General features: G+C 36.4%; 1 long non-coding RNA gene across 1 annotated transcript; it reads right to left on the reverse strand.

The window, feature by feature from the left end:
- Positions 1–35,727: 35,727 nt before the first annotated feature.
- On the reverse strand, positions 35,728–44,378 carry LOC149226370 (uncharacterized). The gene is made up of 4 exons (XR_016247722.1): positions 41,545–44,378; positions 36,442–41,327; positions 36,210–36,342; positions 35,728–36,028 (listed from the first exon to the last, which is right to left on the reverse strand). It is a non-coding gene; the product is annotated as an uncharacterized LOC149226370 (long non-coding RNA).
- Between the last annotated feature and the right edge of the window lie 27,711 nt (positions 44,379–72,089).

The following is a 72,089-nucleotide window of genomic DNA, read 5'->3' on the forward strand; positions in this document are numbered from 1 at the left end:
ATCCCAATTAAAACAATATTGCTAGAAATTAAAGAGGAAGGAAAAAGCATATTGGAACCTGGAGCAGTCACAAAAAAAAGAACCTGAAAGCTATGAAATCGATCAATTTCAGAGTATCTCATCAAGTGGAAGAAATTAACCGCTGAAGATTCCACATGGGAGGACAAGAATTTTATACGGAACCATCAAGAACTACTCAAGCATTGAGGACAACGCTTTTTGAAGGAGAGGGGCATGTTAGGCCCCTATACTACTAGTGTAACCCATTATTTTTATTAGTACACCCCACTTATTATATTGATGTACCCATGTAGTGCCCATATTGTTACTATTGTGCCCCATAGAAGCCCACTATTGTTATTATTGTGCCCTTACATTATTATTGTTATGTCGGCTCTGATTATGTTATGACCCCTTAGACTCCTATATATAGAAAGGAGGTCTTTTCATTTGTATCATCGAAGAATTGTTCATTTGTGTAATGTAAAGGAGGTTTCCCCCTCGAAGAGGTTGAATTCTAAGGCGTTGATCTCTCTTTTCTATCTTCTTGTGAGCTGGTTTCATAACACATTCATTACTTAGGAAAATGAAAAATGATTGAGAATGATCAGTTTAAATCTACGGTAGAGGATAGTTGTTCCATTGGACATATTGTGTCTTCATTACATTACAATAGTATCAAAAAGGAAAACCCATAATTAAAATATTGGCCTCTCTGTCTTAACAGAAGAAGCTCGAAGCTACGACTTCAATTATACAAAGGAAATAGGAGACCTGTATGTATACATGGTTTTAATAAAAGGTTGAAGAACCTTAAATGGAATAGAGCGCCCCCTATGTTGTAAAATTGAGCAAGAAAACTCTTTGTAAGAGAGTAACAATTGAAACCTTTAATAGTTTAGATCGAAATTGAAAACCTGGAACGAGAGAGGAAAACTCGTGAGTCCATTACTTGCGGCCATAACTAAACCCCCTGGAAAAATAGATGAAAAACATATAAAGGCTGAAACTATATCATATGAGGAGTGCGGTTAAATAAAGGGTTCCCAATAGATGTCAATTAAATTCACCATTGCAGGGGCAATTTCTTACTTGTAGTAGTTTCTATTAAGTCACACCATGCTTCTAAACATGTTAAACAAAATAATTGTCGAGAGAATATTTAATAGACTCATCCTCGCTAAATCAAAATAATCTAAGTGAGATCTCTGTAGGATAAATCTACTAGAGGCTATTACCTGGAGAGATACATTAGGGCTCTCACTTTTCCTCATGTCAAACAAGCATTAGAGACACTAGGATGATACCTATAAGATAAGACATGTCGAAAACAAGATTAAAGACTGTAGAAAAGTTTAAGAATTAGTTTAACTCAGTGGTAAAAAAATAGAAACCCTTGATTAAACCCACCTTTTCCATGAAATCTATTGTAGATAGCTTGAAACCATAGCAAGGAATGTGAATGAACATTTGGCTTAGAGCTAGGGAGGGAATTAGTTACCACAACTAAACATTGGTAAACCTTGACCGTTAGATTATCCTCGAAAAGGGCAATGATGGATATGGCTCCAAGTGTCCGGTTCAGCTGGAATCTTCTAGAACATGGTACATAAAACCTAAATTTTTCATATGCACTAAGCACTGAATGCTATAGGGATTAATGCACAAGTGGTTGTGGATGAAACACCGTCTCAGATATTCCTGGGATCCAAAGCATACTGTTTAAGATTAGTTCCAAATGTCACAAAGAAACACACATATATTTATATTAATGCATGATTGATAATGCAAAAGGAGAATGATTACCTCAGTCCTTGGTGTAGCCCTACTAAAGAACTCAATGTGGCAAAGTGGAATACCTCTCTACCAGCTCCTAGATCAGAACCTACACATAGACAAGACAAAGCGTAATCCTACAACATATAAACCTTGATAATCAAAACATCAATATATGAGAATATAAGCTAGCATGCATCTAAGCTACTTATTAATCATGGAATCAAATCAAGATGTAAAGGAATAAAATATCAACAAAATCAAGTAGATAACACATAAACATATCTATATTATTAGATAGAAGAAGAATGATTAAACCATCTTGGATGGATCAAGCCTCTTGTAGTCCTTCAACTCCTATCTCTCTCTATCTCTCAACTTCTTCGCAGCATAGCAATACTAAATTTCTTGCAAAGTTTTGACAACCATTCGGCCTATTTCACAACAACCAAGAATCCAGTATATATATGTTGAGAGGCTCATCCTTGCCAATTCAGTCATGAGTTCCATTGAGGTAAAAGCTTTGATGTTGCCTCACTTTATTTCTCTATCCCTTCCCATGAGATTCCGTTAGGAATAGCAATGTCCTTAGTTAGGTCAGAGGTGGATATTCCCTACTTTTCAAGCTGACATTTGAGTGAAAAGTTGAGTGTCAGTCAATCAACTTGCACTTTCACCTCCAGAATCTCACAAATATCTAATAACACTACCCTTTACGAAAAACAAAGTGTTAACCTAGGGACTCACATCTTTGGATGAGACATGGAAGGCATTATAACTCTCCTTGTCTATTTCTGGGGTTCATTACCCTGGAAAACAAGTATGTGATTTAGGTCTTGTCTTCAACCAATGTATTTCTCCTCTGAGCTAATGAGCAGGTTATTTTCCTATATAACAAATTTTGCCTAAAGTGTGAGGTTAGAGATGAGGATGATGGCCAAAATACTTTATAGATATTGTAATAAAAGAGAGAGAGGATTGAAGCTTCAAGAATGCGGGAGACCTGAAACAAACCACATATGTCAAAAAATATAAGCGCATGTCCTAAGTCGGGCATGTTCATGCTTAGTAGCTATATTAGAGTTATTTCCCAAAAATAGATATGACAATCATGTCCATCGATAAGCACAATGTGGAACTATGTCATAATATGATCAACTTGACGAGCTATCTCTGAAAACAATATTTGCAACTTGGGAGAGGAAACAAGGCTGAGTGATGTAAGCCTCTACCCAAGGTCTTGGTCACCGCTTATTTGAACAACATATTTATGCACATGCAAGAAACCCTTTGATTACTAGCCAATGATGAAAATTGTTAACAGACAGAAGGATGGCCAGTGATAAGGATGATGGTATCCAAGATGCACAGTACAATCTAGCAAGTGTGAGAAGGATGTTGTCATGGAACACTCATCGAATCATTCAAATGGGAGTCAATAATGAAAACTCCCAATGAAATAAAAGGTAAACTACCACTGAGGACTGCAAGTTCTAGGGTAATGATATGTTTCTGGATTAACTTCCAAGATAGACTATTGAAGTCCGTAGGAATAGATATGTCAAAAGTCAAGGAATGAGGTGTATCCATTGACATGAAATGGGACATGAATGATTGTTTGGAGATAAATTTTGAGCAATGGTTGAAACAGATGGAGGGAATTTTTGAAGTATATGAGGGACGGTCGATACAAGAAGTAGAGGATAGATGGGTCCATTGAACAATAGAAGGCACGACACAAAGTTTTACTAGTCATCTTAGACTCATGAACACCAAAGAGTGTTAGGACACATGGATGTAGGAACATCAGAGTATGAAGGCTAAACTCATAGGATGGTAAGGTTCAATGAGAGGCTAAAAAAAGAGGTTTGCTGAGGGAGTGCCATAATCAAGGGGTAGACCACTACCAAAACATCCTTCCCAATAGAGATATTGAGTCACTGTGTTGTCCAATTTTTCCCCATCTGTTTAAGTTTAACGAGTCCAGACGAGTAAAATAGGTGATCTGTTCATGTTTAGAGAGTCTGAAAATATCTTAAAGAGCAACTCCACGGGGTCACTTTTTCATGACTAATAACTGGGTGGGACAAAGATTTAATAGTATACCTGCCACAATTTATTTTATGTAAGTTAGTCAACTGAGTCCGGATAAAGTGATAAATCTATGCTCAATAGATGTTTGCCTCATTTTGTTACGAGTATGAGGGAGCAATAAAAAATAGTTAAAAGAATTGCTCAGGTATTCTTCGTACGAGTTTTATTATCCCAAAGAAGATAACTCGGGGATTTTTTCAGTTCAAGAGAAAGATAAGGTCCCAAAAAAAAAGTGCACTTATCTTCTTCATAGGAGTTTTACAAGACAGAAAAAGGTAACTCGGGTTTTTTTTCAATTTTACAAGTGAGAAACAGTCCCTAAAAAGAAGGCTCAGATCTTCTTCGTGTAATTTTAATGAGATTGAAGAAGTAAGCTCCAGGTGTTTTGGATTAATAAGCAAGAAAAATACCATAAAAAGAATGCTCAATCTTCTTCGTAATAGTTTAATGACCCCAAAGAAGGAGACTCAAGGGTTTTTATATTAACGAGCAAGAAAAATACCATAAAAAGAATTCTCATAGCTTCTTGATCTCATGCTCAATAGTATAAGGATCTATGCCAAGAATTTCCTCATAAGACCAAGGGAAAACATCATAGATTTCCTTGTAAGGGTAGGTGAAGCTCGCAATTTCCTTAGGATTGTAGTTAACACCAATCTAAATGTTTTCCACGATACTTGTTTTGACTGAGATGTCGATGAGTATAGTATTTGAAATATTTCCCAAGTTCCCTTCCGAATACATAGTTTGGATAATCATATAAATTGAGGGAACAATCTTAGGTGGTTCAAAAGGTAGGATTTTTAGAGATTTCATGTCTGAATTAGCTATCAAAGCACAATGGTGAGAGGTTTCCCCATGTCGCTCTTCTAAAGAGATGATCTCTCAAATAGCTTCATGCGAAGGTAGGAATTTATTGAGGAGATCATTATAAGGAGCCATGATGGGAGAGGAGGTGGTACCATTGGTAGAAACCAAAGCAACAGAAGAATTAGATGCAGATTGAATCTCTTGATAAGATAATTTGGCTGGTGAAAGTGACATCTGTTCTCAATAAGAGTCAATTTCTGAAGGGGCTGGGAGGATCCAAGGATCGGTTAGGTCACAAGGAATGCTAGAGACCGTAGAAATTGTTTGTGGAATCTCAGGAAGAGGGAGAGGAAAGCAACCAAACAAGGAGGAACCCTTCAAAAGGCATGTACCAACACTAACATAAGAGTCAAGTATGCCGCCCACTAAGGGCACGGTGTCTCTAGGCAACGTGGAGTAATGTGGGGTACAGAAGGATAGCTAGTCCACTGTGACTATTTTCCCATACAATGGAAAGAGGATGATTCGGAAGACCAAAGAAACAATGGCAGTCATGGCATAAGTCCAATTGTGGCCCAAAAGCAGATTATAGTCGAGATGATGATCTATGACTTCAATGTCCACCATTACCGTTTTCCCACTTAGAGTGATGGGGTTGTTGGAAAGGTATCCTTTTGGGATGAACATGTGGCCATTGAGTTATTTAAGGGAATTTGATGGTTGTGCGAGGGTTTGAGAACCCAAGGCGAGCCAACATGAATTAGACATGATGCAGGTCAATGAGCCTTCGTTAATGACCATTCTATGGATAGCTCTACGTTTAAAAATAACCTGCACCTAGAATGCAATTTGGTTTGAAAGGCGAGGCTTACATTTCTCCATGTAGAAAATTGTTATCATGGAATCGTGAGGGCCAACTCCACCAATGGTCAAAAACAAAGATTTTTGTTGTATTGGATAGGTTTTCAATACTTTGAGTGGAGACATGGCTGATGGTGCTTGTGCCAAATATTCTACAATACTATAGTTCTAGGTAGCAAGTGCAGAGGTATTGTGTGTCATGCACCAAAGTGCCCCATTAGAGGGGAGGTTCACAATATCAGCAACAGGTATTTCCATATGAAGATCATTAGGCGGCGATGGATTTCAACTCGAGGCAGCATCTGTAGTGTGAGCGACTAGAGTCCTATAAGTTTTGGCTCCCATTTAAAGATCAATCATTTCAAAGGTGTAAATGGTTGGTGATCCTTAACCAGAGGAATGATGGTTTGAACCGTCGCTGCCTCTTTGCGGGGGCTGCGGTGGGTTCGAAATAAGATGTTACAGATGATGAATAGGGAAAGGGTTGTGTAGGACCATTGGGGTCTTTCCAGTGTCCTTTCAAGAAGGAATATTTGTGCATTCTTGAAGACAAGGAAATTTGTGATTCATGTGGTCCTTCACACAAATTTTGCAAGGGAACTTGATAGATTTTTATTTTCTGTTGCCAGATTGGTAGTAGACTTCTGTTTGGGGTTGGGCTATGTAGTGGGTTGCACTTCAAAAGGAGAGGTCTTTTTCTTGTTCTTCTTGTTCTTTCCGCTGGGTTTTTGTCTAGACTGCACAAAGTTGATCACAGTGGTTGGAAGAGTAGAAAATTCGGTAGAAGTAGTAGTATCGAAAGACAATTGAGCAATGTTCCCACTAAGTTGATTTACAACAGCCCCAAGGTAGTGCTAACGAGACCATTAGCATGCGCACTAGGTTGCTGACTAGCGAGAGAATTGGAAGTTTGAGGGGCATGTGGAATTACATCATATAGTGTGCCACACCGAGAATAAATAATATCTAAATGTTGGGGACGATGAATGGATTGGTCTTCTGTGACCGCATCACCTAAGGAAATGTCCTTGACAATTTGGGGAAGAAGTGATTTGTAGAACAAATCTGCTAACATGTAATCTGGAATGGGGGGATTAACAAGCCTCTACCTACTTCTCCATTCATTAATGTTAGCAGAGGTGTGGGTGGAGGTGTCTTGGTGCAGGATAGTAAAAAGTTCCGTTCCAATTTCGTAGCAGATAGGAAGCTAAAAGTGCTTTAAAAATTCCATTAGCAGGGCACCAAAGGTATTGAATGACTTGCGCGGTAACTCAATGTACCACTTGGCAGCATTTCCGGTAAGGGTGCGGGGGAAGATCCAGAGCTGGATATTGTCATTCACCATGGAGTTTTATACGCACCATAGATGATAGGTGGTGACATGGTAGCCGGGCTATCCGCTTATTTATCTTCAAACTTTGGGATGTCAAAAGGTATCTTATGTAGGATTGGGGTCAAATGAAGGCTATGATAGATGGGGTCATTAGTCAATTTATACAGATTAGGGATATCAAGCGTTGCCAAAAAAGGTGAACTATTTGGTGGCCTTAAGTCTGACCACGGTGATGAAGAATGACTTGAAGGACCCTGGGGTCCTCCCATCATGTTGTTTCCAACATGATACATAGGATTCATTGGATAATAGCCTCCTTGTTGTGGTGGAATAGTCATATATGGTGGCAGTCCATAAGGGATATTAGGCTTGGGGGGGGAAATACTGGTTTGCCCTAGGATAAAAACTGCCCCCTTGACTCAATTGAGGTCGAGGAGGGGGTGCCCAAATAGATGGAGCAGGACCAAGTTGAGGGATTTGACTATCCATATAGTTTTTTGTAGGTAAATGACTAACACTAGAATAGTGTCCCACTTGGAGGAGGAAATTCGATCAATGATGATCTAGGTTGTCCTATAGGTGGAGGGTGAATAGTGATGCCCCCGACCGGTATGTCCATATTGGGAAAATTTCCCCCAAGCATCTAAGCCTGAGGGTTTGAACTTAGTAAAGGGTTCCAACCAAAAGGATTACTAAAGGTAGTCGTGCTAACTATGCTATTAGGAGTGATAGCCAAAGGTCTAGGAGCAAACACAAAAGGGGCAGAAATCGACATGTACTGGGTTCCAGTCATAGTAGGTGCAACTAGGTTGCTCGGACTAGGCATAGTTTGGATAGTAGGGTAACCAATCAACTGTGTGTTGCCAACTATTGTTAAGGGAAGTGATGATGGACCAAAGTTATCAATAAAATATCACGATCCATTAGTCACCGAGGGGATGTTGGATGTGGGTATTGTAGAATATATGAAAGGTACAGGTGCTACCTGAATCAACACTGGTCCTAGAGGATCGATGAGGGGAGGATTATAAGGAGGTACAACTCATTCAATGAAAAAGTCGTCAAGCAGTATAGTGTCCTAGGAGCTGTTATGTCATTCAGTGTTAGATACTAGAGACTGATTTCCCAAAGAGGGTGCATCCAGGTCACTAAGGCTTAGCTGATCCTCCAGAGTCAGCGAAGGAAGACCTTGTTGTCACCTAGATTGACGATGAGGGCCGTATGTAGCCACAATGACCGATATATTTTATCAAAGAAATTTAAAATCATATTTATTATAGTCTCAGTGATAACAAACCAACACCTAAAAATAAAAATACTCTAAAAGTCAATTAGCAACCAGTTAGGGGATATGACTCTCTTTGACAACCATAATTTGCTAGAGATGAAACCTAGTATCACAATGGCTAAAATAGAGAGTTGGCCAAACGTACAGTTACAATTACTCTTGAGCTTCACCTGAACCTTAGACTAAGGGACCAATTACTCTCATGAAGATGAGAAACCTCCCAAACACTGAAGACATAGTAGGTTCATCTGTTTAGGTAGCAGGGAAGCTCGTCCCTGTCACTATATGTATGTCCCTAAAAACATTTGGCCAGTAAGGTTACCTCAAATCACAGACACCACCGAGGGGGACAAGGTCATAGATAATACATTGTGTAGGCAGGATACTTGAGTCCCCGACCTAAATTTGATATCTGCGAGGCAATCCCCAATACATAGAATACCTAATGGAGATGCAACCAAAGGTGGCCTACCTTCTCTCACATTCCAATGTTGTCTCACATTTAAATGATTTCTAAGGGCAACGGTCTCAGATGATATGAGTGCAATGGGATTTTACTCTCTTTAATGACATTAGTCTCAGTTTTGTGATCTTTGGCAGTTTACTCACGACTACCTAGCCCAAGATCCTAGCTTAAACAAATTTGTGTGTATGCTCAAAAAGAGTTATTGATTCCTTTTTACTACGTGATTGATTTTAAAGGTACCTCATTAAGTTCTTCGGAAGGGAAGTTGACCTATGGAGTTTTATGAGACTCTCATTCAAACCATGCAAAAAATATTCTTTTTAATTTCAACTTGATGATGAAGTTATTCTACAAGGAGAGAGTTATCTATATATCAATTCAATATCATGCATCAGATGTAGTAAACACACACACAAGTTGGAGACATGCAATGATTTCTAACAACTAACCCAATATACATTTGCAGAATCAAACCAACTATAATAGAAATTTTATAAAAATAAATCATTTTATTTTCCTAAAAAACAAATGCACTTAAGCTATTTTCCTAAAAAGGAAAATTATCATAGAAGTAAGCAACAAAACACAGTGCACAATTGAAGATCCCTAAAATAGACTACAAGCAACCTCCCAATGTAGGATTACATAGAGCAGGGTGAAAATAAAGATAATGGTGAACTAACCCTTCTCAAAAGAGGATACAAAGTGTTAACAGAAGAAATAACACTTTATCTAAAAGCCTGGGGAGAGTTATAATTCACTGGATTGCATAGCTAGGGTGCGTTATAGAGGCAAAGGATTTAAAAAGAGTCATTTAGGGTTTGATAAAAGGCTAATAGAGGAGGTTGTGAAGCATCCTGAGTGGTCAGAATGGGAACCAAGAAGAACAGGAAGGCCTGGAAAGGAAGAGAGATCTGGGAACTTAGAAGATAAAAAATAGGAAGTCCCAGAAGATAAAAAATAGGAAGTAAGTATTATTCACCAGTGGAGTCACCATTTCTGCTATAGGGATTAATGCATGGGTGGTTGTGGATGAAATATGATCTCGGATATTCCTACGATCCAAGGCAGTCTATTTAAGATTAGATGCAATTGTCACAAAGAAACACACATATATTCATATTAATGCATGATTAACAAAGCTAAAGGAGAAAGATTACCTCAGTCCTTGGTGTAGCCCTGCTAGAGAACTCAATGTGGCAAAGTGGAAGACCTTTCCGTCAGCTCCTAGATTAGAACCCGCATAGAGACAAGAAAAAGCATAATCCTACAACATATAAACCTTGGTAACAATATATGAGAATATAAGCTAGCATGCATCTAAGCTACTTATTAATCATAGAATTGAATCAACATGTAATGAAATACGATATCAACACCATCAAGTAGACAACACATAAACATATCTATATTATTAGATGGAAGAAGAATGATTACAACCATATTGGTTGGATTGAGCCTCCTCTAGTTGTTCAACTTCTCTCTCTCTCTCTCTCTCTCTCTCTCTCTCTCTCAACTTCTTGGCAGCGTAACAATACTAAATCTCTTGCAAAGTTTCAACAACCATTTGACCTCTTTCACAATGACCAAGACTCCAATATATAGATGTTGAGAGGCTCATTCCTTCCAATTCTTTCATGAGTTCCATTGAGGAAAAATCTTGGATGTTGCCTCGCTTTATTTCTCTTTCCCTTCCCATGAGACTCCGTTAGGAATAACAATGCCCTTAGTTAGGATGGAGGTGGATGTTTCCTACTTTTCGAGAGGACATTTGAGTGAAAAGCAGAGTGTTAGTCAGTAAAATCATGCTTTGACCTCTGGAATCTCACAAATATCTAGTAACGTTTCACTTTAGGAAAAACAAAGCATTAAACTAGGGACTAATACCTTTGGCTGAGAGATGGAAAGCGTTATAACTCTGTGTTACCCTAGAAGATAGGCCTGTGATTTAGGTCTTGTCTTTAACCAATGTGTCTTTCTCCACTAAGCTAATGAGGAGGTCATTTTCCTATATAAAACTCAACCTTTGAAGAGGTGGACTATTACATTTCAGGTCATGAATCTAAGCTTGATGCCATCCGAGCAGGGTTGGGTCTACTGTTGCCACAATTAATTTCCCATTATTGTAATTAAGTCATAATCATATGTTGGAATATTGAGCGGTAATAAAATTAAGCATCCCATTGATGCTAGTAAAGTTATCACTTTACTAAGGTAGACGTTAAAAACAAAAATTGGTAATTTGGGGAGATGTTACAAGTGGTATCAGAGCTATAGGTTCAACTCTGAGGCCTTGGGCCAACCTAGAATTGAAAGAGCTTAATAAAATAATTTTCGATGTTACATGGAATTAAGAAATGACGACAATAGCTAGGGAAAAAGCATCTTCTTCAAGAGATTAGATATGGGCACACTTAGGGGATGAACCATCATCTCTTACAGCACTATTGTTGGAAGAAAAAAACAATAATGGGGTAGCCTCTTAAAGAAGCTAAAAATAATAAAACCATATAGAAAAGAAAAGGATTTAATTGACTATTGTACTCAAAAAGGCAAGGTAAAGGATAGACAAGTAAAGGATGATGGTATAAGTTATTTCCTTTTATAGACCCATGTAAATATCAGTAGAAAGATCTTGTGGACATTGGGAATGTTGTAGAAATCGTAGCATGAACATAGCAATTCAAAATTCTCTCCTCTAGGTAAATGTGAATCCAAAACAATGAGGCTTATTAACCAAAGACCAGGCACTAATTTAAGTGAAGCACACAAGGTTTTGTTAAGATTATGAAGGGAGCGATATTATTATCGTTGATTGTATATATCACTCCGTTTACCCACCTAATCTAAGGAAGGAAATAGTCGACTATAGCAGTACAAATAACACCTACGAAGAGCCTATTCCATGAAAGGAATATGGATAATGGGTGGAACCCTTATTAAAAAAATACAAAGGTAATTCAGGAATAATATATGTATATATATCTAATAGAAAATCTTGAAGTGATTTATGTAGATCAATAACACATGGATCTAATAAATAACAAGTAATGCTTTTAAGAGGGCTAACCAGTTGTGAGAAAATGATAGTGTATGGTTGAAATTAAAGGATAAAGTCTTATGTCAAAATAATCATATTATGAGTATAAAATTTAACCAACTAGGAAGGCGATTAAGCTTACCTCAGAATTTCACGTATACACAATAATCAGTGGTTCCACTCTCATAATTCCGGAAGAACCAATAGATGTTATCATGCTGGTTATAAGAGCATTAGAATCCTTAAGATAAACAATGATAGATTCATGGTATGTGGTATGTGAATAATTATGCATCATATGGATTTTTGATTTAATGTTCCAAATAAGAGAGAGAACCGGATGTAATTTCTGGGCATTTTAACCAACCATTTTCTCAAATAGAAGAGAATTTAGGGAAACTGATGTATGGGGTGCATTGAGAAGCTACTATAACAGTGGATGGGAATTCATACGAAGAAATCTATCCCATAATGTGTTCGGAATCGCTACATGGAACATGATTAACAAAGTTAATATATATATATATATACATCTATATCTATATATATATATATATATATATATATATATATATATATATATATATATATATTCTTGTTTAAAACTAGCAAAATGATATAAGTCTGTAATCACTTTATTATTGAACTATGATATGATTAAGTTAACACCTGAAAGTATAAACCATATTTTTAGTATGCACAGATTGGCTCCAAAAATATAGAAGGAGAAGAAACATATTGAGACCTCTAATTGAAAATGACATGATAACAATAATATGGGTGCTCTAAGAAACCAAATAAACGTGGCAGCGCTTTGAAATGATGTTGTTGAGACCCAGAAGGATAATAGCTTGCACCAAGTTTAGCAAGTGTAAAGGAAGCAAGAATGGATACAATGTGAACATTTATTCGAAGAATGCAATGGACCTAAAAGATAAAGGAGTCCAAATAACTTGAAATTTATCATACTTAATAGGCACAAAGAGCTCAAGATTGTTGTGATTTATAGGTTGGAACGTTAAATCATGGAATGGTTTCCAAATGGTCCAATGTATGATAGCTTTGCAACTACGAAAAATCAAGACCAACTTAAACATCCAAATAAGGGAGTTTGACTAAAATAGTTGCTAACTCTGGTATTTCAAGATTTGATTTGATTGGTGAAATAGGATACCTGATAGATTCTATCTACGAGTAGTCTAGTGGAGTACAGAGAATTATATTTACATATAAAATCTAAAAACTATAATCTTAACTATGTGAGGGAAAACTCTTATTTGGTCCTTGCAAGTCTAATGATTTCTAGACATATCACAATCTACACATGGGTGCACTCAACGATGAGTATTTTGAGAGATTTTCTATTTGAATGTGGCTTGAAAAGATTGTTAGTAGGTTGTTATCATATTATCTAATGCTTCTAACCTTAATAGGTTTACCGATAAATATCCATAGAAGGTACAATGAAACAAACAAAACCAATTGAATTATTAAACCCTAATTTTTGTATGATACCACCAGCAAATAAGTATCAAAAACAAAATTAGGTCCACTTAAACCAAGGACAACATAAGTGGTAATTTGTAAGCTGAAGTAAATGTCTTCATACCCGGTAATGTTTGTTGAAAGGTATGATGATTCTCATAAAAATAAAAATCATTGGACCCAAAACATCATGAGAGCAAGGTAAGGAAAGCTTGCTTGTGATAATAACAAGTAAGATTGTTGTATGAGGGTATAATAAGCTAACCAATTAATCTCAGGTTGGAATAGGAGTATTGTTATCAATATTCCAATGAACCTTACATGTCAAATACATTAAATCCCCTTTGATTGAATGAAGTGGATGAGAAACTTTGCCCTGATATATGAAGAAAGAATTATGTTATATGGCAGGTGTGAAATAGTCAATACGCATAACAAAATTGCGTATAAGTTATCTCAACAACCTGTAATATAGCCTATAGGATAATAAGAGGAACTAAACAACAATTTGACCATTTTGAATATGGTAACAATTAGAGAACAAATTTAAAAAAAAACTACTCATGCATGAATAATCCATTTGTGACCATGGGATTAAAATAAAATATAGTAGTGTTATTTAGTACGAAAATGCATTAACTACATACTGGAACAAAAGATGGTTCCTAATATAATATTACTGATAAGTAAAAAATGTAGAAGGAACTAAAACTTCCGTCATATGAAATTATAGAAGAACCACATGGTGGAGTATTTGGCCATCTACATAGTCATTGGTTCAGAAAAATAAATTACAATGATAAATTTATGATAATATCGATAACCTTATTAAGTGCAGGATACCAATGCTTGTTGAATGATGATGCATGTTGACAATCCTTAAGGGGTATATAAATCATACTTAACATGTTTGTAATGAATATTGAAATGTTACATATATGTGTATATACTTTCTTAAATAATGATGGATGGAAACTAATGATCATGTTGATTGTGGTTGTAGGTCAAACCGAACAGATAATCCTAGTCCTTTTCACATTCGTGATCAGAGAGAGAAATTATGAAACAAAAGAAAATGGTTAGTTAGGAGAGGTTACCTAGGAAAAATGAAGATTATAAGCATAAGGCATATTCAAGCCTATTTCAAGGGCTTAAAAAAAAAAACCGACGACAGTTTTTTACTCAAAGTGGGAAGATGTAACAGCCCTTGGTAAAGTAGTAAATATTTTTTTTTTTACCACAAATAACTTGTTAAAACTTTGGGTCAGGTAAAAGCCGAGGATAGATGAAAAAACATAAGTGTTGTTTTATGTATCTGAATTTGTAATTTGTAATTTATAAAGAATGCTAATTATGGATAGTGACGAGAGAAAGTGCTAAAAGTGAGTTTCACTTGCCAAACAGTTAGAAAACAGTTATTCCTCTCCCTAGAGACAAATAATCTCAGTTAGGACAAGGAAGTGAAGAGGGTGAGAGGGAAGAAAAGCCTGAGCCAACCTTGAAAACTCGGTACCTGGCTAGAGGAGGTCCAAGTGAGTTGAACAAAGTCATAATCTCATGAACATGCAGACAGGACGCTACCAAGGAAGGATTCTTGAGCTGGTTTCCTAGTGGAATCCAAACTAAGACCTGTGTGCTCAATTTAGGCCTGAGACTGGACCTAGTGAGGGTTAGATAATGTCTAAAGTCAGAATTGTTTTGGTCATAGATCAATTAAATTTCTAGATATGAAACTGGCTCGAGGGGAGAATTGGACACAATTTCCATTCTCATTGGTTGGGTGGAGCACTCCTATTCCTATGATTTTGTGATTGGACCAAACAATGCATAAAGATAAGTATTCTACTTAATATTTATGATGAGTTATTTTCTGTCTCATTCATGTTGGTAAACTTTATTGTGATGAAACCTTTTCACTCTGTGTATGTAATATTTATTGTATTTATTGCATAAGAGAAATGGGTGAAGTGCATGTAATATTTATTGTATTTCTTGCATAAAAGAAATGGGTGAAGTAGGTTAGTTCCATGTCGAACTGTTTAACAATAACCTAGAACAGACCTGACTTTAGAAGGAAAGACTAGAATACTTGAGTGCTTAATAAGAGTAGAAGTTAAACGCTTAAATAAATTAAAGTAAATTCATCCAATACTGACATAGTTTATGTTATAACTGCATGTAGAAAAAGATAAATGTACACATATTAATCTAATCCTATGGTGTTTCAAGTGAACTGAATTAGAGACAAGGACATTTCTTGCAAAAAATATATAAAATAGAGATCAATTTTGAGACATGAAACAACTAAGTAACATGGTGACATAATTATGCATTTATTGCCTATTGTTGACTAACAGCATAGCTGTTTTGTAAGAAAAATCGAATCGCATGATTGAATTAGTTGGAAAATTATTCTAGTGGTTCTTTTAAAAAATAAAAGAAAAAGGATAGGCATTATTTCTTTGCACAAGTTCAGATGGAAATAAACTGTGATAATAAATATGATAGGGAAAGTATTGTTGCAACATATGCAGAAAACAACACTTGTGTAACTAACCACTGCACATGGAAGTCAACAAAGAAAAACATCTAAAAAAATTATTTCATAATACGATTAAAGAAACCGGTGGGTCAGAGGAGGATTCTACAAGGACACTAGTTTAGACCCTATACCAAGTTGTGATAACTAGCAACCGAAGGTTGGGTCTGGAATACTTGCCAAAACATCTCCAAGGAACAACAAACCAAAGAATGAAACCCTTAGTAGAAGTAAAAATTTACATTTAACCCTCATAGCTCCATGAACACACCATGTGCAGATAATAACTTGCTTGAGGCAATGATATTGTGATGTGAGATTTAAAGAACATTTTCCTGCAACATAAGTTAACAATACAATATAGATGATAAATGTAACTATGGTGGGACATAACACTTACAAAACAATGATATAAGAATAAGTAATTTAATAATTACAGTGATGTGTCGAATAGACAATTATAGATGATTGAAAAGTGGAAAAAATCAATTTATATTAATACAAAAATAGTTTGGAACATATTTGTAAATAGTTTAATAGAAATAAACCATCTTCAGTCAAATCAAGACTTGCAACAATATAGAACTAAAACTCTATTCCTAACTTCAAAGATAAAACACTCCTAATTCGTTGAACAAACGCTATAAAAAATCCACTTGGGAACGATTTGGGGTTGTTGTCTTTCATTGCGTTTTTGAGAAAAGAATCAAGGCGGAAGAAATTTTGACAAGAAGTAAAGACATTAAAATCTTTATATGCTTGAAAACAATACAAACTTGTACATATTCTTAAGCTACAATATGAAAAAGTGTAAACCAATAATAACCGAAAAGAAGCGATTCATTACTAAGGAAAATGAAAAATTCTTAAGAATAATCAGTTTAAATCTACGACATGGGATAGGTGTTCCATTGGACACATTTTTTCTTCATTACATTACAATAGTATCTAAAAGAAAAACCCATAATTAAAATATCAGCCTCTCTGTCTTAACAGAAGAAGCTCAAAGCTATGACTTAAATTATAAAAAGGAAAGAAGAGACTTGTATGTATATAGGGTTCTAATAAAAGGTTGAATAAACTTAAATGTAACAGAGGGCCCCCTATGTTGGAAAACTGAGCAAGAAAACTCTTTGTAAGAGAGTAACAATTGAAACCTTTAATAGTTTGGAGAGAAATTGAAAACCTAGAACAAGAGAGGAAAACCTGTGAGTCCATTGCTTGTGGCCATAGCCAAATCCTTTGGAAAAATAGATGAATATCATATAAAGGTTGTAGTTTTCACATATGATAAATTCTATTAAATCAAGGATTCTCAATAAATGTCAATTAAAGTCAACATTTGATTAGGAGCTCAAAATTTGCAAAAAATTCAAAGTTTTTAGAATGATTTGGAACCTAAATGACTGTGTATATCTCATCATCTTGATTATGATGTAACTCATTTCGCATGAAACAGACATCGTATGATCCTAGAAATGTGATATGTTCACTTTGTCAAACAGGGAAAAAATTTGTAGGTGGCAGACAGGGGTGCTGACTGGGCATCCATACTGCCTAGGTGGCACGGAGAATATTCTTAGAATATTCTCAAAATAATTTGTCTTGGCAACATCATTTTATTGGTCATGAGTTTTTTTTCTAGCCAATGAGGAGGTGAAACGTGGCTAAGCTTGAGGCTGCCACATATCCTCCTAATGTGATATTAAAATTTGGTTATGGTGGGCATGAAAGAGGCCGAGCTCGACCATGCGACCTTCCGTAGCACACCACCAAGACTTACCAACTTGCCCACACGATTTTTCTTAACACATAAGATTGGCAGGTTTTATTTAACTTTGAGCACCACAATGGTTGGGGGATCGACGGACTTAATCGCCCCCCACCATGTGAACACCATCCACCAGCGCAAACATTTAACATGACCACAACAGTCACCGCCTAGATAAATGTTAATAGTTATAGCCAACGGGCATCCATGTCAATGCTTGCAAACATGTTACTGTGACTGCTAGAGGGAGGGGGACAGAACTGAGGGCCAGCCCCTTCGCCCATGGCCCCCATATGACCAATCTTTTGGTTTTTAGACGTTGGGGGTAAAATTAACTTTCCTACAAATCCACCTGATTTTTGGTGAAAATATTGCTCAGCTAGAGCAATTGGCGGGTGAAATTGTAGGGTGATGTTGGATTTTGTGCAAATTGTAGAGCGAATAGTGGAGAAACTAAGAGAGGTAATAACTTCTCCAGTTTTTTACCAAATGGGGTGCACAAAGAGGCTAGGTAGCCATTTTTGGACATTCTGGACTCACTGGAGTATGTTTTAGAACCAAAGGAGCACTTCTAAATAGGGTTTTTGCAAATTGAAGGCTATGGGTGCCATGGTAAGTCAGAGTGTTGATTTAGTTTATGGAGGAGTTTGAAAATGGAGATAACCTTGCAAGGGTTTTCCATCCTCCATGTGCTTTCTGCAACATTATTACATTAGTGTTGTAGATTTTATTCCTCTTTTCTCTATATGTGTTTTGGAGAGGAGACTTGTTTATGTACTTCAAGTGGATTTTGGTACTGTTGATTCTCTTTGATGTTGGAGTATGGGGTCTTGGTGTAAGATTTCTATGTTTGCTAAAGGTTCACATGTTTGACTATATATTAACATGTGTATGGAGTCATAACTCTTATAGAATTTGTTTCTCTGAAGGAAAAACTAACCATTCCATTTCAACGCTTTATGTACTCCTCTTTTTCTAAACATTAAGCATAACGAGAAGGGGTCATGCCATTAGAGATGATCAAATGAGATGCATTCCAGGAGGGTGAACTCCTTTAAAAATGGCTAGTGTATTACTGATTGATGCATGCTTCCATTTAGTGTTTTTCTTTCATGTTTAAATTGTTTTCATGAAATTAACTTAAGAAAAAACACGTATAAACTCATGTTTTTACTTGCTATTTTGGAGTACAAACCTCAAGCACATTTTGGTATTCTGATGAGGATCTTAGCATAGAAAAATAATATACCAAATTCATATAAAGTTGTTATCACAGCACTGGTTTGATTTTTTCAAGGAGGAATTGACTATTGTTTGCAAGTGAATGTGTTTCGAAGCTCAAGTGAGGAGAAGGTTTTAGAAAGGAGAGCAAGATTGTTACAATCTCTACCGCTAGTTCTACCTCAAGTTGTAGTAGAAGCTTCAAGAAAAGCATGTCCCAAGGAGGAGAGCCTACAAGAATGTCAGAAGATGTGAAGGCTTTTAGAAAGGATTTCTTAGACATGGTAGAAATGGTGAAAGTCCTCTATGAACAAAGGAATACCAAATTGCAAGGTGAAAGTTCCAGACGTCCAAGAGGAGAATTTTCTCCAAGGGAAGAAGGTAACAAGAATGGACCTGATAAGCCACCATATTCTCCATAATATTCATGTTTTTCTACAACTCTTATGGAATATGCTAGTGTAGAAAGTCCTGCAAAGAAGGTAGATGGAAAATTTTGTAGCTTTTGTCCACATGATGTGGAGGATGAGGTTCTATTAGCACCCAAATTCAAGGAGCTGAAAGAAGAGAGCCAAAGAGTCCAAGAAGACACATCCAGAATCAAATGAGAGTTTGAAAACATCTTTGTATGTCAATCAAAACTTGAGGCAAATGGTAAGAATTTACACTTCTTTACATGAAAGTGTTGATGTAAATTCATTTGCAGCCTTTGAAAAACATAGTAAAGGCATTGGATCCAAGCTCTTGAACAAGATGGGTTACAAGGGAGGAGACCTTGGAGTAAACCATCACAGCACTAAAAGTCTAATTGAGGCAAAGGAGAGGCCTTAATATGAAGGCTTAGGCTATGTTACAAAAGAATAATGGTCTTCTAGCCTCAGATCTTGGATGCCATGTTCCTTTTGCCATAAAAGAGAACATGAGGAGGCAAGATATTGGGATTTTCATCCAGGATTAGTACCCTCTTGGTTCCTCAAGAATAAGGAGAAATTGAAGTGAGAAACTTCTCCAAAGAGATATGAAAAGGTTTAAGAAGAAACAAAGCTAATTTCTTCTTGCCATGCAAGTTCGTCATGCAAGAAGAATAAGCCAAAGGACAACAAAAAGAGGTATAATCGTCTCGTTAATTCAAATGCTTTTCATAATGTAAAAAAATGTGTTCATTTAAATAACATGTGTTAGGAATGTGTTTCCATGCACCTTTTTCTTTTCATCTAATCCTTGTGTAGATAAGTGTTATAAAAGGAAAGAAATCGTCAAGAATATGTTTATGTCTAATGGAATTGAGACCAAAAAGAGAAAATCTCATCCAAGGTTAAAGACATGTGAGCCAAGAGAAGCTCAAAAGAAATTTTGTGCTCACTAAAATATCAGTGGGCATTGGGTCAAGAAGTGTTGGAAATTATTTCCCCAACTTCATCCTAGCAAGGGCAAACAAATTATGCAAGAACCAGAAGAGGAAGCTACAACAAAAAAAGTGGCACAAGATGTGACCATCCTTGAAGCAACTTCAGAAGAAGAAAAAGTTCAAATAGAGGGTACATTTACCTGGTTGAGTAAGAAATAAGCAGACTATTCGTTCAACTGAAGTTTGTAAATCTTTGTTTTGCACTAGTTTCATATCCCCATAGTTGGGAAATTTGTACAAGTGATGTTCATAAATAAATCACTTCTATGCAACAATGTTTTCTTGGGCATTATTATGCTAGTATGGCTTGTTGATAGTCAATTTGAATGGAAAATTTGGGAGTCAGGTTTATTCCATCTTATAAAATGCATTTCTATTTGTTGTATAAGAAATAATTTTAAAACTGTTGTATGAGTAGTTACAACACATTTTGTATGTTACAAATGTGTTAAGCACTCAAGTTATACAAGTAATCACAATGTAAAACTTGTTTTTGTTCATTTGTCAATGTCTTTTGGGATCTTATCCTTGATAAGGATTTTGTAGAAAAGCACCATGAAATTCTTCTTGGGAAGGATGTTGTTGTGGATGGCCATAACGACATGGACAAGCCAAGAAGAATAATGAACTTGAATTATTTGGTCAGGTTATATTTCAAGTTCAGCTTGAGAAAGAGCCAAGACAAGTACAAGTCAAGGCACTACAATCATTGATTTTATCGAGTTTGGAAAAGTGAAGGAACTGTACCTTCAAATGCTAAACAATTGAAAGTGAACTTTTGGGGACCAAAAATTTTCAGTATGGGAAGAGTGATCAAGAGTTCAAAATTTGCCAAAAATTCAAATTTGTCAGAATGTTTTGGAACCTGAATGACCAAATGGATGTCGTTGTCCTAATTCTAAAGCAACTCGTTTCATGTGAAACATGCATTGTATGCTCCCGGAAACATTATCTATTCACTTTTCCAAATAGGTAAAAGATTTGCAGGTCACTGACAGGGATGTTCACTGGGCATTTGTACCACCTAGGTGGCGAGGATAATATTCTTGGAATATTTTTAGAATATTCAGTTTCAATGGCATCATTTTATTGGTCATGAATTTTTGTTTTGGTCGATGAGGAGATGACATGTGGCTAAGCCTGAGGCCACCACATGTCCTCCTAATGGCATATTAAAATTTGGTTATGGTGGACATGGTGAAGGTCGGTCTCGACCACGCAACCTCCCATAGCACAATGCCAAGACTTACCAACACGCCCACATGGTGTTTCTTAACATATGAGGGTGGCAGGTTTTATGTAATGTTTAGTGCCACAATGGTTAGGGGACCAGTGGACTTAACCGCCCCCCGTATGTGAACACCATCCACCAATGCAAACATTTAACATGACCAAAACAGTCACCGCTCAGCTGACTGTCAACTGTCACTGCCAACGGGACTCCATGTGAATGCTTTCAAACATCTTAACCAACCCCCGTATGTGAACAACATCCACCAATCCAAACATTTAACGTGACCAAAACAGTCACTACCTAGCTGACTGTTAACTGTCACTGCCAATGGGACTCCGTGTGAATGCTTTCAAACATGTTAGTGTGACCGCCGAAAGGAGGGGGCTAGCCCATGGGTGCATGACCCCCATATGACCAATATTTTCATTTTTAGGCCTTAGAAAAATAATTAACAGTCCTACAAATCCACCCAATTTTCGAGGAAAATGTCAGTCAGTTAGAGTGCTTGGCGGGCGAAATTGTAGGATGATGCTGTATTTTGTGCAAATTGTAGAGCGAATATTGGAGAAACTAGGAGAGGTCATAAGTTCTCCATTTTTCGACCAAATGGGGTGCAAAAAGAGGCTAGGTAGCCATTTCTGACATTCTAGACTCATTGGAGTAGGTTTCAGAATTAAGGGAGCACTTCTAGATAAACCTTTTGTAGATTGAAGCCTATGGGTGCGATGGTCAACCAAAGTATTGATTTAGTTTATGGAGGATTTTGAAGATGGATATAACCTTGCAGGGGTTTTCTAGACTCCATGGGATCTATCCAATAGCTATTACATCAGTGTTGTAGCTTTTATTCCTCTTTTCTCTATATGTGATTTGGAGAAGAGACTTGTTTATGTACTTCAAGTGGATTGTGGAACTGTTGACGCTCTTTGAAGTTGGAGTATGGGGTCTTGGTGTAAGATGCCTATGTTTTCTAAAATTTTACATGTTTGATTGTATATTAACATGTGTATGCAGTGATAATTCTTACAGAAGTTTTTTCTTTGAAGGAGAAACTAACCATTCCATTTCAACACCTTATGTGCTCTTCTTTTTCTACACATTGATCATAATGAGAAGGGGTCATGCCATTAGAGCAGATCTAAGGAGATGTAGCCCAAGAGGGGTGAACTCCTTTAACAATGGCTAGTGTATTATTGATTGATGCATGCTTCTATTCAGTGTTTTGATTTCATGTTTAAAGTTTTTTCATGAAATTAACTGAAGAAAAAACACATAAAAACTCATGTTTTTACTTGCTATTTTGGAGTACAAACCTCAAGCAAATTTTTGTATTTTGATGAGGATATTAACATAGAAAACTAATATTCCAAATTCACAACAGTGCAGGGGAAACTTATTATTTATAGTAGTTTCTGTTGAGCCGCACCATGCTTCTAAATTCTAGAGAATAGTTACTAGAATCATCTTTGCTAAATCAAAATAATCTCGGTGAGATCTTTGCAGGATAAATCTACGAGAGGTTATTACCTGGCAAGATATCATAGGGCTCTCGCTCTTCCTCATTCTATACAAGTACTGGAGACACCAAAACAATACCTTTAATGGAAAACATGTCCTAAACAAGATTAAAGACTATAGAAAAGCCAAGGAATTAATTTAACTCATTGTTCAGAAAATTGGAACCATCGGTAAATTACCTAAAGGTGAATAGAAACCCTCGATTAAACCCTCCTTTGCCATGAAATTTGTTATAGAGAGCTTGAAACCCTAGCTTAGGGAGTGTGAACAAACATTGTTCTCAAATTTGGGGAGAGAATTAGTTAGCACAACTAAATCCTGGTAAACCTTGACCGTCAAATTGACCTCGAAAAGAGGAACCGTGGATATGGCTCCAAGTAGCACTCAACCTTGGAAGAGGTGGACTATTACATTTTGGGTCATGACTAAGCTTAATGAAGGGTTCACATCCAAGCAGGGTTAGGTCTAGTGTTGCCATGGTTAATTTCCCAGCATTATAATTAAGTCATAACAATACGCTGGAATACTGAGTGTAATAAAATTAAGCGTCCCATTGATGCTAACAAACCTATCACTTTACTGAAATAAAATTAAAAAAATGATAAATAAAACTTAAAAAAATATTTTAAAATTAAATTATTATAATATTTATGTTTTTAATATTAATAATAATAACCATACTAAAATATTTATTTTTAATAATTTGTAATTGTTTGTAAAAATTATAAAGATATATGCATATGGTAAAAATATCATTTTCATAGATTGGATGATGACTATTTCTATATCATATTTACAAAGCAATTCTTTTTCAAATAACCGAACCTACCTTTTTTAAATAACCCTTTAAAATGTTTGTTTATAATTTTTTAATACTCAGATAACAACTTAATATTATAGTTCATGTTGGACCAATATTAAAAATAAAAAATACAATATTATAGAAGAGAAGATAAATAGTTTTATTATTATTATTATTTTATATATATATATATATATATATATATATATATACTCCAAATAAGAAATAAAGTGTATGTAAATTTAATTTATGATTTTTTCGAAGTTAAAAAATAGATATTAAATTTAAATAACAAAAATTAAATGTTATATATATATATATGGATAAAAAAAAGAATATTGTGTGTATAACAAATAAATATTAAAATTTAAATAATAGAAATTATTAATCATACAAAATATAAAATATTGTAAACTTAATTAATGTAATTTCCAAGTTAAAGAGAAATGAGGGGTGGTCAAAAGATATTAAGTGTAATATAGGAGTTAAACAAGGTTGTCCCCTCTCCTCTACCCTATTTGGCATTTACATCGACAAGCTAGAAGGTTGTTTAGAGGAAGCAAGTTGTGTTGGCACAATCATAGCTAGGATAGTCATCATCCTTCTTCTCTATCCTGACGATATTGTTCTTCTCGCAAGGTGCCCATCTGATCTTGATAAGCAACTTAGACTTCTTAAGGATTTCTACTCTATCATGGGTATGACTGTTAACACTGACAAAACAAAAGTTATGATTATCAAATCCAAGAAGGACACTTACGCTAATTTTATGTATGACAATAGTAACTAAGTGTCGTCTTACAAGTACCTACGAATTGATATCCATCACAAGCTCAACTGGAACTATAGCATTGAGAAAATGATTGGGGGGTTGGAAAGCTTATTTTGGTCTTGAAAATAATTGTAAAACAGCAAACCTCGTAATGTGGGATAGAAAGAAGTTCCTCTTTGAAACTTTAGTCACTCTTATTTTATATGGATGTGAGGTTTGACGTTGTAGCATCTCTAGAGAATCTTGGAGAAAGATTGAGCAAATCTAGAAGTGTTTTATAACATATAACCTCAAAATTAAAAGCAATACACCCTATCTTATTCTCTTTATAGAAGTGGGTCTTTTCCCTATCGAGAGCCTAGCTATGACTAGGCTTCTGTTGTACAAGGACAAACTCAATAACATAGGAGACCAAAGACTTCCTAAGCTAGCTTAAATTCCAGCCAAAACCACCTAAGCCTCAAATGAGGTTGGTATAAAGACACCATGGCCTGGTTAAACCATTGGGAGATCAACAAGAATGTTGCATTACAAAACATTAATAACATTAAAATTATTGTTACTTCTAAGTTCAAAGAAAAATATGTTGTGAGATAGCTAAAAGAAAATTAAGATATTATAAAGAGTTCATCAACCACCCTAGAAGATGAAAAGTATTTCTCTATTTTAACAAGCTCAAAGAAGAAAATTAATATAGCAAGATTAGAAAGAACTCTCATGAGCTCCATAGTGAAACGGGTCATTGGGCAATTCCTAAAACACCATGGATGGAAAGGATCTATCATCTCTGTGACAATATGAACATCGAGGATGAAAATCACTTCATCTTAGAGTGCCCTGTGTATAACCACATTCGATTCATAATCTTTGTTGCAATATTGAACTTCCTAGCCTTTTGCGATGTCAAAATTACAATGAGCTCAGGAGGCTTCTCTCCAAGCCTTTTGAGCATAAGAATAAAATTTTAAATCAAACTAAGTAATTCATTTTTTTAGGTCCGATAGACCAAAGTTTGGTCTCAGTTGATGTTCACCACCACCACCACCACCACCTTTTTTTATTAGTTTTCCCATTTTTAAATTAAAATAAAATATTAAAAATTATTTCATAAATAAAAAGATAAAAAAAGAATATAATTGTAAAATTTAATACTAAAATATTAAAATTTAAATATAACCACATAATTAGTAAACTATAAAATGAAATATTAATTATGTTTCTTTGAATAGAAAAAAATGTTTGGAAAACAGAGATTTTAAAACTAATCATATAACTCTTTTATATAAAGAATCAATCCATGCATAGTTTTGATTTAATTATTTGTGTCATATTCTTTATAAAACAATTTAAAATATTATCATTAAATATGATTAAGTTAAAATATTATGATAATGATTAATATACCACATTAGAAAAAATAAAAATCTTTATTAATAATTTATTCTATATTCTGTAATATATAATTCAAAATATTTTTTTTATAATTTATGTATTTTATAATTCAAAGTGATTTTCTTTTTAATTTTATACTTATCAAAGGTATTTTTTAAATAAATTTTTATTTTTAAAATTTAAACTTGTATATTATAATATTTTTGTTTCTGCTTCAGATTATCATTAAAGAAATTAGATCAGAAATAAAATTTCAATTTCAGTAGTACTTGAATAAAAAAATTAGTTATATTTATCCAAAGTAATATACCAGGTCTTTAAACACATTTTCAAATTGAAAAATGAAAACATGCTTAACAAGAAAATAAAAAGAATAACTACATAGAGAAAAATGTTTGAGCTTATAAGATTTAGAGGCCTCTATTAAGATGAGCTCTTTGCTACTTCCCTAAAAGCATCCAAGGTTGGTGAGGATGCTCAATTGTGTCTCTGCTGGCCAAGACTACTATCTAGAAAACTCATAATATTACACATCATCCAACATTAATAAAATTCCCTCTTTAACCCAATTCATATCTAACTCCATTCATATCTAACAAGAATCTTACTAAAAACTAGGTTGTAGTGCCCTGGGGTGTAGCCTATATAGAATACATAATCAGCAAACTCAACCAACACTTTAGTGCTGGTCAAATACAACACTGTAGTGCTGATCAAATAGTAATGGTTTTCAACTATTTATCCCTCCACATATTCGATGTCCTCGTGAATCTGCTGAAGAGTGTGCTGATGATACCAACGTGAAGATCTGTCTACACACTACTGGGTAGCCACCCTACTCTAAAAGGTATGATGGTCCTCTATGAAAATGAGCTCATTGAATGAGCATGCTAACCCTAACATGGGTTGACGTTGTCTAGATTGAATGATAAAGTAGTACGGCGTTGAGAAGAAACATGGATAGGCGGGGCACAAATGGGAGGAACAGAACTGGTCGGGATAGAATATATGTAACTATGTTGGGAATCCAACGTATCTCAGGCCACAAGAAAAGCACACGAACGTGGGCACCACGAGATCGTGAGAGAGGAAAGAGAAGAATTCTCTAGATACAACCATCAAAGCCTGCAAGACAAAGAATAAGAAAAAGCGGAAGGAGCCAACGAACTCATCAGACAGCCAGTTACCTAGAATAGAAAACACTTAGAAATAAAGTATAAAGGAAACCTAGCTTGCTATTTGATGTTATACCAGTTAAGAAACGAGTGATCCTTACGATGAAGAACAGAAAATGTAGTGGTATCTCTCTTCATAGGTTCAAAAGAGTATTTCTTCATGAAGAGGTTTTCCATTACACCAAAACCTGCAGGTGTTGGTAAACCTTCTAAATCAGTAACTAGGATCGCGAGAGTGGAAATTACGAATTTTATAGAGGTGCGGTGATTCTTCGAACACCCTCCTCAAACGGGGAATCGAACCTGGGTCCAGGCTTTGATACCATGAAAAGGTTTCGAGTTACACCAAAACCCCTAGGGGTTGATAAATGTTTCAAACCAGTGACTAGGATCCCCAGTGTAAGGCCCCGTGGTCCATGCGACAGGCAGGGCAACTCCACCGTGCGAAGGAGGCATGAACGAATGCGTGTGAAGTGTCTTGGAGACGAGTTTATATGATGTTGGGTGAGTTAAGAGGGCGGTCCCACGAGTTGGGCGAGCCGACCCTCCACTCGGGTGAAGGCAACATGTTGAACGAGTCGGCTTGGGTGTAGGGCGGTTGGGTGACATAACCCACCACCTGCACGTATATATTGGAGGGCGTTTGGAGGCAGACGACCATCATTCGATCCATCATTCAGCCAACACGAGTTCAAACAAGGAGTTCTGCGGTGTATGGATGAGCCCGTACGACGGGCGGAACTCAGGTGAAAAAACTCGTTCAGGAAAGTCGGGAGAGAAACTTGAGCGAAAAACTCATGCAGGAAACTTGTGCAGAAAACTTGGGCGAGGGCGAACTCGGGCGAGGGTGAACTCGAGCGAGGTCAGACTTGGGCGAGGTCGTTCAGGCAGAACTCGGGCGAGGTCGTTCGGGCAGAAAACTCGGGCGAGGTCGTTCGGGTGAACCTGGTGAGGTCATCGGGCAAGCTGAGGGAGGTCGTCAGATGACCCAAGTGAAGTCATTCGGGCGAATCGGGTGAGGTCGTCGGGTGACCCAGGTGAAGTTGTTTGGGTGAATCGGGTGAGGTCGTCGGGTGACCCAGGTGAAGTCGTGTGGTGACTCGGGTGAACGAGTTTGGGTGAATGGGTGGACGTGCGGACGGGCGGCCAGGCGAGGGCACGTCGTACACGCCGAAGCAAAGAATCGTGCGGAGGGGCAACCCGAGTAGGGCACACAGTGCACGACGAAACGATGGAAACGGCGAAGTGTTGGAGTTGTGAACGGAGGTGTGACTCATGCAGAGGCACCCGTGTGTGGCGACTTGGTTACGACGAGGTGCGCCCAAGTTGGGAAAACAACACAATCATGCGACGAGGTGAATGAAGAGTTGGTGAGTTGTGCGGCGATTGTGTGGAGGCGTCAACAAGCTGGCCAACCGAGTTTGCAGGGGGAACCTCGTGAATGGTGAAGAGTCAAGAAGGAAGTCTACTTGAAGAATCAAGTAAGGTTGAACAAAGATTCGCAGAATGGGGCAAATGCTTGTTCAAAGCAAAGGATGTTCTTCGTGCTTTGGTCAAGGAAGGGATTTCTGACGGGAATAGGGACGAAGCCTATATACTTGCAAAGGAAGTGGACTTGTTTGATGCAGAACTCAAGGAATTGAAGATAAGGCAGGACTTGATTCGAGAGAAGTGGAAATGGCTAACTCTTGAAAAGAAGCATTTCATAGCTTTGACTCATAAGGAGAAAGCTGCAGAATGTGAGGATAAGAAGGAAGAAGTCGTGATAGTTGAGGATGTTGCAGATGTGACAACGATGGAGGATGAACTTGAGATTGACCAAGTTGGACCAGGATCGTGCAGTTTGTAGACATGGATGGATGGGGATACTCACATGGAGGAGCCTCATGAGGATGATGTAAGTATTATTGATACTTGTGTTTCATTTGAGCTTTTGGGAGATGAACCTTATACAGGGAAGAGCAAACCTAGTTTGCTGATGCAAGGGAGCATCTTACCATCGATGTCTATGGTGAGACCTTGTATGGAGAAGCAAGGATTGTTGATTGTTGCAGGACTTGTAGAGGTTTTTTGTGGCCTTATGGTAGAAGGTGAAAAGGCCCGTGACAAGGGAGGAACATGATGATCATTGCGGAGGATTGGGTCATGCTTTAGCCACATGGAGAATTGGCTAAGTGCTTAGCATGACTCATGGACAGATTGGAGGGCACATCGTGATACTTGGGTGGACTTCTCATGGCTGAGACCAAGAGATAGTCTTGGTGGAACCTTTAGTGGGGGAACTATGATGGAGAGACTCATGTGATGATGATATGGTTGGGTGACCGAGTTCACTAAACCGGCATTGCAGGCTTGGATGAAAATGACCAATTTTTGTGATGGGTCTACTTGGTTGGACTACATGGGCAACTTAGTCATGGACATCAGGTTGGGGACATGGAGCATGGCAGTCTTATGCAGAGACATTATGCAGAAGCACTTGTAGAGGTGTCACTTATGGGCATCCAATGAGGAGTGCCAAGGCAGGGATGTCGTGCAGGTGGATTTGCTGATGTGACATGGAGATGTTTTGTTTATGAGGAGATGGAGAGGTTGTGCACTCTTGTACAACAAGGCCATGAACTTGGATGGAGTTGTGAGCAGACTATGGAGCATTCCTACTACATGGAGAGCTGAGGCATCTTGCAAAGACCTTTGGGCCGAAACTTGTATGCTTGCTAGAGTGTTCGTTGGAGATGACTCATGGAGCTCATGGTGACATGAGGTTGTGACTTTTGGGGACTTCATATATGGTGGACTTGGAGGATCTGATGCATTGAGGAGCTGAGGTCAGAGACTTTGATGCAGAATGGGATGCATACTTTCGAGTACATGTATGGGCGTGGCTTGAAAGAGTGACTTGATGTGGAGGATCAATATGAGACACTTGGAGTGATAGAGTTACAAGGATGATGATGCCTTGGTGGCAACACTTGGGCATGGGTTGAGCCGAGACTTAACCTCTTTTGACACATGGGAGCTGATTGATCTATGATCATGGGTAGCAAATGGATAGATGAGACAGGTGTATACTTGTTTCTATGGCAGACTTGAGGGATGGCACATTGCAGATATGATGGAGGTTGCTTCATAGACCTAGATGTGGCACATCGAGAGTCGGGGTTTGATGAGATGATCTCTTCATATTGAGGAGATACACATATGGATAATGATGTTGGGATAGATGCGATTGATTTCATGTAGCACATTGACACCAAACATCATGGACAACATGTTGCAAATGAGATGGAGATTACTTCATGGCCCTGAGCATGGCTTACACTTATATGCAGAGGGATTCTTAATCGAATTGATGATGTCACAGGATTTTCAGAGAAATGACTGATGGTGGCATGAGGATTGTCATTCTCATGGTTTGGGCATGACGGTTGGATTAGCTACCCAACTAGTTCAAACATGGGGGCCGACATGTACAGAGATGTGTTAGCATTATGTTGGAGTATCATGGCAGCAGTTCACACGATGATGACACATGATGAAGTGGACACAATATGTTGCAGGAAGCATGTAGCTTGGGATGGAGGGGCCAGCCCTCCACAATGGAAGCAACATGTGGAGATTGTGACAGGGTGGTCGATGGTCATGGATTGAGATGACTTTTCGATGTATGGCATACCGATGGAGTGTATACCTTGGTATGGATATCTTGTTGGCAAATGGTTGCTGAGATCAGATATTGTCGAGGATGATAATGACTTCAAATGGGGGAGGATGTAAGGACCTACGGTCCGTGCGACGGGCAGGGAAATTCCACCGTGCGAAGGAGGCATGAACGAATGTGTGCGAAGTGTCTTGGAGATGAATTTATACGATGTTGCGCGAGTTGATAGGGCAATCCCACGAGTTGGGCGGGCTGACCCTCCACTCGGGCGAAGGAAACATGTTGAACAAGTTGGCTTGGGTGTTGGGTGTAGGTCGGCCGGGTGACATAACCCGCCACCCGCTCGTATATATTGGAGGGCATTTGGAGGCAAATGACCATTATTTGATCAATCATTCAGCGAACACGAGTTCGAACAAGGAGTTCTGCGGTGCGTGGATGAGCCTGTGCGATGGGCGGAACTCGGGTGAAAAACTTGTTCAGGAAAGTCGGGTGAGAAACTCGGGCGAAAAACTCGTGTAGGAAACTTGTGCAGAAAATTCAGGTGAGGGAAAACTTGGGTGAGGTCGAACTTGGGCGAGGTCATCGGGCAGAAAACTTGGGCGAGGTCGTCAGGCAGAAAACTCGGGTGTAGTCATTCGGGTGAACCAGGCGATGTCGTCGGGCGACCCAGGTGAAGTCGTACGAGCGAGCCAGGTGAGGTCGTCAGATGACCCTGGTGAAGTCGTTCGGGCGAACCGGGTGAGGTCGTCAAACGACCCGGGTGAAGTCGTGTGGCGACTCGGGTGAACAAGTTCAGATGAACGAGTTTGGGTGAACAGGTGGAAGTGCAGACGGGCAGTCGGGCGAGGGCGTGTTGTGCACGCCGAAACGAAGAATCGTGCGAACGGGCGACCTAAATAGGGCGCACCATGCACGACGAAACGATGGAAACAGTGAAGAGTTGGAGTTGTGAACGGAGGTGTGACTCGTGCGGAGGCACCCGTGTGTGGCGACTTGGTTACGACAAGGCACGCCAAAGTTGGGTAAACAACACGATTGTGCGATGAGGTGAACGAAGGGTTAGTGAGCCGTGCGGCGACTGTGCGGAGGCGCCGATGAGCTGGGCAACCGAGTTAGCTGAAGTTGGAAAATTGGTTAAGTGTAAATTTGGGGTTTTCCAAGATTTAACTTGTACTTATAAAAGAAGATTATATATATTGATTCGGGAAGAGTCATATTGCAGGGAGTTGCCCCTCCCTTTATATTGTTGTGCATTTTTATTGTATAATGCTGTTGATGATGAATATATATGGGTTTTCATCTGTATAAAGGATAAAGATAATACTTGGTAACGAAAAATAAACCAAGTATGAATGGTTAGGCATAGTCCATGAACATAGGTATTGGTGAAAAGAAAGTGTTCGGTGGTGCCGCACCTCGCTATAAGTGGTTGAAAGACTATCGCAGGTGTAGGGGCGTGACACCCAGGATGGAAATTACGGATTCCATAGAGGTGCGGTGATTCTTCCAACACTCCACCTCCTAAAAAGACTAATATGAATAGGAAGGTTAGGCCACATAGACAGTAATGTGAAGGGATGTGAACAATTTAAAATTTCTAACCAAGATCTGATAAATCTCCATAAAATGCTATGCCAGGTATTAAACCAGTCTGAAAGTGAACTCTCTCTGCTATCGTAGAATATTTACGAAGTATTACACGCCATATCAGGGGAATAAAAGCAATTTAACATTTCTAACTAGATCTAGTAGGTCACGACATCACGTTCAACTGCTTGCCACGTCATTATTTGCTTTACATCTTCTTGCAAGACTTCTCATGTATACCAGGCAGGCCAGATGACTGGTTTTTGAGCGCAGGCCGTCCCTTTAATATCACACCGAGGAATGAGCCAACCCAACAGCAGAATTACATTCCCACCTCCTATACACATCAGATTCGAATCGACAGTCGGAATAAATCAGAAGCCGTGTTCTGAGTAGAAATTATTCGTTCTTATATTTAGGCATCGTGGGTGTTGACCCGGGATGGAATTTTATGGTGTGTGATTTGCTCTTTAAATATAGTTTAAAAATTTATAAAACTGTCAATATATTTCTTTCAAACTGTGAAAATAGGAAGTGTGAAAACTTACAATTTTGACTAATAAGTCTATTTGAATTCCAACTTGATGATGGGTATAAAGCATAGAAACTGTCATGGAGAAAGTAGCAAAAAAGAAGATGGCAATTGGAGAAAGCAGCAAAAAAGAAGATGACAATTCTCGTGCAGAACATAACTCCATTATAGTTTTCAAGAATAGTCCGTAATCCAACCGACATATTGTATGACATAATCTTTTTCATACACCCCTAAAGCTATCCCAAATTACAAAATACAAAAGTGAAAGGAATCGCTGGAAATTGGAATTTCAGAAGCTAAATTTGTAATTGTGATTTATTGATCCATGGAACTTTATGAAATGGCTATAAATTTTTATAAAATTTATGTTTATACCTTTGAGATTTGCTATATTAGACTGTGTTTTAAGACATCTTTAAAATCATTCCTCATTTATTTTCCTGGTAAATTGTTATTGCCATAAACACTCATTCCGGAAAAAATTTAGAAATATGGATGGTTATAGAAATATCATAGTAAATTAAAGATTATGCTAGACCGTGTGTATACTAATATTTGTTATAAAATATTAGAAATTTTACAGTTTTTATAAATAAGTATAAAATTCAGTCTTTTTAAAATAATAGTTTAAGTGGTGGCTAGTGGTTGTGGCCCATATCAATTACCTAATTGCTAGTCAATTAAGGAAGCTCTTCAGCTATTTATCTCCACATGGTCAATTTCTTCATGGATCTTCTAAAATTAAGGAAGCTCTTCGGCTATTCCTCTCTCCACATGTTCAATTTCTTCAAGGATCTTCTAAAAAGTGTGCTCGTTATACCAGAGTGTCCATCTCTCAAACCATGACAATCACTCTACCCACTATTGGGTGTGAGAGCCACCCTACTCCCAAAGGTATGATGCTCCTATGTGGAAATGAGCTCGCTGATGGGGCATGCTAACACGGAAATTGTTTTTTAGGTTACCTAGCTTGAGTCATGAAGTAGAGCAGCGTTGGGAAGAAATGCAGATAGGCTGGGCAAAAAACGGGTGGGTGTAACTCCCCTCAATAAAAGTAAATATTTAATTTACTACAATAATTTACTAAACAGTGGGCTTTGTCCAAGCCTCGTGGCTACAATAATTTACTAAACAGTGGCGTGTGGCATGGTGGAAATTAATTTTAATGTTTAAAGTTTATTGTTAATTTATTTAAAAGCTGGTTATGGGGAGCAGGGGAATTTACGAGGAAAAGCAACTGAGCCAAAGTTTCGTTTAATAGACAGTTAGAGGACACTTACTCTGGGCTTTGTCCAAGCCTCGTGGCTACAATAATTTACTAAACAGTGGCGTGTGGCATGGTGGAAATTAATTTTAATGTTTAAAGTTTATTGTTAATTTATTTAAAAGCTGGTTATGGGGAGCAGGGGAATTTACGAGGAAAAGCAACTGAGCCAAAGTTTCGTTTAATAGACAGTTAGAGGACACTTACTCCCATCCATAGAGATAAGTAATCTAAGTTGGGGAAAAGACCAAGAGGGTATGGGAGGAAAATACTTAAGGCATCTGAGAGAGGAGATTGGAAAATATTTGATTCCTCGAAAGGAACCTTGTTGAGGAAAGATAGGAAAGATAGGATAATGTAAGGAATAGGGTTTTCTTGAGTTGATTGGCCAATGGAATCCATAAATAAGACTTGAATCAGACTTGGAGTTTGTCTTATCCTAAGCTGGACTCATTTGGTTCTAGAGGATTTAGAAAAGACCTGGCGAGGTCTCTGTCAACTACTTGTTCTGGAAATACAAGTGACATAGGGGAGAACATGTAAAGACTACCATTCTCGTTGGTCGGGAGGAGTGAACTTTATTCCCTCGGAATTTCTTGGTGATCTAAGGTGGTCTAAGGTTGAACAAGATAAGTATCTTTATCTGACTGGTTTCCAAAATTAAGTGTTTTTCTTTTAACGTATTACAAAATACTTTTGTATTGATGACTATATAATATTAATGATAAACGTTGCATTAGAATTTTTGTAGAAGAAATATAAATGTTTCTAGTCAATGTTGCATTGGAACTCCTGTAGATAAAGTATTGCATTAGCATTTCTGTTAAGATAAATATAGAAAATTTCTCACAAACGCTGTATTGGAAGTCCTAGTTGGATGAAACATAGGAAATCTTGTTAAACCTTGTAGGGAAATTATGCGAAAAGAGATAAAAGATACTTGATGAATGTTGCATGTGGGTTTTGACAAATGGAATGTGGGAACTTGAGTATTCGGAAAGATTGTTAGTCGAGAAGTATTCCAAATAATAATATGGGCTTCATACCAATAAGAAACACACTCACCTTAAGATTAATTAACTACAAACGCAACTGTGTACATGGTATGAAGATACATATAGGATGGGTCTACGACCTAGGAGTAACTGAAGGCATCTGTCAAAAAAAATAAATCACATAGGAAGAGGATAACTGTGTCAGCCGAGTGGTCTAAAACAAAAGAAATTATTATATAGACCGTAAGGATTAGGGTTAGCTCCCTGTGGCCAGCCACTACAGCAGCCCAAGAGTAGTCCTATTAGTCACCTGAGATCGTGCGTTTGAGTCAAAAGGTCGACACGAAACCCCTAGAAACCCAACTTTTGTATGCCAATAAGGAAACAACGAAAACAAAGCACAAAATTTTTGCATTCCAATAAGGAAACAAGGAAAACGAAGTACAAAAACCCTTATCCGAGTAGAACGATAAAAAAAAAATCGTAGAGTTAGTGTAAGTGATTACAATGATGCCAGCTATGGCACATTTCTTGACAATAGGTGTCAAGCGCAATCTAAATCACCAATTTCATTCACCAAGACAAGAATGTAGGTGCTAAGAAACTATATTCAGAAAACACTGAAATAAATTAACGTTCAACAAACACAGAATAACATGCATTCAACACAAATCTTTAAGTACAGAACATCTTTCTTCTGAGTAAGAAAAATTAAAGGATTTCTTCTTGAAATGCATAAATCAAGCTATTGCGGTGTAGGTGTCAAACCCAAAAGGATAGATTAGAAATTACATTGTAAGCATAATACAAACCCTAAGGGTTTGAAGAAATATGAGGAAACTTCCTTAAACCAGAATCCTAACAAAATCTCCTTAAGGCTTATTCCGCTAGAAGTTGTGTTATTATAACAGAAAGTACAATCCAAGCATACCCTGACACCAAGCCATTGAACTTTTGCATAACCAGCAGGGAATTAAGTCAAGAAATTGTGTACACACCTGGAAGGAAAAACATGTAAGAGTCACCTTTAGTAAATCTTTTAAACATTCGAGAGGGGTGAACCAGTAAAAATGACCAGTTAGTACGTGCAGTGGTAAACAGTTCAACTATCAAGATTAAGAATGGAATTATAGAGCGAAACACCATTAAATACAATGGTAAGGAAACTGAAAGGCTAACTTGAACTGGTGCGAATCCCTTGGTTGTCTCTTAGTTTCAACCTAGTAAAAAGGTAAGAAATTCTTGGAAGGTTCACTTGCTTCGGCCAAGTGTAGTACGGAATACAAAGACCTTCTCCTTCATGAGTTGGTTCCTGCGGCATAAGAAGCAAAAAAAAAAGATCATCAACTCTCAGTGAAATCTATGGATCCATAACCTGGAAAAAAAACTTGCAAGGAAGAAACAAACCTACCACTGTGTAGGCTATAGGAATTAAGGAGCCGTCGGATATTGCAGAGCATTGGACAGAAACCATTTCATTGGAGAACCTTCTACCAAATTCAATCAGAAAGTTTGAAACCCTCGTGGCATGCAGAGCGAAATTTTCCGAATGAAAACCCTAGAGTGTGTGAATGTGGTTGTTAGTTACCGCCAACCCCTGCTTTCGATCATTATCGTCGATCGTTGACAGAAGCAAGATCGTCGTCAATCTAAGTCAGTTCTCGAGATTTGTAATGGCAGATGTATGGCGGTGAACCATCTTCAAAAGGTAACTAACTTGACCATTAAACCCTTCCTCCATCCGAGAGTTAAAACATACATACGTGGAGGCCAATTTGAAGGTTTAGATTAAAAGAATGTGATGTATTAACTATGAAAACTCGTGGATATGAGGGGGAAATAAATGAAGCATGCTTATAAAAATAGGATAGCCTTGATTCCCATGATTCGTTTGATACACTTTGTAATAAAAATTAAATCTGATGGTAGGAATAATTTGCAAGATAGAATCCGTAATTCCCCAGAGTAATATTTTTTTATGATCATTATTCATTTGTGTAATTATGATATTAGTTTTACAATGAGGTAGGTGAGAAGTGGTATGAAACTTGAAGGTTTCAGCACTGCGGCCCGTTTAAGGACAAATAGTAACAAACCAAGTTGTATTTCATAATGAAGAAGGATTGGAAATATGGCCACTTCACTTACAGGACGAAACTTTGCACCCTTACCTAACTCGAATCTTGAGATATGAGTATGGTCAAGTGAGAAAATTCTGTCCAAATTTACTATATTATTTTGAAAAAAAATTAGAACTAACAATAAAAAAAAATGAATTAAAATAAAATAACTATGGATAACTTCGGTTATAAAATACTTTTTGGAATTATTACCTACAAAACTGACTTATTGAGTGATTTATTTGACAATAAGTGATAACTAAGTAAATCATATTCCATTATTGTTGGTTCATGATATGGAATGATGAGGAAGCCTATGCACCAACAAATCAGAAGATGAATACAGATAAACTAAGTAAAGTAACATTCCTACACTATGGAAATGTTTGAGAAAGGAGGTGGGTGTTTCCTATGAGATCATTTTGAGGAACCTCGGACTACCTACAGGACGACTACTTGTTAATGGTCGAGAGATTCCTTTGTCAATTTTCATTTCTATACATAATTTATAAACCTGGTTGAAAAGACGAGCGAAGAAAATCAGTGGTAATAACCTAAAATTTTGGATCCTATTGGAAAGGATGGAAAATATAGTAACACTCAACATGTTAAATTCTCTGTATGTTTTCAAAAAAGGAATGAAAAAAATCAAAGAATCTTGTAATATATACAATAAAATGTACGATATACTAATGTACCCAAGGAAGTCATTCGAGCACATTTAAGGATAATTGTTATCCAAGGAAATATGGGATGCCTATGATTACCAAATATGAACAATATGAGTCAATGATGGGTGATTGGTGGAGTGGTTGGAATTCTTTCAATTGATATGGTAGATATTGATAGAGATGACATTAAAAGATAAAAATTTATATGTTAATAGTACACCTTCGATACTAATAAATCCAATGCATTCATAATGGCTAATACAAAATACATGAGTGGTGGAAATAAATCCCAAACTGAAAAAGGAATCAATGAACTATTGCACTAAAAAGTCTCTCAAAAAAAACCACATAAAGAATGGCTAGCATAAACAGTATGGAGGATCATAAAAATCAAGTGGTTGCGAGTTGTAATAAAACTATTGGATAAGATACCTGATCAAAGACCAGTGAAATGGAGATAGGTTGTGAAAAATATGACTAAATAAAAATAATTGTCATAGGAATAATAATTAAAAAAAAACTATTAAGTGGAAGGGGTGTGGCAATTGTATATAGGATACTCCCCGACATGAAATAGATGCATAGGCACATCAGAACATGGTTATTGACATCCCAAAAAGATATCCGCGATACATCAAAATTTAGCAAGTGTAAGGCGAGTAAGAACAAAGTAAAAAGTACGAAAATTTACTAAGGCATGCCATGCCCCTAAACCGGGGAAAAGAATCCAGATAGTTTTTGAAAGTTTTTGTACCTTGTGTATGCAGAAGGCTCAAGAATTCTATGAATTGCAGACTCACAATACTAAAATCTAAAATAATTTTCTAAATGGTTTATTTTATAAGTGCCTTGTCATTGGTAAATCTAAGTATGATTGGAGGCAAGCTGAAAATAGAAATTTCATTAGGGGAAATGACTGATAATTGTAATTCTGATATCTAGTGATGTGAGGTAACTTGATAGATGATGAGTTAATGCACGCTAAATTTTGTGGGAAATTTAGTAGAACTGTAGGAAAATTAAATGTATATATATCGAATAATAGTATCCTAAATTATGATGGGCACTCATAACTAGGATTGATGCTTTTCTTTTAAAATTTGGGCCCATATCATAAGTTAAAAGGACAACATAAGAATATATGTGTATGTTTATGTGTGAGATACACACGAAAATGAATGGTTATATTAAATACATATGAGATTCCATTGATTTAAAATTCCTTCACAAGTAGGTGACGAGTTCTGGTAAATGATGATTAGAAATAAATAGATAGTCAAGTAAGATAACTAAGGATTATGACATCTAATTATAACAAAATAATTTAAAGTTGACGAGAGGAAAATTTTGATAGCATTTTAAAAGAGCTATTACTTATTGGCATGGAAGGGGTAGCATGTTACCAGTTAATGTTACCTCAAAAAATACCTCAAATATGACTCCAATAGACATAAACAAGATTTTGGAGATTTTGTAAGATAATTGATTAGGATAAATTGTTTCTCACAAATCACCATATAAAATATAAATAAAAGAAATAATAATAAGCTAAAGTATTATGAAGCTTAACCTGCATGAAAGGTGGAAAAGGGAAAAAGGATATCCCTAGCCACTTTAATCAATAATTACAAAGTAGAAAGGATGTAAACCCCCAGAATAAGGTTGAGAAGAACTCATAAGTAAGACAAGTTAGAGAAGTAATGTTGCGAGATTTGGTGACATGAATTTCTTGTTGACGTTATGTACGCCCTATTATTTCAAGCCATGTTCCTAAGACATCATAGTGCATCCTATGGTATTGAGGAGGAACAAAAGAAAAAGAATGGAAAATAATAATAATAATAATTACTTATAACTATAAGTAATGTGGACGAGACCATGTCCATATGAAAAAGAACAAATATGATACTCACCGTGAAAATAGTAAATTGAAGCGATTATTCAACAACCTTGAAAATGCTTTTCGTGGAATAGCTAATACTCTGGAATATGAGGGTGTATAAATAATTTAAGTATATGACTTATCAACATCAAGATATGCAAAAATAGATTGAAACCATACCTACATAACTATTAATTAAACTAACTTTGTACCGCAGATTTCATATAAAATCTGGACAACGACATATTATTGAAGAAGCTCACAACAGATGGCGAGATAACACATCATTAGCCATAAAACTTCTACCACAACTTATATTCATTTTGCATGATGATATTTTATTTAAAATAACATCAGTACAAGCAGAGAAAGATGCGCAGGCCAACAATATATCACGGAAATAACCATGACACCGAACCCTGGTTGGTCGTGCATGAATAACTTAAAACAACCACGTATCTAATCTGGTAAATGGAAGTATGTGTAAAGAAATAAATGGTAATTACACAATTATGACTAGGATGAAATGAATAATTATTCCCAGACTGAGTTAAGATTGTTATTTCTTTTAACAAACTATGAGATCTTACAGGCTAAATATACTAAAGTAACATATTGATTATATGAAGTGAATAGCATGCTAAGAACTGATATATATGAAAAAGTCTGCAATGCATGGACCAAAAAAAATAACGAAAATTCAATGACTATACAGCATGCCAAACCATAACTAAGGGACCAAAATTAAAAAGAATGTTGCAAAATGGACTTTTAATGTGTCATTGAACGAGAATAGTAAAACAATCCAAGATGAACATAATTAAGCTACTTCGACTAGTAGACAACAATATAATAAGGAAAGAAAAGGGAGTCAGCTTAAACTTTACTCATGCATGACCAATACATGGTAAAATTTAAATTAAGATGAATGAATGGTAGTGCTATTTAGTATCATCTCTTATAGAAGATAAGAACAATAATTGGATTCTAAATATATTATTATTGTTAAGTAAATATTGAAAACTTAACTGATACCTCAGTGGTCTGAAACTTAAATTAGAACTACATGGAGGGATATTTATCAAATGACGTAATGTTTAGGAAGTAACATAATTTGCAATGATGAGTGTATAATGAAAGGCTAAATCTTAACGAGTGCAGGATAATAACCTTGTTGGGTTGGGAAGCATGAAAATGACCTTTGATGGATACATACATAACGAGGGAGCCACTCTCGTAGCAGTAGTCCCTGTCTGGGTTGAGAAGTTGTAGATACGTAAAAAGTACAATGAATTACAGTGTATTGCTTGAGAAAAGTGAAGTCTTTAGGTTAACTGGATATGGAGATACAGAGTGGGCAGGTTCAAGGGATGATTAGAAACAGATTCAGTCTTGGATGTACATTACCTTTTAAAATTAACAAGAAACATTTAACAACTTCATTATTATCTCTTAATGGAGGATATTGGAGATGAATTTTCAACAATTTGAACATTGAGATCTGGTGGATCATCCCCATGGAGGAGGTGAAGGACGCACGAAAGGAGGTGGACCTTTGGTGTCACCTTGGGGAAAGCCCACCAAAGCAAAATTGTGCACCACAGATAAGAGCTAAAGAACAGACCTGCAATACCATAAAAACTGCCTGTGATCAATATACAAATTACAAAATGTTGTAAAATGTGAAAAGGGAAAACATATTCCAAAGTGTTGTGAAATGTAAAAATGGAAAACATATTACAATCCTGGAGCATTCTGAAACTTGAAAAATGGTCGTAGAATATATACTACACAATGAAAGTGGAGAAAGAAAGGACTCAGAGGTTTTTGTATAAAGTTACCAGTTCAGCTAATTGTTGGATTTCGTCCCCCAAGTCTGAGACATATTCTTACTCTTTAGCTTTTCTTCCCCAAGTCTAGCTCGTAGAAAGCTAAACAATTAAAAATTGCCAACCTTTTTTATAAAGTCATAATCCAAAAGATACTACTCATTGTGAGGTTCATTCTCCCAGCTGAGCTGTTACCTGCAATATTAGCGTTTCAACGTTGTTTCATGTGTCACTGGACTTTAATACATCTGCCCACAAGCGATCATTAATATATTTCAAAGTAATGTGCTACAACACTTACATATTCGAAAAACAAGTAAATTTTAAGTTTGTAAATCAATTCTATTTATTATTATTTTTAAATAAAGATATGACGTTGTTTTAATAGAAACGTTAAATGTAATAGTGTACGTTTCCTTGGAGTTCTAAAAAGAATTGCTAACACTAGTACAAACCCATCTAGCTCAGTGAGTAGAGCGCGAGGCTCTTAACCAAGGTGGAATTACCTTGTTTTTTCATTTTATGACTGGAGGCTCATCAATGTTACATTTTTAATTTGAAAAATAACCTTTTAAATTTTAGCGATTCAACGAGACGTGGGATTGGTTTCATTCGCGGGAAATTGAGATTGAGAGTCAGTAAATTCCGCAGATGTATTCTATTGTGAGCCCCAGCTCTTTCTACATGAATCATGCCACCCTCTCGGAAAGCTATTGCATGCAGTACACTTGCCTATCTATTAGGAAACGCTCCAGGTAAATGCAGATGTCCTTGAATAACCAACCCCCGGTGCTTATTCTATGAGCGCTCTACCTCCTATGCATTTTCTTATGGGTTTTGATCCGGGTGGGGTGGTTATGAGACTCAGTCAAAAACATCAGTATCTGGTGATGAATATGCAATGCAAGGATCTGGGCGCCCCATGTTGTTACTTCTCTTCGAGAGTTTCAAGTTGCCAGATCGCCCCATATTGTTACCTCTCTTCGAGAGTTTCAAGTGTAGCATCGATTCTTTTTGCGAAGCTTACAGTGTTTTACCGATAAATTGAACATCGTTATCCCAACTCATGCATCCGGTAAGATATCCAACATGATCCTGGCATTAGGAATCTGGTAAAATATCCAACATGAATCTAGCATTAAAATGAACTTACCAGCATGATCCCGGAATTAGACAAGGTATTCTCTATTTTTGAATCTAGCGTTAACTATGAAACTAGTAATTTCGACTAACCTGGAATTATATTTGTAAATTGTACTGCAAGGGTTCAACAATGGAGTGGTGATTTACCCTGAAGTAAGATGGCGTTCTACTGGTATTAAGAAACTGGTGAATTAAACTTTCAGAATGAGGCACTGCACTTCATAATTTATTGTGTATTCCCCTGGAAAACGACTGGTGTGTTCTATTGTGTGAAACTTAAAATGGTTTGGTAATTCTTTTGTCATTAACACAACCTTATAACCTTAAAGTTGGTTTTAAGACTTCTTAGGAACCACAGGGGCTACATTGAGTCTGGTGACCAATGCTTTGAGGGCTCTCGTTTCTCTCTGTGTTGCAGAGTCCTTTCACCTGAAGCATCGGCAGCTACAGGGGTATGGCCATAACATCATTCGATTTGATCCTTTGTACTTTACCTCTAGTTTCTTTGTACTTTAGCGCCTGAACTCTAGGAACTTTGAGAAAAGCATGACCTCGGCGAGGCAACACTCCGTTAGACCTAATTCCCTCCTAATTAGAGCTAGGGTGTCGGCCCTATCTCAAACAGATCTAGAGACAGACATGTGCTTCGGCTACACTACGAAGATTTCTCTTTCCTTTTTCTGGTATGCAAGAAAGCCCTCTGCCCGGGTAAGCTCGGATTACCTCAGCTCAGATTTAGCGGATTTAGCGAATTTACTGTCGTGAAGATGACGTATTTGTCTTGGGGGGAGCTCAGCGACTTGCGCGGCATTTAGGGTTACACTATAGCCAGTACAGTGATTTGTCAGGCTTTAACCACGGCCTGTCTGCAATTCCATCTCTCCATTAGCGGAAATGCAATTCTAGCTGTTTTGCGACCCTAAGTTAGAAGAAGAAATGAAGGTGGGGAGATCCAGGAACCCGTGAGTGTACCCAACTACTGAAAACGTAGGGAATTCTCTTTCGTTTTTCTGGTATGAAAGAAAGCCCTCTGCCTGGGTAAGCTCGGATTACCTCAGCTCAGATTTAGTGGATTTAGCGGATTTACTGTCGTGAAGACGACGTATTTGTCTTGCGGGGAGCTCAGCGACTTGCGCGGCATTTAGGGTTACACTATAGCCAGTACAGTGATTTGTCAGGCTTTAACCATGGCCTGTCTGCAATTCCATCTCTCCATCAGCGGAAACGCAATTCTAGCTATTTTGCGACCCTAAGTTAGAAGAAGAAATGAAGGTGGGGAGATCCAGGAACCCGTGAGTGTACCCAACTACTGAAAACGTAGGGAAAAATGTAGGCAAATATGAAAAAGAGAAGCTGAGCTCTCTGTTGGTGCCCAGGTTCAGTGTTACCTCTGAGAAATACGGGGTATATCCTCCTTCCCACGAGCCGCTCACGCCCTCCCATGAGCCAGAACTCCTGTTGCCGCTGCTTGTGCTGCACGTTCCTCCTGAAACTTAGCTTTCTGAAACACCTGAAACATTTGCTAACATGCGCGGGTGGATGAACAATGTGTTTGCTAACCTGAATGAAGATAGAGGGCGGTGGAATGAAGACATGTCGACAGCTGTAAACAATCGTGTCAGTGAACGATGACAAGTATAAGGGTGCTGCGTTTATGCAAGGTCCACACGCCAATTTTGAAACTTAGGATAAATTAAGTTTCCCACACTGAACTAACATCGGGGCAAGTGATGTGGGAAATAAGAGGGTAAATAGAAAACTTTCGCTAAATTTTTTTTTGCAGAGAAACTGACCAGCGTAAACTTTGGTTAAAGAGTAAATAACCGGTACAAATTTACGGTCGACGCATCAATTAATAGCCAGTCAACTGCCGATCGAATGCTAATAGTCCCTGCGCTGCCGTAGGCAGGGACTAATAACTTATGGTGCCTGTAATAGAATTAGAAATAATTATTTATGTATACATGTTTTCTTAAATTATGGGAACTAATGATAGCCTTGATAAGTGTGAATGTAGAATAGATAGGACAAAGTAACCCTCGTTGAAACTCTACGCATTTTAAATAAGAGAAATTATGCAGAAAAAGAATGTTATTGCCCAAGTTAAGTGTGGAAGAAGCATTTCAACAATAAGAGGCTATTTGGGAAGAAAAGAATAAATATTTTGTGCGCGAGGAACATTTCAACCTATTTTGAAGGCTAGGAAACACCAAGGACTGTGTTTCACTCAAGGAGGGGGGAATGTAACACCCCTCAATAAAAGTAAATATTTAATGTACTACAATAAGTTAGTAGGAAGTGGATTATGTGGAAGCGTGGTGGAAATTTTAATGTTTAAAGTTTATTGTTAATTTATTTAAAAGTTGATTATGGCTAGAGAGGGAATTTATAGGGAAAAGTGACCGAGTGAAAGTTTCATTTCCCAAACAGTTAGAGGACAGTTACTCCCACCCTTGGAGATAAATAATCTCAGTTGTGGAAACAGAAACCAAGAGAGTATGGAAGGAAAATACTTGAGACATCTGAGAGAGGATACTGGAAAACCTTCTATTCCTCGAACAAAAAGTTATTGAGGAAGGACAGGACGTTGCCCAAAAAAGGGTATAGTTGAGTTGGTTGGTCAGTGGAATCCCTGAATTAGACTTGGATTCTGTGTTATTCTAAGTTGCACTCATTTGGTTCTAGAGGATTTAGAAAAGACCGGGTGAGGTCTCCGTTAACTATTGTTCTAGAAATCCAACTAGTGCGGGAGGAGAACAGGTAAAGACTACCATTCTCGTTGGTCAGGAGGAGTGAACGAACATTATTCCGTGAGAATTCCCTAGTGATCTAAGCTTGAACAATATAACATTATTCCCTGAGAATTCCCTAGTGATCTAAGCTTGAACAATATAAGTATCTTTATCTGACTGGTTTCTAGAGCAAAGTATTTTTCTTTCACTATATTACAAATTACTTTTTTATTGATGACTATCTAATATTTCTAATAAATGTTGCATTAGAATTTTTGTAGAAGAAATATAAGTATTTTTGATAATTGTTACATTGGAACTCTTGCAAAGGAAGTATAGGAATTTTTTAAAAGTATTGCATTAGCATTTATGTTAAGATAAATATAGAAATATTATGACAAATGTTGCATTTGAAGTCCTATTGGATGAAACATGGGAAATTTTGTTAAACTGTCTATGGGAAAATATACTAAAAGAGATAAGGGAGACTTGGTGAATGTTGCATGTGGATTTTGACAAATGGAATGTGAGAACTTGAGGATTGGATAAGATTGTTAGCTGAGAAGTATTCCAAATAATAATATGGGTTTTAGACCAATAACCAACACAATAACCTTAAGATTAATTAACTACAAACTGGTTTGTGTGCAAGGTAGGAAGATACAGATAGGCTAGGTCTATGACCTAGGAGAAACTGAAGGCGTCTGTCAAGGAAAATAAAGTAGATAGGAAGAGGATAACCGTATTAGTTGAGTGGTTTAAAGCTAAAGAAATTATTATACAGACCCTGAGGCTTAGGGTTAGCTCCACGTGGCCAGCCAGTACAGCAGCCCAAGATAAGTCCATTTAGTCACCTTGAATCATGTGCTTGAGTTGAAAGGCACACACAAAACCCTTAGCGGCCCAAATTTTGCATGGCAATAAGGAAACAAGGAAAACAAAGTACAAAAACCCTCATCTGATTAGAACCTTCAAAACAAATCGAAGAGTTAATATAAGTGATTAAATTAATGCCACCTATGGCACACTACTTGACAATAGGTGTTAAGTGCAATCTAAATCATCAATTTCATTCACCAAGACAGGAATGTAGGTGTAGAGCAACTATATTAGGAGAACAATGAAATAAACTAACCTTCAATGGATTCAGAATAACATGCAGTCAAGACAAATATTTAAGTACAAGATTTCTTCTTCTGAATAAGAAAAATTAAAGGAATTCTTCTTGAAATATATATATTTACCATTTTCAATGTAGGGCCGACCCCAAAAGGATAAATCATAAATTACATGGTAAGCATAATACAAACTATAAGGGTTTGAAGAAATATAAGGAAAGTTCCTTAAACCAGAATCCTAACAAAATATTCTTAAGGATTATTCTATTATCACCTATGTTATTATAACATAAAGTACCATCGAAGTAGACAGTGATGCCAAGCCATCGAACTATTGCATAACCAGTAGGGAATTAGGTCAAGAAATTGTGTCAACACCTAGAAGGAAAAACAGGTGAGATTCACCTTCAACAAATCTTTTAAGCATTCGAGAGAGATGAACGAGAAAAGATGACCAATTAGTACATTTAGTGGTAAACAGTTTAACTATCAGGATTAAGAAGGGAATTATAGAGTGAAACACCATTAATTACAGAGGTAAGGAAATTGAAAACCTAACCTGAACTAGTGCAAATCCCTTGGTTGTTGCGTAGTTTGAACCTAATAAAAAGGTAACAAATTCTTGGAAGGTTCACCTACTTGGGCTAGGTGTAGTACAGAACGCAGAGATATTCTCCTTCATGATTTGGTTCTTGTGCGATAAGAAGAGAAAGAAATAACATCAACTCTTGTTGAAATATATGGATCCGTAACCTGGAGAAAAAGCTTGCAAGGAAGAAACACACTTACCATTGTGTGGGTCGTAGGAACTAAGGAGTCATCAAATACTGCAGAACATTGGACATAAATCGTTTCCTCAAAGAACCTTATGTCAAATTCAACAGGGAGGTTTGAAATACTCGTGGGATGCAGAGCAAAATTTCCTCTTGGCTAAATGCCAAATGAAAACCCTTGAGTGTGTGGAGGTGGTCATTAGTTACTGAAAACCCCGCTTTCAATCATTACCGTCAATTGTTGACGCAAGCAAGATGGTTGTCGATATAACCTAGTTCTCTAGATTTGTAACGCCATATGTATTATGGTCAGCCATCTCCAAAAGGTGCCTAACTTGACCATTAAACCCTTCCTCCATTCAAAAGTTAAACAATACATATGTGGAAGTGAATTTGAAGTTTTAGAATGAAAATTTGTGATGTATTAACTATGTTAGCTTGTGGATATGAGGGGGAAATAAATGAAGCACGTTTATAAAAATAAGATAACCTTGATTCCTGTGATTCGTTTGATACACTTTGTAATAAAAATTAAATCTGATGGTAGGAATAATTTGCAAGACAAAATCTGTAATTCCGTAGAGTAATAAAATTTTTTATGATCATTATTCATTTGTGTAATTATGATATATTTCTTTTACATTGAGGTATGTAATAGCAGGGCTAGAATATGAATATATGAAACTACGTCGGGAATATACCATATCCTAGGCCATAAGAAAAGAACAGGGAGGTGAGCACGATGAGATCATCGCAGAGGAAAGAGAAGAATTATCCAGATCCAACAATAAAAGCTTACATGACAGGGAATAGGAAAAGAGGAAGGAGCCAACATACCCATCAGAGCATCAGTTACATAGCATATAAAAATACTTGGAACCAAATAAGTACTATAAATAAAACCTAGCTAGGTTACTAGTTTATGTGGTACGAGTTGGACATAATGGGTCCTTGCCATGTAGAACCCGAAAGTTGGTGTTGTTGAGGATAATGCTAAATTATGTTATGCAATTGCTAAAAAATTAGTTATCATATTTTTTGTTCATGAGTTATCAGAATTAGGGCAGCAAAATAATAGATGTTGTCACTGTTCAAACTGATTATTCAACAAATTATTAGGGACAGCAAATTAGAATAAGAAGTTAGTGAGATAAATGATAATACAATTATAAATATGTTGGCTATATAATATTAATAATGTATCCATTCCTTGCATGAATATATGAGATTGGAATGAGAGTTGAGTTCATGCATTGATAACTAGACTTTTCTAGTTTTTGTTCATTGTTTTTTTTACATGTTTTCATATGTATGCTCTCAATAGATTTAACATGTCGTGTCTAAGTAAGATTAAGAGAGTTAATTTGTGTGTAAAGTGTGTGTTGTTGGTAGAATATTTCAAAAGTTTGTGAAATCCATTGGAAATAGTTTTCATAATTCTGTGAAGCTTATGCAGATTCAAGTTATTCGTGGGCATGCTCAACAATTAGTAGCAATGGCAAACAACGGAAACAATATGAATATTTCTCAGCCACAAATACCAGTTTTTAAAGGTGAGAACTTTGTTTTTTTGAGCATTAAGATGAAAACATTATTTCTCTCAAGAGATTTGTGGGATTTCGTAGAAACGAATATACAGAACCAGATGCTGAAACATTTTCCCCTAGACTCAAGACCAAATAAAACAGCTAAAAGAAAATCGTAAAAAGGATTCAATGACTCTTTTCCTAATCCAGCAAGCAGTGCATGGTTCATTTTTCAAAGACTAGTTGGAGTAACAAAATCAAAGGAGGCATGGGATGTGTTGCAGCAAGCATATCCAGGAACCAATAAGGTAACAATTGTTAAGTTATAGTCCTTAAGAAGAGAATTTGAAACTTTGTGCATGCAAAACCCTAAATCTATTTAACATTTTTTCACTAGAGTTATGGGAATAGTGAATGAAATTAGGTCTTATGGGGAAGATTTAAAATACCAAAAGATTGTTGAGAAGGTTTTAAGAATGTTTCTTGCAAAATTTGATGGGGTTGTTATTTTTATTGAGGAGTCTAAGGATCTAACTCAGTTGTTTATGAATGAGATAATGGGGTCTCTTCAACCTCACGAGTGAAGAATGAATAGATCTTCTGAAATATATATTCAAAAAGTTTTTCAAGCAAAAGGAAATGTTTTCAAAGACCAAAGTCATGAACGTGAGAATTTCTCCCATGAGAAAATCGAGAACACTCATGGAAGAGGAAGAGGAAGAGGACATACATACAGAGGATCCATAGGTCGAGGAATATTTTTTTCTGTAAAAAATGAAGGAAGAGGTAATGATGACAATGACGAAGGTAAAATATTTAGTAAATCCCAAGTTCAGTGTTTTTATTGTAAAATACTTGGCCATTATAAATGAAATTGTTGGAGAAAACAAAAGCAACAAGCTAATTTTTCTGAAGAAAAAGAAGAGGTTGGCACTTTATTCTTGGCTTTCAATTCAACTAATAATGTTTCCAAGGAGGTGTGGCTTATGGATAGCGGTTGTAGGAATCACATGACAAGAAACAAAGATGGCTTTGTGAAGATAGATGAATCTACAAAATCTGATGTACTCTTGTGAGATGACAAGCAAGTTGAAGCTAATGGTAAGGGAACAGTTGTTGTGAAGAAAACACAAGCAAAACCAAAGCACATTAATGATGTTTTATGTGTTCCTGATCTAGCATATAATTTTTTTAGAGTGGGGAAGATCCTTGAAAATGGATATTTAATTGTTTTTAAGAACAAACAATGCATAATCTATGATAAAGATGACCATAATAAAATTATCGCTAAGACTAATGTGCTGCAAAATAGAATTTTTTCTTTCAATCTCCTTTGTGAAGCAAGTACAACATTAAATGTTGCTTATGATGATAGTTCATGGCTATGGCACATGACGTATGGACATCATCATATGAAAGGCTTGAAATTATTATATAACGAGCAAATGGTCAAAGGGTTTCCCCTTATTAGTTCTATTGATAAACTCTGTGAAGGGTGTATTCTTGTTAACCAACATAGAGATTCATTTCCAATAGGAAAATCATGGAGAGTGTGTAAACCATTGGAACTAGTCCATGCATATATATGTGGTCCTATGCAAACTTTGTCTCCCAACAAAAATAAGTATTTCATTATTTTTGTGGACATTTCAGTAGAAGAACATGGGTATATTTCATTAAGGAAAAATATAATGTGCTTTTCATATTTCAACAATTTAAAGTTGTTGTGGAAAAGCAAAGTGGTTATTCTCTAAAAACATTATTCACAAATAGAAGGGAAGAATTCACTTCTAATAAGTTTGAGTCTTATTGTAAAATGAATGGCATTCAAATACAATTGATAGCTAGTTATACTCCCTAGCAGAATGGCATTGCCAAACATAAGAATAAAACAATTGTTGAGATGGCTAGGAGCATGATGAAAGGTAAAAACCTTGTAAACATTTTTTGGGCTGAAGTTGTAGCTTCATCTATTTATTTTCTTAATATATGTTATTGGAAATACTGAGAGGAGTGGGGGGGGGGGGGGGGGGGGGGGGGGGGGTTGAATAGTATTCCTTAGCAATTAGCATTTTTAAATCTTTTCAGAGCATGAGTTAATCTTCAATTATTATTAATATTTATGCAGTAACAACAGTAAATAAAAGATCAGAGTAGGCACAAGAATTTTAGGTGGAAAACCCCCTCCGGGTCAAAAACCACTGAATTCTTTTCTAATAAATTCTTTAATCTTCATGCCCAACTGAAATGAAAGCAACAACTTCCTAGAATTCTAGAAAATCAGTATTCTCCATCTCCCACTGAAAGGATGCCCCAATGCCCTAGTTTCTTCAGCAATCAACTACATGGATGCCCCAATGCCCTAGTTTCTTCAGTAATCAACTACATGGATGCCCCAACACCCTAGACCAACCTACCACCTTCGAGTGTTCATAGCTCCAACCTGTACGCGACTTCATGCACCTGCCTAGCACCTCCCTGCCACCCTATAATCATTGAAAAGAGACAAGAGTATGGATTCCCATACCAGGGACAACGATCCATGATATAATATGATTTACAATGATTTTGACCGAACACCCAATCACACTATGACCTGTAACCCAACCATGACATCATCCCAACAGAGACTCCTATACCTCCCAATAATGCCTTTTCAACTCTAGGAAGATTGACTCTTTTACAATAATGAATCTTCCAATGATGACACTCTTACAACTTTACAATGATGAATCTTGGCCTTGACACTTCTTCACAATATACGAATGGTTGTCATGTCTTCAAAGGATGTCCCGCTGTAATGCTTCCTTTGATTTGATACTTTTGCTCTTGAATTCTTGCTTGAAGTTGTACTTGAATCTTCTTTTACATGCATGCTAAATTTTCCAAATGAAACCAATCCAAAAACAAAACAAAATAACCTTCAACTTACCTCTGCCTGCAAAACATATCTAAGTGCATAATAATGAATAGATTAAAATTAAAATTACAATGCGTGCCTAAAGTGTACTTGTCACTTTTGTTGTTGACTTGTTGCAACACTAGACAAAGAGTCTAGCTCTTGATATAGCCCCGGACTGTATTCAAGACTATATCAAAAACTAACCTAAAGATATATACAATAAAAATTGATGACAAACCCTAGACTTGTGATGGACCAAGTTCTAAGTACAACAACATAGACCATTCTATCAATTATGAAAAGAAAAGTAACATCAAATTACAACATCATATAGATTTATCAGTGTTAGGCCCCTATAATACTAGTGATTCCTCATTACTATTGCCATTGTAGCCCTTATTGTTATTATTTTGCCCCCATTGTCCCCATATTGTTATTAATGTGCCCCATAGAAGCCCACTTTTGTTATTGTTGTGCCCTTATATTATTATTGTTATGTGAGCTTTGATTATATTGTGACCCCTTATACTCCTATATATAGAAAGGAAGTTTAATCATTTGTAACATCCAAGAATGGTTCATTTGTGTAATGTAAAGGAGGTTTCCCCCTCGAAGAGGCTAATTTTGAAGCCATTGATCTATCTTTTCTATATTTTTGTGAGCTGGTTCATAACATTTAGTATGAGAGCTTTGGATTCTAGGTTTTCGCTGCTCCAAACAGGTTATCATGGAATTTTTGCTATAACTTTTTTCTGCAACGTTTCAGAAGAGAAAAAGGAAAACAAATTATGCCAAAATCTCATTGATCCTCGGGTCTGAATTTCAAACCTTTTATCACTATATTTTTGGAGATATGATCTAAGGAAGTTAGGGTTTTTGCAAGATCCCGAATTATAGCCCAGACAGGTGACCTTGGGAAAATCGCCATAACTTTCTCTCTGAGTATCATATTGAAATTTCATAAGAAGTTACAGAAAAAGGACGGACTATAGTTTTTTGTGCATCCTTTTAAGGTCTGAAGGTTTAAACAGTGACACGTGACACTTCGTACACGTTCACTCTATTGAAAAAGGATATAATTAGGCCATCTTGGGAGATTGGGCATAACTCTTTCTTGGAAAATACAATTTAGATTAGATTGGTGGCATTGGAAAGAGGACTCAGAGGGCTACCATAGTTCGTAATTTTAGACCTTGGAGATTCGAAACTTCAAAGATACATTAGATTCAATATCGAGCTCCTACAAAATGAAAAAACGGCGTGTAGTTTTTTTAAATTTTGCATAAGTTTGGTTTGAAAAAATAGTTTGAAGGAATTCGAAGGGCATAGTGAAGCATAATTATCATTAATTGATGCCCCGAAGAAATAAAATGGAAACACCTAGTAACCAACTTGAAATCTCTAGCATGAATCCTGAAGAAGAGGAAGAAATGCAATATGATATATCAAAATTACGAGACCAAGTGCAAAAAATTTTACTCTCACAAAAAGTAACAGAAGCTAATATGGTTGGTTTAAAGAAAGGCGTGGAAGCTAAGATGGATGGTTTAAATAAATGTGTGCAAGCTAAGATGGAAGGCAAAATGCAAGATTTGAAGATAGATTTGACAAAGTTGCTACAAGAAATGTTTACTAATGGTGAATGGGTAGTAAAGGAAACTCATGATGAGAACAAAATAAATGTTAATCATGATTTCATAGACTCTAACATTGGATTGAAAGCCCACCATATTCCAAAAATTGATATGAGGAAGCTTAATGGAAAGGATATCATAACATGGATACTACAAATGGAGCAATATTTCGATCTCCATAATGTGTAAAACACACAAAAGGTACGCATTGCAACTTTATATTTGGAACCAAATCAATTTGTATGGTATCTCGTAAAAAAATTGTCACTCGGGAAATTTTTACAAAAGAAATGATAACATAATATGAGGATACAAAAAGAAACACTTTTTTTAGCCAATTGATAAATCTCAAACAAAAGGGTTCAATGATAGAGCACATTCAGGACTTCCAAAAATTCAATATAAGGGTAAAAGATATTTGAAAGGAGCATAGGATTGATGTGTTCATAGGGACTTTAAAGGATAACATCCAACATGATTTTTCCTTTGGGAACTTGATTCATTGGAGAAGGCATTCAGGTTGGCAAGAAAAATTATGGCAACCAGGAAGCCTACCACTCACAACTATAAAGATGTAAGTGTTGTTGCCCCTAGCCTTCCACAACCTACAAGGTTAACACCACAACAATTGGAAGAAAAAAGAGCAAAAGGGCTTTGTTACAGTTGTGATAGAAAATACACTAAAGTTCATAAGTTTGCTGAGAAGAATTTATTTTACATAGATTGTGAAGAGGAGGAAAAAAAGGACCAAGAAAGGTCAAAAGAAGAGGATATACACTAGGAACAAACCCTAGAGAAAGAAGAAATAAATCCGACCATATTTTGTATTGCATTGGCTGGAATTACCACTCCTCAAACTATCAATCTAGAAGGACACATCAAGAAGAAAAAGGTAATAGTGTTGATTGATTTGGAGAATACCCATAATTTTATTCATTGTAAGAGAACCAAGGAATTGAATTGCTTCCTATATCCAGCACCAGAGTGTCAAGTGATGGTTGCAAGTGAAGGAACCATAAATTGCTCTAGAAAGTGCCATAATATCAAGCTATCCATGGTAGAATATGTATTGAATAGCCCAATGCTTTCCATTCCAATGGGTGGTGCTCATGTCGTACTAGAAATCTAATGGCTATAATCCTTGGGTACAATAGCTTTTAATTTTCAAGAACTTTTCATGAGATTTTCTTTGGAAGGAAAGGAAGTTGAATTAAGAGGTATCGCAGGGAAACTAGGAACAATAATCAGCTCTAATAGAATGACAAAGCTTCTAAAGAAAGAAAAACAAGGCATAATTGCACAATTATGTTCGCTAGAGGTTCCCACTTCAAAATCATCTATTTCTCTAGATCTCCAAAAAGTCTTGGAGAATCATTCCAAGGTATTTGAGACTCCCAAATGACTCCCACATATTCGTGATCATGATCATGTTATTCATTTGATTCCAGGAAGTGTTCCTTTAAACATCAGGCCTTACAGATATTACTATGCCCAAAAGAGTGAAATTGAACGTATGGTTGGAGAAATGCTAGAGGCTGGTATAAGTCAACCTAGTCAAAATTCTTTCTCTACTCTAGTAGTATTGGTGGACAAGAAGGATGCATCATGGCGCATGTGTTCAGATTATAGGGAGCTCAAAAAGCTCACTACTAAAGATAAATTTTCCATTTCTGTCATTGATGAATTATTGGATGAATTGCATGGATCTATTTACTTCACCAATTTGGATCTTCATTCAGCATATCATAAAATCAGAATGAAGATTGAAGACATTCTGAAAACAACATTTAGAACTCATGAGGGTCATTATGAATTTTTGTTCATGCCTTTTGGCCTTACCAATGCACCTTCTACATTTCAAGGTTTGATGAATTGCATTTTCAAACCCTTCCTTAGAAAATTTGTGTTAGTATTTTTTGATGATATATTAATCTACAAAAAATCGTGGAAGGATCCTATTTAACATGTTGACAAGGTGCTCAAACTATTGGAGGAGAAACAATTATATGAGAAAAGCTCCAAATTTTTCTTTGGAGTATAAGAGGTGGAATATTTGGGTCATATTGTATCTCATGAAGTTGTTAAGGTAGACCCTAGCAAAATTAAAACCATTAAGGAATGGAAAATCCCCACATCCATAAAGCATTTGCGAGGATTTTTTGGGTTGACAGGGTATTATTGCAAGTTTGTTAAGGATTATGGGAGAATACCAGCACCTCTAACAACATTATTGAAGAAAGATGCATTTTCATGGATTATAGATGCAACAAAGGCCTTTGAACATCTTCAAGAGGCAATGCGTCAAGCACCAGTCTTAGCTAAGTCGGACTTGACAAAAACCTTTATTGTGGAATGTGATGCCTCAGGAAATGGAATTGTTTTTGTTTTAATGCAAGAAGAAAGACCCATTTATTTAGAAAGTCATCCAATCAAAGGAAAGTATTTACACAAATCTATTTATGAGAAGGAAATGTTGGAAATACTACATGCACTTAAGAAATGGCGACCCTACCTAATGGGAAGACACTTCAAGGTAAAAACAGATCATGATAGTCTTAAATACTTTTTAGAACAAATATTATCTTCATAAGAGCAGCAAAAAATGGGTCACAAATATGTTGGGTTATGACTTTGAAATCATCTTCAAAAAAGGGAAGCAAAATGTTGTGTCAGATGCACTCTCAAGAAAGGATGAAGATGTGGAAGCATTGCTTTACGCCATTTCTATTATCCAACCAGTTTGGATAAATGGAGCAAGGGATGAATGGAAGAATGTTGAAGAAGTGTGGACACTTATTCAAACTTTACAACAAGATCCGGGAACATATGATACATTTAGCTGGAAAAATGATTCGTTATGGTACAATATCGCTTACACCTATGTAAGAATTCCCAAGTCAAACAAAATATTCTTATGGAATTGAACACTTCTCCCTTAGGAGGGCACTCAGGATTTTTAAAAACTTACTTTAGGGTTAAGAAGGATTTTTTTGGGATGGCCTTAAATCGGATATTCAAAAGTTTCTAGTGGAATGTTTGGTTTTCCAACAAAATAAAGTTGAAAAAATTAAGACCCTAGGTCTATTACAACCTTTATCCATTTCAAGACAACATTGGGAGCAGGTTTCAATGGATTTTATCACAAGTTTAGCCAAGTCCGAAGGAAAGAGTTTCATCATGGTGGTAGTTGATAGACTTACCAAGTATGCGCACTTTTGGGCATTATCTCATCCATTTAAAGCCAGTACAGTTTCTACTTCATTTATGGAAACAATTCAAAAACTACATAGAAACCCTAAGATTAATGTAAGTGATAGAGATCCTATTTTCACTGGAAATTTTTGGACAAAATTATTTTCTTGTCTCGGTACTCAGTTATCTCATAGATAATATTATCATCCTCAATCTTATGGGAAAACTGAGATAGTAAAGAAATGTTTGGAAGGATATATTTGTTTCTTTGTCTTTGATAAACATACACAACGGGTCAAATGGATGCCTCTGGCTAAATGGTGGTATAACACTTCCCCATTTATGGAACTTTATGGATATCATCCATCACCCATCACATCGTATTTAAGAGAAAATTAAAGGTTCAAGTAGTGGAAGACCACATCGAGCATCAACAACAAGTCCTCCAACTCTTAATGGATAAACACACTTTGGCACAAAATAGAATGAAACAATAGGTTGATCAACATCGCATCAAAAGAAGTTTTGATGTAGGTGACTAGGTATTCCTATGGCTACAACCATATAAATAAATGTCCCTCAAGCAAGCTAAGAAGCGTAATAAATTATCACTAAAGTATTATGGTCCATACAAGGTGTTGGAAAATATTGCTACTATGGCATACAAATTGGAGCTTCATGCAGCTTCCCGAGTGCACCCAGTTTTTCCTGTTTCATGTTTAAAGAAGGTTATAGGTGATAAGCTCCCAATTAAAACAATATTTCCAGAACTTGACGAGGAAGGAAAAATCATATTGGAAACAGAAGCAGTCATAGAAACAAGAACTCGAGAGCTACCAAAACGATCAATTTCAAAGTATCTCATCAAGTGGAAGAACTTACCCGCTGAATATTCCACATGGGAGGATGGGAATTTTATACAGAAGCATCCAAAACTACTCAAGCATTGAGGACAACACTTTTTTGAAGGAGTGGGGCATGTTAAGTCCCTATAATACTAGTGATTCCCCCATTACTATTGTCATTGTACCCCTTATTGTTATTATTGTGCCCCTATTGTCCCCATATTGTTATTAGTGTGCCCCGAAGCCGACTATTGTTATTGTTGTGCCCTTATATTATCATTTCTATTTCAAATTTGATTATATTGTGACCCCTTAGACTCCTAGATATATAAAGGAGGTTTAGTCATTTGTATCATCCAGGAATTGTTCATTTGTGTAATGTAAAGGAGGTTTCCCCCTCGAAGAGGCAAATTTTGAAGTCGTTGATCTATCTTTTCTATATTTTTGTGAGTTGGTTCATAACAAGAAGACTTTGTGTAGCATCAAATGTGTAGTATCAAGAATAGGACATCTAAAATGTGGTATCAAAATTAATTGTGACATATAGAGACATAAAGATATAATTGAGACCATGTATATACTTACGTTCTCCTGTAAAAACATATGTCAGACATGATACTCATATTTCAAATGTAAACATTAATCATACATACCTTGCTGTAGGAGACTTACCCTTGAATGTTGATGTGTGGTCCTTACTGCAGTGATCCTTGAATGCATGCTTTTTCTTGCCTTCTAGGAGCTCGATATTGAATTTGTTGTATCTATGTAATTTCAGATCTCCAGGGTCTGAAATTTCATCCTGTGGTAGTCCTCTAAGTCCTCTTTCCAACCCAATGGGTCTAATAAAGATTGGATTCTTCAAGAAAGAGTTATGCCCAATATCCCATGATGACCTGGTTATATACTGGTTCAGTAGAGTGAACTTATACGAAGTGACACGTGTCACTATTCAGACCTTCGGCCCTAAAAATGCTACTCAACAAACTACAGTCCATTCTATTTCTATGACAATTTATGAAATTTGAATCCAATGCTTAGAGAGAAATTTATGACGATTTTACCAACATCAAATGTTTGACATGGAATTTGGGAGCTTGCAAAAACCCTAACTTCCTCAGATCATATCTCAAAACATATAGCGAACCAAGATCTGAAATTTGGTCACGAGGTACATCAAGATTTTAGCTCAAATGAATTTTAAGTTTAGCTCTTGACACTTCACAGAAGAAAAAGTTATAGAGAAAATTCCACAATGACCCGATTGAAGCCGCAAAATCCCTACTAGAGGAGGACATGAGGGTCATTCTTTATATGAATATCTTGAGTTGAGAGGGTCCTCAACAAGTGAATGTTAGAAGTATTTTAGGATAATTCTTTTATTATTAATTATTCACTATTGAATCACCACAACTAATTATGAGTTCCATGCCACAACCCCATAGGGTTTTAGCCCACTAACTGGGGTTACTAACTTCAAACACAAATATCTCTCAAATCGTGAAAAATTACCTGGCATGCCATATATCAACTGAAACATCTCAACAAGTAGAATCCATGTAGAAGTTCCTTCACTCAGAATAGACTAAGTTGCCAAGTCAAAATACCAATTCAAGATCAGGGTAGCCCCTGGTGCTTCTTAGGTTGACATCAATGACAACCACTTATCAGCAATCTCCCCCTTTGGCATTGATGGCAACACAAGTACTCCCCCTATGATCATGAAACCTTTTCCTACTACCTTCTCTCCCACTTTGTAATCAATAGAAAAGGGTAACTCCCCCTAAAAAACAACCATCCTGCGGACCTATACACACCTCCACTCCCCCTTTCTAGTTGGGTAGATAAGAGGAAGGGTCTAATGAAAACTTGGGAGAATTCAAAGCTCTTGGTGAAGATACTCAAATCCTTCATGAGGTAATGGTTGGGTAGATATGTCAGGAATTTGTTCCTTTTTGCCAAAATATTCAAGCTTGATATTCTTTTCAGTAACCTTCTCTCTAACGAAATGATATTTAATCGGAATGTGCTTTTTTTTGGAATGCATCATAGGATTCTTGGAGATAATGATGGGGCTGGTGTTATCGTAAAATATGGGAATAGGCTCATCAAACTTGAGTTGAAGATCTTGCAAAGTTTGCTTCATCTACGGAACTTGAGTACAACAAGTTGCTGCTGCAACATATTCTGCTTCTGCTATGGATAACGAGATTGAAGACTACTTTTTACTTAACCGTGAAACAAGATAACCACCTAGATAGAATGATGATCCACTGGTACTCTTATGATCATCAACAATTCCTTCCCAATCTACATCTGTATAAGATTGGATAACCAAATCATTTTCTTTGGGATATCGTACCATATTCTGATGTGCCCTGAAGATACCGAAGAATTCTTTTGATGGCAATAATATGAGATTCTTTTGGTGCTCCTTGGAATCTTGCTACTTGTCCAACTTCCTACATCACATCAGACTTGGAGGCTGTCACATATAGGAGACTACCAATCATGGATCTATACAACCTTTGGTCCACATACTTTGATGAATCTTCTAATCTTAACTTGCAACATGTTACCATGAGGGCCAGGACTTGCTTGCAATATTACATCTGGAATTTCTTGAGCATTTCTTGATGTAATTGGTTTGATATATGAATATTCCTTTATCCTGCTGAGAAATCTGAAGCCCTAAAAAATATGTCAGTTCACCAAGCATAGACATTTCAAACTCACTTTGCATTTTTGTGGCAAAGTATTTACTTAATCTATTATCACTGCTTCCAAAGATTATATCATCCACATATACTTCGATAATTGTTAGGTTATATTGATCCACTTCCACATAAATATTGATGTCAACACTTTCTTTCTTGAATCCCTGTTGATGTAGATATCTACTAAGACGAGCATACCAAGCCCTAAGAGCTTTCTTGCGACCATATAGAACCTTCTTTAATCTGCATACATATTCTTCTTTGTCAAAGAGCATAAAACCTTCAATTTGTTCAATGTAAACTTCTTCCTCCTATTCACCATTTAGAAAATATAACATAACATCCATTTGGTAGACCTCGATTTTTCTCGAGAAATCATAAGTGAGAAACATCCTGATAGCTCCCATTCTAGAGATGGGAGAAAATGTTTCTTAGAAATTGGTTCCTTCAACTGTTCTGCTCCCCCTTAACCTGTTATGAAACTGCCATCTCGTTCAAGATATCTGTCTGTCAATCGTAGACTTGTGTCATATACCGCTGCATAGAATCCCCCTCTACAAACTTCAAGGAGTCAACAAGCCAAATTTTTCAAAACAGTGAGTCACCTAACGGGCCATCTTGACTTGATTCATTATTTAAACCAAATGCTAATTCCTCATGACCTTTTTATTTTACAAATCCTGAAATAATAATTGTTGAAACCTTGTTATCTGCTTGGTCTTCCTATAGCTATTTTCTTTTGTAGACCTTCTTATTCTTGCAATCTCGAGCCATGTGCCCATAGTTATGACACTTGAAGCATTCAATGTTGTCCATAGGTGATTCCATTTGATATTTGCAACCGCGAGCACTATGGCCATAGTTATGGCATTTGGAATATTCAATGTTTGCCCATATAGCACATATTCTCTTCTAAGAAAATCATAGTCGAACCTGTCTCATGATCCTGCAAACTTGGTTCTAGGTTTTTGCAGATAATGGTTGTACATGTCAAAAACTTCACAATCCCTAACCATATATCCATAGTTAGCACATAAAAAGAAATAAAATAAATGTGTGTACATGAATGGTTCATTCATATGCGATCGTCCTTGATAGTTGTACCTATTAATAACTTTACAATCCTTGTCCATATGTCCATAGTTAGCGCATGAAAAACAATAACCATTAAATAAACGAACATACATAGAAGATTTTTCATTCTTCTTTAGAGGCAGTGTTGTAGTTTGTTGTGGTCATTTATTCTTGATTGATTTGGTCTTGTTCTTTGGAGTTGCAACATTCTTATTTGGACTTTTACTTTGATCAATTTCCTTCTTAGAATCATCCCTTGCGAAGATGTGGAGCTTGTACCTTCATCAACTGGAGCTTTACCATCTTTAATTTCCTTCCCTTATGCTTCTTAATTTGTCTTATCTTGTAAGTGTTCCTTTTTTTATCCCTTGAGTTTGTTGATCTCATCCCGAGTTGCATCAAGTTCTTCTTTCTTTTGAGCATGATCTTCTTGAAACCATATTTTCAAGATCTTCCTTCTTTTCTCTGCCTCCTCTACCTGTTGCTTGAGAAGAGTGGTCTTCTCTACTTCTCTACTGAGAACCTATATATGTTCCTTATGCCTCTCATTTTCAATCCTGACCCTTCTTATTTCTACTGAATATGTTTCTAATTCCTTTTGCTTTTGGTCAATAGCAAATATGTATCTTTGACCAAATTCCTTCCTTTCAATTTCTGCTTCCTACATCTATTGTGTGATCCTTCTAATCTCTACAAACATTGTGTCGAGTTCTTGTTGCTTCTGTTGGACTTCTCTCTTCAGGTCTCATGTCGTTGTATTCTTGATTTCTTCTAATTGAGTCCTAAGACTGCTAATCATTTTCTTAGACTCTTCAATTTCATTGATGAGTTCTTTTATTGTCATCAATTCTGCTTCCAAAAATATTGTCTTTTCTTTTTTACTTTTGAGTTCCTTTATCACCTTGATCACTTGATTTTGAAACTTTGATTTACTGATTTCTTCCATTTCTTCATCATAATCAGAAGGATCTAAATTTTCAATAACATCTTGACCTGATTGCTTTCTTGAATAGACATTATGAAGATTTTCCCAAAGAGCTTTAGCTGTTGAACATTGACCAACTTTTGTTTTCACGGAATTTTGGAAAAACATTAAAAATTGCATTCACGACCTTTGAATTGTACCTTTTAGCTTCGTTGGTAGATGTGTCTCTAGAAACAATTGATTCCCATACTCCATGTGCTTGCAAATGTACTTCCATCCTGGATTCCCATATCTAGTAATTATTTTCATTAAAACCAGGGGTTGGTACATAATACTCACTTTATTCAGATTTTCTTGTGCCTATACCTTCATTTGAAAACCTTGCAACCTGCTTCTTTGACTTTCCCATTTCTATGCTTTGAAAACTTCCTTCTAGTGGTTAAGTTGTTACTCAAGGAACCAAGCTCTGATAACAATTGTTGGAAATACTAAGAGCGGGGGTGAATCACTATTCCTTAGCAATTATCTCTTTTAAATATTTTCAGAGAATTAGTTAATATTCAATTATTATTAATGTTTATGTAGTAATAACAGTAAATAAGTATGCATAATAATTTTAGGTGGAAAACCCCCTCCGAGTCAAAAACCACAGAATGCTTTTCTAATAAATTCTTTAATCTTCAGCCCCAACTGAAATTAAAGCTACAACTTCCTAGAATTATAGAAAAGCGTTCTTCTCCATCTCCCACTCAAAGGATGCCCCAATGCCCTAGTTTCTTTAGTAATGAACTGAATGGATTCCCCAACACCCTATACCAACCTACCATCCTCAAGTGTTCACAGGCTCCAACCTGTACATGACTTCATGCACCTGCCTAGCACCTCCCTACCACCCTATAATGATTGAAATGAGACAAGAGTGTGGATTCTTGTACCAGGTACAATGATGCATGATACAATATGATTTACAATGATTTTGACTGAACACCCAATCACACTATGACCTACAACCCAACCATGACATCATCCCAACAGAGACTCCTATAGCTCCCAATAATGCCTTTTCGACTCTAGGAATATTGACTCTTTTACAATAATGACTCTACCAATGATGACACTTTTACAAATGACTATTTGACAACTTTACAATGATGACTCTTGGCCTTGATACTTCTTCAAAATATATGGATGGCTATCAAGTCTTCAAAGGATGTCCCACTGTAATGCTTCCTTTTATTTGATACTTATACTCTTGAATTATTGCTTGAAGTTTTACTTGAATCTTCTTCTACGTGCATGCAAAATTTTCCCGACGAAACCAATCCCAAAATGAAACAAATTATCTTCCAGCATACCTTTTCCTGCAAAACACATGTAAGTTCATAATAATGAATAAGTACAAATTAAAATTACAATGTGTACCTGAAGTGTGCTTGTCACTTTTGTTGTTGACTTGTTGCAGCTGTAGACAAAGAATCCCACTCTTGATATAGTCATGGACTCTATGCAAGACTATATCCAAAACTGACCTAAATATATATGCAATAAAAACTGATGACAAACGCTAGACTTGTGATGGACCAAGTTCTAAGTACAACAACGAAGACCATTATATATACCATGAAAATACAAGTAACGTGAACTTACAACATCATATAGATTTAGGAGACTTGGTGTAGCATCAAGAATATGTAGCATCGAATGTGTAGTATCAAGAATAGGACATCCAAAATGTGGTATCAAAACTAACTATGACATATAGAGACACATAGATATAACCAAGACCCTTTATATAATTACGTTTTCTTGCAAAAACTTATGTCAGAGATTATAATCATATTTCAAATGTAAACACTAATCATACATACCTTGTTGTAGGATACTTACCCTTGACTGTTGATGTGTGGTCCTTACTGCAATGATCCTTGAATGCATGCCTTTTCTTTCCTTCTATGAGCTCAAAAATTGAATATGTTTTATCTATGTAATTTCAGATGTAAGGGGTCTAACATTTCATCTTGTGGTATCCCTCAGAGTCCTCTTTCCAACCCCATAGGTCTGGTTAAGATTGGAATCTTCAAGAAATATTTATACCCAATCTCCCACAATGACCTAATTATAGACTAGTTCAGTAGAGAAAATGTGTATGAAGTGCCACATGTCATTGTTGAGACCTTCAACCCTAAAAACACTACTCAACAAACTACAGTCCATCCTCTTTCTCTGAAAATTTACAAAATTTGAATCCAATGCTAAGAGAGAAAGTTATGACGATTTTCCCAACTTTGTTTGTTTTACATGGAATTTGGGAGCTTGTAAAACCCTAATTTCCTCATATCATATCGCCACAAATATAGTGAACCAAGATTGAAAATTCAGCCACGACGTTCATCAATATTTCAGATCAAAGGGGTTTTAATTTCTGCTTCTGAAGCTTCGCAGAAAAAATTATGGCGAAAATTCCACGATGACCTATTTGAAGCCACAAAATCCCTACTAGAGGATGATCTGAGGGTCATTATTTATATGAATGTCTTGAGTTGAGAGGGTCCCCAATAAGTGAACGTTGGAAGGATTTTAGGAGATTTTTTTTATTATTAATTATTGACTATTCAATTACCACAACCAATTATGAGTGCCATGCCACAACCCCATAGGGTTTTAGCCCACTAACTGGGGTTACTGACTTCAAACATGAATATCTCTCAAACCATGAAGAATTACTTTCCATGCCATATATGAACGGAAGCATCTCGATGAGTAGAATCCATATAGAATATCCTTTACTCATAATAGAATAAGTTTTCAATTCAAAATTCCTATGCAAGATTATGGTAGCCCCTGGCGCTGCTTGGGTTGGCATCAATGAAAACCACTAATCAACAGATTCCAAACAATAAGTATGAAAAATATTACCCCTTATTAGGCATGGTGTGGAAGGAAACCTAATGTTTCTCATTTAAGAGCATTTGGTTGCATTGCTTATGCTCATGTTCCTACTGAAAAGAGAATATTATTTGATGATAAAAGTGTGAAATGATTTTTTATTGGCTATTGTTAGGAGACCAAAGGTTATAGATTGTACAATCCACAAACTGAAAAACTAATGATTAGTCGTGATGTATTCTTTGATGAGAAATAAGAATAGCAGTGGAATAAAAATGTGCAACAAAAAACTCCAAATATTATTGTACAAGAAGATGAATCTTTTGTTTCTGCAAATTCATTCAGTAATCAAAATACTTCATAGGCCACATCCACTTCATCATCTTCTACAACTTCAAGTCATGTTTCAAGTCCAAGTCCTCCTCCAAGAAAGACAAAATCCTTAAATGAAATTTATGGGTATACTAATTTTTCTTTGATGTCTCAGATTGAAGCAGAGCCAAGATGTTTTGAAGATGTAGTAAAAGAGTCAGTTTGGTGCAAAGAAATGGATGAAGAGATGAGAACGATTAAAAGGAATGAAACATGGGCTCTTGTGGATACTCCTACTAAAAAACAAAGTATGCAGCTGATGGATTAGTACAAAATTACAATGCAAGGTTAGTGGCAAAGGGATATGCTGGACAACTAGGTAATGACTACAATGAAACATATGCTTATGTTGCAAGATTTGATTCAATCAGAACTATTTTGGCATTGGCAACAAAATATAAATGGTTAGTTTATGAATTTGATGTGAAATCATCTTTTGTAAATGGTGAGTTGAAAGCATATGTGTTATGAAACTAGCTCACAAAAAGATAGAAAAGATAGATCAATGCCTTAGAATTCAGCCTCTTCGAGGGGGCAACCTCCTTTACATTACACAAATGAATGATTCTTTGATGATTCAAATGACAAAACCTCCTTTATATATATAGGAGTCTAAGGAGTCACAATATAACCTAGCCGACCTAACAATAATAATATAAAGGCACAAAAATAACAATAGAGTGATTCTATGGGGCACAATAATAACAATATGGGGACAATAGGGGCACAACAATATTAATAATGGATACAACTACAATAGTAATGGGGTAATCACTAGTATTATAGGGACCTAACATTCCCCTATCCTTGAAAAAAGTGTTGTCCTCAACACTTGAGTAGTTCTGGATGCTTCTGTATAAAATTCTCATCCTCCCATGTGGAATCGTTAGCAGATAAGTTCTTCCATTTGATGAGATACTCCAAAGTTGATCGATTTTGTAGCTGTCGAGTTCTTTTTTTTGTGACTGCTTCTGGTTCCAATATAATTTTTCGTTCCTCGTCAAGTTCTGGCAATATTGTTTGAATTGGGAGCTTGTCGCCTATAACCTTCTTTAAACATCAAACATTGAAAACTAGGTGCACTCGAGAAGCTGCAGGAAGCTCCAATTTGTATGCCATAGTACCAATATTTTGCAACACCTTGTACGGACCATAATACTTTGGTGATAATTTATTATCCTTCTTAGCTTGCTTGAGGGACATTTGTTTATATGGTTGTAGCCATAGGAATACCCAATCACTTACATCAAAACTTCTTTCGTTGCGATGTTGATCTACCTGTTGTTTCATTCTATTATGTGCCAACATGAGGTTATCCTTTAAGAGTTGGAGGACTTGTTGTTGATGCTCGATGTGATGTTCCGCTGCTTGAACCTTAGAATTTTATCTTAAATATGATGTGATGGATGGTGGCTGATATCCATGAAGTGCCATAAATGAGGTCATTTTTGTTGCTATATGGAAGGAAGTGTTATACCACCATTCAGCCAGAGGCAGCCATTTGACCCATTGTCTCTGTTTATCAAAGACAAAACAACGAAGATATCCTTCCAACATTTGTTTACTATCTCATTTTTCCCATCAGATTGAGGATGATAAGATGAGCTATGAGCTAACTAAGTATTGAGACAAGAAAATAATTCTGTCCAAAAATTTCCAGTGAAAATGGGATCTCTGTCACTTACAATAATCTTTGGGTTTCCATGTAGCTTTTGAATTTTTTCCATAAATGCAGTAGAATCTTTACTGGCTATAAATGGATGTGATAATGCACAAAAGTGTGCATACTTGGTAAGTCTGTCAACTACCACCATGATGACACTCTTTCCCTCAGACTTGGGCAAACCTGTGATAAAATCCATTGAAACATCCTCCCAACGTTGGCTTGGAATGGATAAAGGTTGTAATAGACCCGGGCTCTTAATTGTTTCAACTTTATTTTGTTGGCAAACCAAACATTCTACCACAAACTTTTGAATATCTGATTTAAGGCCATCCCAAAAAAATCCTTCTTAACCCTGTGGTAAGTTTTTAAAAATCCTGAGTGCCCTCCTAAGGGAGAAGTGTGCAATTCCATAAGAATCTTTTGTTTGAGTTAGGAATTCTTAAAGAGGTATAAGCAATCTTTGTACCATAACAAATCATTTTGCCAGCTAAATGTATCAGATGTACTGGAATCTTGTTGTAACTTTTGAATAAGTGCCCACACATCTTCATCATTCTTCCATTCCTCCCCTGCTTCGTTTATCCAATCTGGTTGGATAATAGAAATGGCGCACAACCATGCTTCCACATCCTCATCCTTTCTTGAGAGTGCATCTGCCACCACATTTTGCTTCCGTTTTTTGTAGATGATTTCAAAGTCATAACCCAACATCTTTGTGACCCACTTTTGTTGCTCTTCAGAGGATAATATTTGTTCTAAAATGTATTTAAGGCTATCATGATCCGTGTTTACCTTGAAGTGTCTTCCCATTAGGTAAGGTTTCCATTTCTTAAGTGCATGTAGTATTGCCAACATTTCCTTCTCATAAAGAAATTTATGTAAAAACTTTCCCTTGATTGGATGACTTTCAAAAGCAATGGGTCTTTCATCTTGCATTAAAATAGCACCAATTCCATTTCCTGAAGCATCACATTCCACAATAAAGGTTTTTGTGAAGTCCGGTGTAGCTAAGACCGGTGCTTGGCACATTGCCTCTTTAAGATGTTCGAAAGCCTTTGTTGCTTCTGGAGTCCATGAAAATTCATCTTTCTTCAATAATGTTGTTAGAGGTGCTGCTATTCTCCCATAATTCTTAACAAACTTGCGATAATACCCTATCAACCCGAGAAATCCTCGCAGATGCTTTATGGATGTGGGGATTTTCCATTCCTTAATGGCTTTAATTTTGCTAGGGTCTACCTTAACTCCTTCATGAGATACAATATGACCCAGATATTCCACCTATTGTACTCCAAAGAAACATTTGGATCTTTTTGCATATAATTGTTTCTCCTCCAATAGTTGTAGCACTCTGTCAACATGTTCAACATGATCCTTCCAAGACTTGCTGTAGATTAGTATATCATCAAAAAATACTAACACAAATTTTCTAAGGAAGGGTTTGAAAATGGAATTCATCAAACCTTGAAATGTAGAAGGTGCATTGGTAAGGCCAAAAGGCATGACCAAAAATTCATAATGACCCTCATGAGTTCTAAATTCTGTTTTCGAAATGTCTTCAATCTTCATTCTGATTTGATGATATCCTGAATGAAGATCCAACTTGGTGAAGTAAATTGATCCATGCAATTCATCCAGTAATTCATCAATGACAGGAATGGGAAACTTATCTTTAATAGTGAGCTTGTTGAGCTCCCTATAATCTAGACACATGTGCCATGATCCATCCTTCTTGTGCACCAATACTACTGGAGCAAACAAAGAAATTTGACTAGGTTGAATTATACCAGCCTCTAGCATTTCTGCAACCATACGTTCAATTTCACTCTTTTGGGCATAGGGATATCTGTACGGCCTGATGTTTGGAGGAACACTTCCTAGAATCCGATGAATAGCATGATCATGATCACGAATAGGTGGGAGACCTTTGGGAGTCTCAAATACCTTGGAATGATTGTCCAAGACTTTTTGGAGATCTGGAGAAATAGATGATTTCGATGTGGAAACATCTAGCGAACATAATTGTGCAATTACACCTCTTTGTTCCTTTTTTAGAAGCTTTGTCATACCGTTAGAGCTGATTATCTTTCTCAGTTTCCTTGCAATACCCTTTAATTCAACTTTCTTTCCTTCCGTAGAAAATTTTATGGAAAGTTCTTGAAAATTAAAAGTTATTGTACCCAAGGATTGTAACCATTGGACTCCTAGTACAACATGAGCACCTCCCATTGGAATGGAAAGCATTGGGCTAGTCAATACATATTCTCCCATGGATAGCTTGATATTATGGCACTTTTCAGAGCAATTTATCATTCCTCCATTTGCAACCATCACATGACACTCTGGTGCTGGATATAGGAAGCAATTCAATTCTTTTGCTATCTTACAATGAATAAAATTGTGGGTACTTCCTGAATCAATCAACACTATTACCTTTTTCTTCTTGATTTGTCCTTCTATCTTGATGGTTTGAGGAGTAGTAATTCTAGCCAATGCATTACAAGATATGGTCAGATTCATTTCTTCTTTATCTAGGCTTTGTTCCTAGAGTATATCCTCTTCTTTTGACCTTTCTTGCTCCTTTTCTTCTTCCTCTTCACAATCTATGTAGAATAATTTCTTCTCAGCAATCTTATTACCTTTAGTGTATTTGCTATCACAACTGTAACAAAGCCCTTTCCCTCTTTTTTCTTCCAATTTTTGTGGTGTCAACCTTATAGGTTGTGGAAGACTAGGGGAAACAACACTTCCATATTTATAGTTGTGAGTGGTATGCTTCCTGGTTGCCATAATTTTGCTTTCCATTTTTCTTGCTAACCTGAATGCCTTCTCTAATGAATCAGGTTCCCAAAGGCGTACATCATGTTGGATATTGTGCTTTAAAGTCCGTGTGAACATATCAATCCTATGCTCCTCTGGAATATTTTTTACCCTTCTGTTCAATTTTTGGAACTTCTCAATGTGCTCCATTATTGAACCTTTTGTTTGAGACTTATCAATTGGCTAAAAAAAGTGTTGCTTTTTGTATCCTCATAATGTGCTATTAATTCTTCCGTAAAGATTGCCCAAGTGATAATTTGTTTACAAGAGCAAAGCCATTGATACCATACAAACTGATTTGGTTCAAAATATAAAGTTGCAATACGTACCTTTTGTGTGTTTTTCACATTATTGAGATCGAAAAATTGCTCCATTTGTAATATCCATGTTGCAGGATCCTTGCCATCAAACTTCCTCATATAGATTTTTGGAATATGGTGGGTCTTTGATCCAACATTAGAGTCTATGAAATCATGATTAACATTTCTTTTGTTCGCATCATGAGTTTCCTTTACTATCCTTTCACCATTAGTAAGTATTTCTTGTAGAAAATTTGTCAAATCTGTCTTCAAATCTGCCATGCCTGTCTTCAAATCTGTCTTCAGATATATCTTCAAATCGTCCATCCTAGCTTCCATGCCATTCATCTTAGCTTCCACGCCCTTTATCTTAGATTCCACACCATTTATTTTTGCTTCTGTTAGCTTTTGTGAGAGTGACATTTGTTGTATTTGGTCTTGTAATTTTGATATATCATGTAGCATTTCTTCCTCTTCTTCATGAGTCATGCTAGAGCTTTCAGGTTGCTTACTAGGTGTTTGCATTTTATTTCCTCAGGGCATTAGTTATCGGTAATAATTCCCTTTGAATTCCTTCAAAATAATTTTTCAAACCAAGCTTAAGAAAAAATTTAAAAAAATATACACACATTTTTTCACTTTGTAGGAGCTCGATATTGCCTCTAATGTATCTCTGTAATTGCGGATCATCCAGTTCTGAAATTGCAACCTGAAGTAGCCCTTTGTGTCCTCTTTCCAATGTCACTATTCTGATCGAAATTGGATTCTCCAAGGAAGAGTTATTCCAAATCTCCCATAATGACCTGATTATAGACTAGTTCAGTAGAGCGAACTTGTACGACATGCCACGTATCCCTGTTTCGACATTTGGCTCTAAAAAATATATACAAGAAACTACAGTCTATCCTCTTTCTGTACCTTCTTACTAAATTTCAATCCGATCCTCAGAGAGCAAGTTATGACGATTTTCCCCAGGTCACCTGTTTGGAATGGAGTTCAAGAGTCTACAAAAGACCAACTTCCTCAGATCATATCTCCGCAAATATAGCGCGAAAATCTCTGAAATTCGGACACGAGGTTCAATGCGATTTCGTCTCAAATGGGTTTTTTTTTTGGCTTCTGAAACATCGCAGAAAAAAGTTATCGCGAAAATTCCATGATGACCTATTTGGAGCAGCGAAACCCTAGAATCCAAAGCTCCGATACCAAATTTTATGAAACCAGCTCACAAAAGGATAGAAAAGATAGATCAACGCCTTAGAATTTAGCCTCTTCGAGGGGGAAACCTCCTTTACAATGCACAAATGATTGATTCTTTGATGATTCAAATGAAAAAACCTCCTTTCTATATATAAGAGTCTAAGGAGTCACAATATAACTGAGCAAACCTAACAATAATAATATAAAGGCACAAAATTAACAATAGAGGGATTCTATGGGGCACAACAATACTAATATGGAGACTATAGGGGCATAAAAATATTAATAAGGGATACAACTAAAATAATAATGGGGTAATCACTAGCATTATAGGGACCTAACAATATGTATATGTTCAGCAACCCCAAGGATATGAAGAAGCAGGAAATGAACGCAAAGGCTAGAAACTAAAAAAGGCTCTTTATGAGCTTAAACAAGCTCCAAGAGCATGGTATAGTAAAATTGACACTTATCTTTTGAAAAAGGGATTTAACAAAAGTGAAAATGAACCCACATTATATATCAAGTCAAATGGTAATGATATACTAATTGTTTTCTTATATGTAGATGACTTGATATACACATCTTCAAGTGATTTGTTAGTGGAAGAGTTCAGACAAGCTATGATGACTGAATTTGAAATGACTGATTTGAGTTTGTTGCATTATTTTCTTGGCATAGAAGTGACACAAATGAATGATGAAATTTTTATTTCACAAGAAAAATATGTTTC

The sequence above is a fragment of the Pinus tabuliformis genome, chromosome J (genome assembly GCF_031772625.1).
Source record: "Pinus tabuliformis cultivar Carrire ecotype Pingquan chromosome J, CPIR1, whole genome shotgun sequence".
Taxonomy (NCBI): domain Eukaryota; kingdom Viridiplantae; phylum Streptophyta; class Pinopsida; order Pinales; family Pinaceae; genus Pinus; species Pinus tabuliformis.